This window comes from Salvelinus fontinalis, chromosome 42 (genome assembly GCF_029448725.1).
Source record: "Salvelinus fontinalis isolate EN_2023a chromosome 42, ASM2944872v1, whole genome shotgun sequence".
NCBI lineage: Eukaryota > Metazoa > Chordata > Actinopteri > Salmoniformes > Salmonidae > Salvelinus > Salvelinus fontinalis.
The window spans coordinates 24,046,436-24,107,008 of NC_074706.1; the positions used below are offsets into that span (position 1 = coordinate 24,046,436).

General features: G+C 43.6%; 4 protein-coding genes and 1 pseudogene across 5 annotated transcripts; 2 read left to right on the forward strand and 3 right to left on the reverse strand.

Moving 5' to 3' along the window:
- Positions 1–2,054: 2,054 nt before the first annotated feature.
- On the reverse strand, positions 2,055–13,212 carry LOC129841226 (protein suppressor of hairy wing-like; annotated as a pseudogene).
- Positions 13,213–13,612: 400 nt separating this feature from the next.
- LOC129841235 (uncharacterized) lies at positions 13,613–20,535 on the forward strand. The gene is made up of 3 exons (XM_055909403.1): positions 13,613–17,429; positions 18,284–18,422; positions 20,423–20,535. The coding sequence occupies exon 1, from the start codon at positions 14,117–14,119 to the stop codon at positions 15,113–15,115; it is 999 nt and encodes a 332-aa protein (XP_055765378.1). The 5' UTR covers positions 13,613–14,116; the 3' UTR covers positions 15,116–17,429; positions 18,284–18,422; positions 20,423–20,535.
- On the reverse strand, positions 19,734–24,194 carry LOC129841233 (zinc finger and BTB domain-containing protein 18-like). Of its 2 annotated transcripts, XM_055909401.1 has the most exons (5): positions 23,912–24,194; positions 23,318–23,448; positions 22,970–23,119; positions 20,420–20,501; positions 19,734–19,818 (listed from the first exon to the last, which is right to left on the reverse strand). In XM_055909401.1, the coding sequence occupies exons 1-4, from the start codon at positions 24,192–24,194 to the stop codon at positions 20,451–20,453; spliced, it is 615 nt and encodes a 204-aa protein (XP_055765376.1). In that variant the 3' UTR covers positions 19,734–19,818; positions 20,420–20,450. The 2 variants fall into 2 exon arrangements, with proteins under 2 accessions (XP_055765376.1, XP_055765375.1); XM_055909400.1 differs by lacking the exons at positions 19,734–19,818; positions 20,420–20,501 and having other exon boundaries at positions 21,523–23,119.
- Positions 24,195–24,902: 708 nt separating this feature from the next.
- Positions 24,903–39,418, forward strand: LOC129841232 (sal-like protein 1). The gene is made up of 6 exons (XM_055909399.1): positions 24,903–28,912; positions 32,128–32,252; positions 32,452–32,637; positions 36,565–36,726; positions 37,808–37,919; positions 38,135–39,418. The coding sequence occupies exons 1-6, from the start codon at positions 28,666–28,668 to the stop codon at positions 39,043–39,045; spliced, it is 1,743 nt and encodes a 580-aa protein (XP_055765374.1). The 5' UTR covers positions 24,903–28,665; the 3' UTR covers positions 39,046–39,418.
- A 12,355-nt stretch (positions 39,419–51,773) lies between these two features.
- On the reverse strand, positions 51,774–57,074 carry LOC129841236 (uncharacterized). The gene is made up of 10 exons (XM_055909404.1): positions 55,107–57,074; positions 54,749–54,819; positions 54,485–54,661; positions 54,333–54,394; positions 54,164–54,250; positions 54,035–54,076; positions 53,793–53,966; positions 53,034–53,713; positions 52,641–52,752; positions 51,774–52,546 (listed from the first exon to the last, which is right to left on the reverse strand). Exons 1-8 carry the CDS (start codon positions 55,262–55,264, stop codon positions 53,678–53,680), a joined length of 807 nt encoding a protein of 268 aa, XP_055765379.1. The 5' UTR covers positions 55,265–57,074; the 3' UTR covers positions 51,774–52,546; positions 52,641–52,752; positions 53,034–53,677.
- Between the last annotated feature and the right edge of the window lie 3,499 nt (positions 57,075–60,573).

Below are 60,573 nucleotides of genomic sequence, written 5' to 3' on the forward strand. Positions count from 1 at the left end.
CCCCCCCCCCCCAACCCCTCTTTTACGCTGCTGCTACTCTCTGTTTATCATATATGCATAGTCACTTTAACGAAACATTCATGTACATTCTACCTCAATGAGCCCGACTATCCGGTGCCCCCGCATATTGGCTACCCGGACGATCTGCATTGTGTCCCGCCACCCACCACCCCCTCTTTTACGCTACTGCTACTCTCTGTTTATCATAAACTCAGCAAAAAAAGAAACGCCCCTTTTTCAGGACCCTATCTTTCAAAGATAATTCATAAAAATCCAAATAACACAGATCTTCATTGTAAAGGGTTTAAACACTGTTTCCCATGCTTGTTTAATGAACCATAAACAATTAATGAACATGAACATTAATGAACGGTCGTTAAGACACTAACAGCTTACAGACAGTAGGCAATTAAGGTCAGTTATAAAAACTTAGGACACTAAAGAGGCCTTTCTACGGACTGAAAACTCCAAAAGAAAGATGACCAGGGTCCCTGCTCATCTGCGTGAACGTGCCTTAGGCATGCTGCAAAGAGGCATGAGGACTGCAGATGTGGCCAGGGAAATAAATTGCAATGTCCGTACTGTGAGACGCCTAAGACAGCGCTACAGGGAGACAGGACGGACTGCTGATCGTCCTTGTAATGGCAGACCATGTGTAACGACACCTGCACAGGATCGGTACATCCAAACATCACACCTGCGGGACAGGTACAGGATGGCAACAACAATTGCCCGAGTTACACCAGGAACGCACAATCCCTCCATCAGTGCTCAGACTGTCCACAATAGGCTGAGAGAGGCTGGACTGAGGACTTGTAGGCCTGTTGTAAGGCAGGTCCTCACCAGACATCACCGGCAACAACATCGCCTATGGGCAAAAACCCATCGTGGCTGGACCAGACAGGACTGACAAAAAGTGCTCTTCACTGACAAGTTGCAGTTTTGACTCACCGGGGGTGATGGTCTGATTCGCATTTATCGTTGAAGGAATGAGCATTACACCGAGGCCTGTACTCTACTCTGGAGCGGGATCGATTTGGATGTGGAGGGTCCATCATGTTCTGGGGCAGTGTGTCACAGCATCATCGGACTGAGCTTGTTGTCATTGCAGGCAATCTCAACGCTGCGCGTTACAGGGAAGACATCCTCCTCCCTCATGTGGTACCCTTCCTGCAGGCTCATCCTGACATGACCCTCCAGCATGACAATGCCACCAGCCATACTGCTCGTTCTGTGCGTGATTTCCTGCAAGACAGGAATGTCAGTGTTCTGCCATGGCCAACGAAGAGCCTGGATCTCAATCCCATTGAGCACGTCTGGGACCTGTTGGATTGGAGGGTGAGGGCAAGGGCCATTCCCCCCCAGAAATGTCCGGGAACTTGCAGGTGTCTTGGTGGAAGATTGGGGTAACGTCTCACAGCAAGAACTGGAAAATATGGTGCAGTCCATGAGGAGATGCACTGCATACTTAATGCAGCTGATGGCCACACCAGGTACTGACTGTTACTTTTGATTTTGACCCCACCCTTTGTTCAGGGACATGTTATTCCATTTCTCTTAGTCACATGTCTGTGGAGCTTGTTCAGTTTATCACAGTTGTTGAATCTTATGTTCATACAAATATTTACACATGTTCAGTTTGCTGGAAATAAACACAGTTGACAGTGAGAGGACGTTTCTTTTTTTGCTGAGTTTTTATAGTAATTTTAACCATACCTACATACATACTACCTCAATTAGCCCGATTAACCGGTGCCTGTATATAGCCTCACTACTGTTAGTTCACTCTTTTTTTACTGGTTTTATTTCTTTACTTATCTATTGTTCACCTAATACCTATTTTTTTTACTTAAAAATCAAACTGTTCGTTAGATTTCACTGTAAGGTCTACATCTGTTGTATTCGGTGCACATGACGACAACTTTGATTCGGATTTATCTCTTGCTTTTTTGGGACGTTTTCTTAACTGTATTGTTGATTAAGGGCTTGTCAGTAAGCATTGTATTCGGCGCATGTGACAATGTTAACCACAATCAATCACATTTCTAACAATATGGAGCCATTGGAGTTTATTATTTTTATAAATCCATGTGTTGATTCAAGAATTAAGTTTTGGATCGACTGAAATAATAACCAAGTCAGTCAGCACAGATTCTATTTTGTATTTAAGTACAATACTTTTATTGCACAAAATTGTACATGTGACATGTATTGTAGAATAACTTTTCTCACTATGGTAACACTTTTCTGTAAATATGGTCCCCTCGCTTTGATAAAATCAATTTTAGAATGACTTGAAAAAGATTCAACATCTTTACTAAATGTCAAGAAAACATTCATTAAGGCACTATAATTTCCTCATAAAACACCAGCATCAAGCAGGACAAGGTTGTTACTCTATATGCAAAACCAACAGAATGAACTACAAAAACTAGTACTTCATTACATTTCACTATTCATGGGGCGTGCACATTTTCTGCTGGTGTATTCTCAGGTAGCTCCTCTCGAAGAACCTCTTCCCGCAGTGCGTACAAGTGAATAGCCTCTCCCGTGTGGACCTTCAGGTGCATCTTCAGATGGTGCTGGTGGGAGAACCTCTTTTCACACTGAGAGCAGGTGTAGGGTTTCTCCCCTGTATGAACCCTCTGGTGTCTCTTCAGGCTGGAGGAGTGTGAAAAACTGGCCCTGCACAGGAGGCAGCTGAAAAGTTTCTCCCCTGTGTGAACTCGCTGGTGCCTCTTCAGGCTGGACAAGTGTGAAAAACTGGCCCGGCACAGGTGGCAGCCAAACGGTTTCTCTCCTGTGTGCATCCTCTGGTGGATCTCCACCTGTTTAGAGAAACGAAAGACTTTCCCACAGAACAAACACGGGAAGCGCTTCTCTTTGCCACCAGATCTACTGATAGCATTACTACTACTGTCATTTGTCAGTGGGCTTGTGTTGCCATTTAGTGTTGAGGCACTGGCATTGTCTGAGGTCTGGTTTAACATAAGGAGAGTGTGAGGAGGACGAAGGTCAGGGAGTGTCTGTGTTGTCACAGGGTCCATGTTCCAGTTGATAGATCCTAAAGAAGGCAGGCTGAAGGCATCACCTGTTAGGGGGTTAACCTGAGACACCATCAGTCTCTCTGAATCACAACTATAGGAGCAGGATGGAGCATCGCTCGCAGAGTCTGTTCTCATATGGACACCTCGTCCCCGCTGACCAAATCTACGCCTCGCCCTGGTCTCAGCCAGTCTGTTGTCATGGGGACTAAATTCAGATGTTGTTTTATGTTCCACTCTCTGTTTCTGGTTGTGGTTAACAGTGTTGTTCCCATGCCCAGAGTTGAGGATGCTATCCCATCCACTGACATCCACTATGTCGCCTCTGGTCCTGGCCTGCTCGGTGATGTTGTCCCCTGGGCCCTTAGCTATACCAGTCTGGGAATCCAAGATGGTCACCCAGTCTCCTCTGTTAGCTTCCAGCCAACCACCTGCAGGAAGAGGTTACAAAATATAATTTATAAACATGGCAGAGAAAACTCTGTATATGGAGTTTGTCAATTACCTGGTTAAGTTCATACATTAGAATGTGTTTTTCTATGTAAACATAAGTTATATTAATTTCATTTTATGAATGGAAAAAAAACAATAGCCAGGTGCATAACTATTCCCATTGAAGATCTATTACTGTATGTAGGCTATATGTATTTCTCCCTTACCTTGCTCTCCCATCTTTAGTCCACTCAGCAGATCAATGCTCTCTGGACCATCTTCTATTATCTCCTCTTTGACCAGCAGCAGATCAGGCTTCCCATCCTCCATGTCTACTGACTGTAAGAGATACAGAGTGAGAGGATGTTGAATCAAGACATCTGATATGAGCACCCTGCTATGGAGCACCTTCTGATTGGGCAATGAGGGATTGCTATGAGTATTATGTAAATATGTTAGTTGATTTGATTACTTGACACTCTTTAATTAATGGTTTGATAATTGAAAGGCATGGTCCCAAACTTAAGACCAAATTAACCAAGACCTGGGCATGTATCCGCAAACTGTCTCAGAGTAGAAGTGCTGATTGAGGATCAGGTCCCCCACCTGTCTATATAGTCTTATTAATTATGATCTAAAAGGCCAAACTGATCTGAGATCAGCACTCCTACTTTGTGGAAAAGCCCTGACCTAGTACCATACAGACAGTAGTTCACAGTGGGCTCACCTCAGTGAGACTGTGTGTGGTCCTGTGCTGCTCAGCTGGTTCCTCTGTGGGTTCAGGAGAAGGTGTAGTCTGGTTGTCCTCCATGACCATGGTCCCCTCAGAGCTCCCCAGACCCTCCTCACACCCCTCATCCTTCACCAGCAGCACCTCTGGACCCTCCTCCTCCTCCTGGAAGGGACAGGTGATACAGATTACACAGACATACACTCCCTCAGGTACATATACACAGATAAACACTTTCAACATGGAGGGTCCATACTTGCGAACATAAGCAACCACTTAAATGTAAACGGATCCCTGGTACAAAATGTGTATTAGCCAATTAAAATCGTAACCAAACTCCAAATTGTAGCTGGTCCCATCAGACAATATGGCAAACATTAGCCCTTTGATAACCTCACTGATTATATCCTGGCACAAGTTCTTCCAACCGCAAGTTCTGTTAATCAAAACAACTATCACGTGTATTTGACTGACTGGTCAAATTGCGCTCTGTGTAAATTGCCTAGTCCACATAATTGTTGCAAATTGTGGCAAGTGTATTAATCTCACATTAGTTTTCCCCCCTCTTTGAAATGTAGATTTACATATGTCTTAGTGTGTTGAAAAGGAACATGCCTACAGCCAACAACTTGAAAATTAAGATTAAGAATTAATTGTTAAGCCTTGCAAACACACTGCTATTGGCTAATAATCATATTGCATAGGTTATATTAAATGGACATACGGGTACACAGTGTAGACCTACATGTTTACATGTAATTTGATAATCATCTGCTTTGTCACAAGCTAGGTTTCCATCCATTTGGTGACAGATTTATGTGAATATTTAAAATTTGCATAAAAATATGTACATTTTCCAACTAGTGGTGTTTCCACTAAACTAACTTGTATCAGATAAAAATCAGTGCGTGATGACATAGCGCACACAAAATGTACTTTAGCGCTTAAGTTTTCATGTACCTAATACAAATCTAAAGTTCAATGTGTTTCCAACTCTACTGATGGTTTTGTCACAAACTGTTACGTTAAATAGCAAACGTGCCTACTGATCTTGGCACCTGCGCTCTAGCCAACAGCTGGCAGATACGTTTCGGGTAGGCAAGTCTACATTATGAGATTATGATGGATAAGAGCGAGAATACACAGCTCAAAAAAATAAAGGGGACACTTAAACAACACAATGTAACTCCAAGTCAATCACACTTCTGTGAAATCAAACTGTCCACTTAGGAAGCAACACTGATTGACAATAAATTTCACATGCTGTTGTGCAAATGGAATAGACAACAGGTGGAAATTATAGGCAATTAGCAAGACACCCCCAATAAAGGAGTGGTTCTGCAGGTGGTGACCACAGACCACTTCTCAGTTCCTATGCTTCCTGGCTGATGTTTTGGTCACTTTTGAATGCTGGCGGTGCTTTCACTCTAGTGGTAGCATGAGACGGAGTCTACAACCCACACAAGTGGCTCAGGTAGTGAGGCTCATCCAGGATGGCACATCAATGCGAGCTGTGGCAAGACGGTTTGCTGTGTCTGTCAGCGTAGTGTCCAGAGCATGGAGGCGCTACCAGGAGACAGGCCAGTACATCAGGAGACGTGGAGGGGGCCGTAGGAGGGCAACAACCCAGCAGCAGGACCGCTACCTCCGCTTTTGTGCAAGGAGGAGCACTGCCAGAGCCCTGCAAAATTACCTCCAGCAGGCCACAGATGTGCATGTCTGCTCAAACGGACAGAAACAGACTCCATGAGGGTGGTATGAGGGCCCGACGTCCACAGGTGGGGGTTGTGCTTACAGCCCAACACCGTGCAGGACGTTTGGCATTTGCCAGAGAACACCAGGATTGGCAAATTCGCCACTGGCGCCCTGTGCTCTTCACAGATGAAAGCAGGTTCACACTGAGCACACGTGACAGAGTCTGGAGACGCCGTGGAGAACGTTCTGCTGCCTGCAACATCCTCCAGCATGACCGGTTTGGCGGTGGGTCAGTCATGGTGTGGGGTGGCATTTCTTTGGGGGCCGCACAGCCCTCCATGTGCTCGCCAGAGGTAGCCTGACTGCCTTTAGGTACTGAGATGAGATCCTCAGACCCCTTGAGACCATATGCTGGTGCGGTTGGCCCTGGGTTCCTCCTAATGCAAGACAATGCTAGACATGTGGCTGGAGTGTGTCAGCAGTTCCTGCAAGAGGAAGGCACTGATGCTATGGACTGGCCCGCCCGTTCCCCAGACCTGAATTCAATTGAGCACATCTGGGACATCATGTCTCGCTCCATTCACCAAAGCCACGTTGCACCACAGACTGTCCAGGAGTTGGCGGATGCTTTAGTCCAGGTCTGGGAGGAGACCATCCTCAGGAGACCATCCGCCACCTCATCAGGAGCATGCCCAGGCGTTGTAGGGAGGCCATACAGGCACATGGAGGCCACACACACACTACTGAGTCTCATTTTGACTTGTTTTAAGGACATTACATCAAAGTTGGATCAGCCTGTAGTGTGGTTTTCCACTTTAATTTCACACACACCCTTCAAATCCAAATCCAGACCTCCATGGGTTGATACATTTGATTTCCAATGATAATTTGTGTGATTTTGTTGTCAGCACATTCAACTATGTAAAGAAAAAAGTATTTAATAAGAATATTTCATTCATTCAGATCTAGGATGTGTTATTTTAGTGTTCCCTTTATTTTTTTGAGCAGTGTATTTGTATTTGTCAAATAGCGGTCAAGCATCGATCATCAAGTCACCAGAATAAGACTCGATATTTATTGGAAAGACGCGTCAAACTCAATACTGTGCACTTTCACTCCCCTGTGAAGTTCATCATAACTTATTTAATATGTAGCTTAAAACAGCATGGTTTCCCGAGTCGTAGTGGGAGGACCATAAACCATATTGTTGCGTGACTCCAAGTTTACTTCGATATGATGGTCATTTATATCAATATTTACACAAAGGTGTTTCCACCGCCATTTCTCGCATAATACATTTTACCAAACCCAAAAGATCCCACCTTGTCGAAAGAACACATGATCTGTCTGCAATTATAACATTTTACCGAAACTTCCTGTCACAGCTGTCATTGTTTTTTTATATACAGTATGACTTTACTCAAACTGTGGATGGAAACATGGTTACATATGTATTATCTGACTCGAGGAGGATGAGCGTTAGTGTACAATAAATAGGCTTATAGGTAGCATTCGCCTTATCATCCTACAGATGAGGCAGTATTGCAGTTCCTTTAAATATGTTTAATCGACAGTTAATGTAGGGTGACATTTCGCTGTCATTAGTATATTCTTATGTAGACTACACTTACATGCAGACCTATAACGTTGTATAGGCTATGCATTATTATAATCATCCACTTCGTCACATGCGTTTTGAATCGAGCATTAAGGTCCAGCAGTGAACAGTTTTTTCCTAACAAAAAAGCTTGATGCGAGGGGTGCTCATGGTGAAAATGCACTAAGGATTTAGTCGACCGCTTTAGCAGTGTGTGCTGCCTAGAAGTGATGGTGATAATGGTAGCCGACATGACTGTCAAATTTCAGTCTTTTTTAAAACGATGTATGATAAACTTAAGTTGTAATGACCTCTTGTGGAAGGGTGTGTGTGAAACAAACAAAAACATGAATTTTGTCATATGCCAAAACCGTGAAAATGTAGTCCAACATCAGTAGTAGCCAGTAACCTCTTCAAGGATGCGTCAATGCAATATTGGCACACAACATTTTGTTACTGAACAAAAGTCAACCTTGATTTTAAAGGTTTAAAATATCTAGTTGCCAGGGTTGACCTATTTTAAGAAATAATATTGGTTGGTGGATATAAAGTCTTTGATAGGCTGATGAAGAATTTGTGACAGGATATAATCAGTGCTACCTATTGAGGTTAGCATAGGGCCAAACGTGTGCCATGTTATGGGACCAATTTAGCGTTCTGTCACGTGCAAGTAAATTTACGATTTTAATTGGCTGATACACATTTTGTGCCAGATAAGCAACCATGTAAATTTAAACGAGTTATGTTTGCACAGTGTTGTAAAAATTACCCAACTGTCATTCTTGAGTAAAAGTAAAGATACCTTTAATAGAAAATGACTCAAGTAAAAGTCACCCGGCAAGATACTACTTAAGTAAAAGTATTTGTTTTTAAATATACTTATGTATCAAAAGTAAATGTAACTCCAAAAATAAAAGTATAAATCATTTAAAATTCCTTATATTAAGAAATCCAAATTAGATAAATGTTATTGGTTTTTAATCTACAGATAGCCAGGGGCACACTCAAACACTCAGACATCATTTACAAATGAAGCATTTGTGTTTAGTGAGTCCGCCAGGTCAGAGGCAGTAGGGATGACCAGGGATGTTCTCGTGATAAGTGTGTGAATTTGACAATTTTCTTCTCATGCTAAGCATTCAAAATGTAAAAAGTACATAATTTCTTTAGGAATGTAGTGAAGTAAAAGTTGTCAAAAATATAAATAGTAAAGTACAGATAACGCCCCAAAAAATACTTAAGTAGTACTTAAGTATTTTTACTTAAGTACTTTATAACCTCTGTGTTTGCAAGTATTGACCCAGAGTGTTAACCCATCCCCACTACACTTGAGTCCTATACTGTAGTTACAATAGAACTTCATATTTATGTCCACCATGATGGATTTAACAATTATGTGGGTTCAAATAAGTCAACTATGATAAGTCAAATGTTATCATCAGACAAACCTGACGAACTATTTTGACGTAGCCAGTAGGTGTTTGTTAGTGTGTGGGTAAGTGTAGTTATATTTAGTAAGTGTATATTGGTTATAAAGTGCAGTTGGGTATATGCAGAATAGGGTGAGATCAGATGTGATGTATATTAAAGAGTCTCAATGAAAGTTAAAATTAAAAGTCCAACTGTTTATTAAACAAACAAGTTTTAAATAAACCATATGAAAAGCACACATGCACATCTCAACTAACGATTTGCATAAACTTGATAAACTGCATTCATTTCCTCATTAAAATTGTCTTGAGAGGAAAAAAATGAAGTAGTTGAATGGAAGTAATGAAACAGGCACTTGTGAACATCATATAGCCTACACAGTACAAACACATTATGTAACAGACTTTTTAGGCTTATACACCGAGTGTACAAACATTAGGAACACCTGTTCTTTCTGTGACATAGCGAGTGTTTCCATTAACTTGTCCAGTCATTTTTTTGGTCGACATTTAGAATGTTAGCATAGAAAGTAGATGCGACAACTGCCTGCTAGGGTGCGTTTCCATTTAACTATCTTGTGTCAATAAAAACAGCTGGACCTAATGTCACACTTTTTTTTTTTTTTTTTTTTTTTTTTAATCGCTAAAACCTACAGTGTCAAATAAAAATGTAGTGGTTGAAATGTTTCCATTACCCATTTAGGCAAATTGCGCATTAACAAATTGGCGACACCTATCTGTTTCATGTCTCAGGTAGTCTACGAAAGCCCACATGGATAGAATGCAATAATTGACTCATATTTGCCATATACTAATAACACTCGTGCCAATGTATCGTCGCGGTCCGTGCCATGGTGAAACTTGCACTCCTGTAGATCTGAAATAATTGGATGGTGAAACTTGCAGCCAACCAGAAAAGCAAAGGTGAAACAATTCAGGCATTTTTGAAAGTCAGGACAATCCTTGTCCTGCAAAGAAACATTTTTACACATTGTAGAGTCCATGCCCTGAAGAATTGTGGCTGTTCTGAGGGCAAAAGCAATAATTATGCTGGTGTATCCTGAGGTAGCTCCTCTCTGAGAACCTCTTCCCCCAGTGCGTACAGGCGAACGGCCTCTCTCCCGTGTGGATCTTCAGTTGGTGCTGGTGGGAGAACCTCTTCTCACACTGGGGGCGGCTGTATGGTTCATCCCTGTGTGGACCCTCTGATGCCTCTTCAGGTTGAACGAGTGGGAGAAACTGGCCTGGCACAGGTGGCAGCCAAACGGTTTTTCCCCCGTGTGGACCTTCTGGTGCCTCTTCAGGTCACTAGCCTGGGCAAAGCACATGTGACACTGGGTACAGCTAAAGGGTTTCACCCCTGTGTGGACCCTCTGGTGGACCTCCACCTTCTGGGGGCTGCTGAAGCCTTTGTTACAGAACATGCAGAGAAACCGTTTTTCTTTACTATTGCCTGATGTTGCTCCCCCTCCCTGCGCCTGGGCTCCAGCCCTGCTGTTTGAGTTCAATACCTGATTGAAAAAGACGCGACCGTGTGAATCGGAATGCCCCATAAACGTACACACTGGGTCGCGATCCCTGCACGCGTGTAACGGGGAGTGGGTCGCAACGTTTGGATTTGCCTCTAAGCTTTCATTGTAATCTAAGAAATCTCTGCCCTGTGAGTGTCCGTCTCCTAGGTGATTATCTGCCTTCCATGTGGGAGGAACGTCGCCCTCCACTTTCACAGTCACTTCATCTACGACCAGACCTTCCTCTTTCTTATCTAGGCACCCTTCAGAGTATACACTACTACTGTACCGGTTCCAGTCCCCTCTAGACAGATCAGTCTGTGTCTCTAAACCTAAGGGCATGTTGCCAGGGTCCATCTCTGTAGTGTAAGAACAAGACGGATCACTGACAGTCTCTAACGCGTCACCTGAGTCCTGATGGGAATGAACAGTCGTCGGGCTACCATAAAGAAAATACTCTGAGCCGGGAGCAGGACAGCCCAGTCTCCCCAACCCCAGTCTCTCTGGGTCTGACCTGTGGTCAGGTACTGTGTGTAAAAGCCTTTGTGTTACAGTTAAAGTCTCTGACTTGAGGATGGCGTTTGGCATTCCACTGACCTCCGTAATGCTGCGTCGGGTCCTGGGTTGAGGCGCAGCGGCAGTTGATAGGTCCTCTGTGGCTACAGGGGGCGCCACTCCAGACGTTGCTCCAGTCTGGATGTCTCTGCTGTGCTGTGGGTCCTCTGCTTCAGTCCTCTCCTGCTTAACCAGAGACAATCCTCCAGGACCTGCAGCCTCTGTATCTGCAGACTGACAAGAAGAGAGGAGGTTATTACCGGTACATGAGTTTAATTGGATAACAATGTAGTAAGGAAGTCTCACAAGCTCCTTTGGCAGATAAATGAGGATGTTACATGTAAGGAAGTGAATAGCTGAGGGGAGCCTTTCTGAAATAAACTGGTCACATTTGATGTACTGTAATTTGATGTAATACTATTACACTAACCTCTATCACGATAACTTTCTGGGTTGAGGTTCCACTCCCCTCATCAACAGTGATTGGTTGGTCATCACTCCAGATATTGTGTCCTGCTGGCTTCACAAAGCTCTTGTGGCCTCCAGTGAGATGTCCTTCACCTGAGAGTTATTGTGGGAAAAATAGGTGGTTAGGTACTGTCAATGCTATATTGTACACTATTGACACTGCATGTTAGGTAACACTTCTCATAACTTCTTGAACGATAACTAAGTTGTAATCAGGGGAATTATTGCATACTATCTAAACATGCGCAGAGGGGAACGGGGCAAAATGTACCTCTTGCCATTCCTCTGTATCGGTCGAGGATCTTGTCACTAATCGGACGACTGGCGATGACGCGTTCTCTGATAGTCCTCTCTGCGCGCTCCCGTGCTACCTTCAATTCTAGTAGCTGTAGTTTCCTCCGCAATGTCCTGTTTTCATTTTGGCTTTGAGATATTTCCAAACGAAACACTGCATAATCGTCGTCTACGAGTTTACAGATCTCTGCCACGGCTGCATTCGCTAGCACCTCCATGATGGAGGCCATTTGAGTGTGAAAACCCATATCCATTGTTAGCTAGCTAACGTTAGAAGCTATCTAGCGTTACCTAAATAACGTAACATATATCAACCAAGTCCTGTGTTAATAAATGTGTAAATAACAATAATAAAGACGCTATCGTGAAATTGTTCTTGGTCACTGTTTACTTCCCTTCCACACGGATGAGAAATGATTTCATTGGCGGGCGTCTTGGGGCGTGATTAAAAGAAGGGTGCGGGTTGCTCTTTGAACTACGGTAATGCTAATTATATTATAAATAAGACTAATAGACCTTTTGCACAACGTAGCAACAGCCACTTCCTACCCGACACACAGCTTCCTGTCATCCTGATTTTAGCCATACTAGTCTCGAAGTCGCTCGTTTTATCATTACCTCAGTATATTAATCTGCCCTCCCAAGCAAAAAGGCAGTAACTGCTCATTTGGTCGAAAACGAGTTAGTCATTTATGTTACATTAAATGCATGCTTAATCATGTGGACAAGTATCCTGCCTCGATTGTATTGTGTTTTGGAGAAAATGGGGGTCGTATTAGCAGTAACTGCAAAACGTTACTGTGAAACCAAGGTAAATGGCAGTAACTGAACTTACTGCCTTTTCCAAGGTAAATGGCAGTAACTGAACTTACTGCCTTTTAGCTTGGTTTCAACCTGCCCTTGGCTGCAGTTACTGCGTTTTACCTTTGTACATATAATTTTATTCTGATAGTGATGCAATCGAACCTGTATGACACTGACTAACAGCTACACACACATGCATTGCTACCTGCTCTCATAAGAGATCTGCAATTGATACTAACGTCAATCTATTAGCCATATAATGAATTATATATTCTGAAATTTAATCTGATAGTTTCTTTGAATCAGTACACCATACACACGATTTCTAGCCAGTGACAGCCACCTAGCTAAAACTGACGCGCACCTACCAAAACGTCAAAACCTACCTAGCTAGCATTAGCATGAAGCAAGAGATTTGTGCTACATGTCCCCATAAGAGACGATCAGCAGTTTATACTAGCTTCAATCTATTATGCCTAGAATTAATATAATCCTTATAGTTGTATTCTGACATTCAATGGGTTATTTGAATCCGTAACGTTACACCACACACACGATCCCTAGCCAGCTGACCGTCAGTTGGACGTGCACCCCATACTGAATTGTCAAAAGCCACGCACACTCGTTTTCCGGATGAGCGCACACATAGCATTGCTAGCTCATTAATAATATATCTACTCACATGTTCAGGGTTTTCTTTTATATTCCAGTTTTGCGTGACTGTCCTGGTCTGGAAAGTTAAAATCCCAAATTGTATCCATCACCTTTGTTGGTGGCATATGTAATTAGTACAACAAGCTTTGACATGCCAAACGTGTGCTCAATGTGTCTGCTTCAGTGTCATCATTACATGAATGCGGAAAAAACTGTTTTGCATGACTTCCACCAATCCCTGTGGTCTAGATGATTAGTATCTATGCGGATCAAAGTTGCCATGTGAGGGTATATTAGAACAGTACAACTACGTCAATACTAGGTTTTATTCCTGTCAATGTCCAACCATGCAATTTTTTTGTATTTGTAAATAAAAATGAAAATGTAAGAGCCTTTTTGGGAGCAGATATGAAATTAATAGATTAACTGAGTTATGGCAGTGAAAATTATTAAGATAATGTTTGCACAAGATAAAATCAACATTGATTATATCCTATATTATAGAATAACTGAAAAGGATTATGATCATATGTTTGCACACCAGAAAATGTCAGTATTAATTATTATCATCCATGACAGAATAGAATCATTAGGATGCATGTCCCTGATTATTTGCTCTATTTATTTCAGTTGAGTTTGAGGGCCACATTCCAACAAAGATTCCTGTTCTACCCCCTTTAACTGAAGTCACAGTGTCAACACTATTTGAAGAAATAGAGAACCAGTGGGTGGTCTCTGACTCCTTAGACATCAGTCTATCAGATGAGAAATCAATTGCCAATGATGTTGATGATGAAGATTATCATCCACCTTCAGAGTTGGATGTTCCAGCACAAGTGGCAGCTGAGCCCGTGGACACAACTACAGAACACGTATCAAACAAGAAATCCAAGATTCCACCAATGGGTAAGCCATGTGGTCCCAAATGCAAGTGGCAATGTACTCAGAATATTTCAGAGGTTAGGCGAAAGGAAATATGGGGAAAGTATTGGGAGATGAAGAGGACATGGATCTTCCACATGGTGGCACAGCAATCTAAGAAAAATGTCACTGTTGGTGCTGACAGTCGACGCAGCAGGTCGTTTCTGTACCATCTTCCAAACCAGAGCGGTTCTGCACAACAGGTGTGCAAAGTGTTTTTTCTGACAACATTGGGCTACCACCCCAAAAATGACAGGTTGATTGTCACAATGATGGGCAAGTCAATCACCACCAAACTGATTCCACCAAAGGATCAGAGGGGAAAGAAAGCTTCAGTGAGCAAATTGAACATGAATCCAATCCTGCAACACATTGAGTCCTTCCATCCCCAAATCAGCCACTACAGACGAGAGCATGCCTCACATCGCCTCTACCTCCCTAGTGACGTCAATATTCGGTTCATGCATAATGACTACAAGGAGAAGAACAAAGATGCCAGCTGCGGTTATGAAACCTATCGCAAGGCGGTAAAGGGAAGGAACATCAGCTTTGTGAAGCTTGGAGAGGAGTGTGAGCTCTCTTTGGTGCAGGGTCATCATCTGAAGATGGAGCACAGGGAGAATGAGGCCATGGAAACCCAAGCCTGCCAAGACAACAGCCATGCAGCACCTGAATTCACCATCACCAACCCCGACTGCATGCAATGTAGAAAATATGAGGAGCATAAGTCTGCAGGGCAGAGCAGAAGCCATTACCAGGCTGATGCACAGAAAGATTGGCCTGAGGACGGATCTGTGAGGAGCGTTGATATGCAAAAAGTCATCATGCTCCCTCGCATGCCAGGTGTGGAAACAGCATTGTTCACAAGAAGAATCGTTGCCTATCACGAGACATTTGCCACCATTGGAAAGAAGTCTCAAAAGAAGAAGAAAACAATCGCAGTGGTATGGCATGAAGGAACAGCTGGTCGGAATGCATAGGAGATTATTTCATTTTACGTAACGGCACTGGAGAGTGAGAGAGATGTCAAGCATGCAGTGTATTGGGTGGATAACTGCACCCCAAAAAAATACAAATAAAATGTTTTTATTAGCAATCTCATGGTCATTTAAAAAATAATTGTATTACCCTACATCATACTTCGATCATGTTCCATCATTATATATTACAAGACAGGTAATCGTTTCATGTAATTCAAACAATTTCAGTGCTGCTTTTCACATATTCTTATAACAAGACATGGGCTACTTGTCAAACACAGCATGTAATGTGACTAATGCAGAACCTACATCTCTATGTAAATGCAACTTGTATCTCAGTGGAAGACACACAAAGGATGCAGCTTCAACTCTGTTACACTGTCAGTAGTTACACTGCTCTTGTATTAATAGCATAAATGAGAAGTATAGTAAACTAACAAATGAAAATGGCAGATACTGCTCTTTGCTTTGGTATTACCCTGCAATTTATAACATATCATGCCAAGGAAGAAGGCAGTAACTGCCGTTTAAGGGTCAAAGGTCATGTCAGAGGTCAGGGTCAACATTAATAAAAAATGTACTCAAAGTAAGGCAACAGATCATTACATCGCCAATGTTCACCCTAGAATTCATTTGGCTGGACAATTAAACAACTTTGAAGCCATTCTCAGTTCCACTCTATGAGAAGTTACTGCCTTTTTGCTTGGGAGGGCAGTAATCATATTTCTATAGCGTTTTTTGTATCATTCTTGTTGAAAATTCTGTTTATCTGTTAGTGATTTTTGTAATTTGAACATGTTCTGTCTTTTTTGTCTCTTTAGCTAGCAAACGTTAGCTACCAGTACCTAGCTAACGTTAGTGCTAATGACGTTAACGTTATTAGTTGTTGCGGCATCTTTATTGAAAGTTAGGAAATTAAGATTTCATTGAACCTTCTAGTGGGCTTCGACGTCTGAAGAAGGGAGCAGTACCTTTGCTATTCCAGTGGAATAACTACCCTGTCCAAGAGATTGTCATGTCACTGATGGGAAGCATCAACTGCATCTGGGCTGTGGCTTGCCTTCTCACAACTACCAGTGTGGGCCTCTTGTGAAGGCATGGGCCAAGGAGCAATGAGCTACTACTGCATTGCATCTTCCCTTTTTTTGCTGTGACCATCCACATTGTTTAACATCCTGTAGTCCATTTATTGATAATAAACACCTCTGCTTATACTCCAAACAATGTTATAGAGTTTTTATTTACAGTGACAAGAGAACAGAAAAATGTAAGTATTATTTAAAATATTTTCTTTATTAATTGCAGACAGATTCGTTTTGTTTCCCTTTCATTAATTGAAAGACAAAGGAGCCCGCCCCTTGTTATTTAGTCTTTCCTGCCTAAGAACTTTTGCATGTATCAGTCACCCTTCTCTCTAATTAGTGAGAACACCACTGGGTCTTTGTGTATTCTCTCACCTGAAGAGACTATGTGAAGCTCGTCGTCTTCACAGAACACACATGTGCAGCCTTGAAAGTTGCTCTCTATTCTGTAGCCATCCATAGGCAGTGAAGGGAATGGTGGTGTCTCCTTATGGTGAACTATGTGTCGCGTTGTGATTAAAGGCTGCTGGTAAGACAGGAGTCTCCCCACCTGTACCTTTCCAAAGTGGGAGTCGACTAAAAGCTTATCATGTGAAATATAATGGTACATTTGTGACGAACTCCAGACCAGCCATTGCATTGACAGCCGCTATTGGGTTAGCTAGCTGGCCTCTGACATTCATCCTAGCTTTACTATCAACTGGCAAGCTTTATCAGGCAGCTTTAGATGCAAGGGGAAACCGGATATATTTGCTAGTGAACCATCTGATTGGTGAAGTTGATATAAATTCCATTACTTAGCTAGCGATCTAGCTAAATTGAAAGTACTGGGGGAAAGCTAGCTAACTAACTACCACCATCACTGAAGTGTAGCTAATGTTAGCTAGGTTTCTAGAAAATAAAAACTATATATTTGTTAGCTATATTTTAAAGACTTGTTACTTTTGAACACTTGTCAAACTACTTCATTTCACTGCCTGTTTTATTGATGAATTAGTGACTGAAAAGTTGTAAAGAAAAATGCCCCTCCCAATTTCACTGCAAATAGCCTACTAGGCTGTATTGGTTGGGTATCATTTGCCTGGTGGGCACATTACATAAGTGTTTAATTAGCCAATTTACTGACTGACTGGGCATATTGTTTTTCATGTTTTTGTTATTGCATTTCAGGTGGAGCAGGAGTAAGATCACTAGAAAGCAGCATGCTGCCAGGCCACCACAGGACCCTAGAGGTATTAGTCAATGCATATGAACTCATTGCATTTTGACTATGCTAGTACTTCCTGGTTTGGGGGCTTATCTAAATTTATGAAGGGGAAGCTCCAGATAGCCCAGAATAAGCTGATCAGGGTAGTATTGAAGGTGAGTCCACGTATTCACATAGGCAGGAGCTGCTTTCAGGAACTAAACTGGCTGCCTGTTGAGGCTAGGGTGTCCCAGATTAGACTAGGTTTGGTTTACAGGAGTATTTATGGTCCTGCGCCCAGATATCTAAGTGATTACTTTCCTCGTGTTAGGGATGCACACAATCACAGCACCAGATCAGGTGTTGCTGATGTGTGCTTATACAGGTTCAGGAGTAATGCTGGGAAAGGTACTTTCTTGTATACTGGAGCCTCAGAATGGAATGAGTTGCCTCTGCCTATAAAAACAATGTCCTCTCTGGACAGCTTTAAAAATAAAGTAAAAATATGTTTGTCTTCTCTATTCTCCATATGAATAACCCATATGATGTAACTGCAATGAGATAGATGTTCTTCTTCTATTTTTGTGTTTTATTTCACTGCCATACTGTGTTTGATCTTGTCTAGCCATCTTGTCTCAAGAGGACCACAATGGAAATAAGTCCCAGACTTTGTGTGTTATCCTCGATTTTATTCATGTGCATATATGGCTTTTAAGTTTTATGTGTGCTTGTTTTTTTTTAAATGGTCTAATTAATAAACTAAACTAAATTGCTTTGAATTGCCCATTTATATCAATGGCACTAACAAAATGGTTGGTTTGTTCAGAAACGTGCAGTAAATGCTAACACGACTTTGGTGATGAAAGTTACATCATGTATTTATTGTCATCTCCCCATCAGGTCTCTGCATGCTGTGACAAGGGCCTGGATGGTGACATATGCTTCAAGCTGCCTGACTGAATACTGGGGCCTTCAGCAGTACCTTCTCTTTGATTACAGCAAGAGTCTCCTTATGTCTCGTAGCCATTTAACATGTACTGTATGTAACCACTCAAATTCTTACAAACTTCTACAAACACAAGAACAGACTTATATTCACTTGTCTCTGGCTGCGTTCACAGGCAGCCCAATCCTGTTATTTTTCCACTAATTGGTCTTTTGACCAATCCCAGATCTTTTCACATCAGATATTTTTCAGCGCTGATCTGATTGTTTAAAAGACCAATTGGTGAAGAAAAAAAATCTGACTTGGGCTGCCTGTCTAAACACAGCCTATTGTCCTATACCTCAGGCTTGTCTGGGATATATATTTTAGTTGGCACACCTGTGTGATCTTTTATACATGAAGAATAATTTATTCACCCTGGATGAGACTTGCATTGATTTTTAGACCTCTTTGAATCAGAAGCGTCAAATGCTATCTTGATGGAGAAAGTCTGCATGTTGTCAGATGTTTAAGTTACCATAGTAGTTAGTAAAAATGAGTACAGGCTAAAACAGTTATGGTTTTGTAACCTATTAAAAAATTAACATGAGTAGTTTATACAAAACTTTATTGCATTTGGTGGTCATCCCCTTTAATTTGTCCCTCTTAAAGCCTTGATGGTTGCATCCTTCCTCAGGGAACGGTCTGCTGTTACTGACAACATGGTGGCAGGTGTTTTGCTGTGCTGCTCTAGAGTTCCATGGCCCAGCAGACTCCCCTGGGGACAGGGGGATGGCCACGTTCGTTTTTATAAAAGTCTGGGAGACTTTTAGAGGGAGAGGGCATGAGTTGGAGTACAGTAAATCCAATCCAACCAGTGGCCCTGGATTATATGCTACAGTATGTCATCACACAGAGACAGACAGCCATAGTGAAGGGGGTTTACATAGAGCATAAAGTATATTACCACCAGCGGACCTTGCTTCTCTGTGCTCTGGCGAGATCGCAGATAATTGGTCAGAAGGCTCTGGCGGTCCTTGGAATATTCTCTCTGTAGAACCTGTAGAGAGATGGATAGAGGTACTGAATGCTCTTGAGAGAGCAAGAGTTAACTTGACATTGTCGATTTAGGACTATAAGGGTCTGGGAGACTTTTAGAGGGAGGATAGGGCATGAGTTGGAGTGAGTACAGTAATCAAAATTCCAATCAAACATGGATGTGTAAAAGGCACTCCAACTCAATGGTTTTCAATGGGAAGGTTGTGTTTGGGGGGGGGGGGGGGCTAGGCCTGTGTTGTGCTGTCTTCCAGAAAATAACCCACGTCTGTAATATTGAATGAGCTTCCCAAGTTACAAGTTTAGCTACAATTCTGCATGATAGGGAATAACATAGGTGGATCTATTTCTATCTAACCTTGTGAATAAACTCCAAGAACAAGATGATTATCCTGGTGGCTGGGAGGTTCCCAAGTTCTTGACATCTGTCTGGATGTTAGGGATATGCTTCAACCTGAGGAAAAGAGCAGTGAGGGAGAAGACCTTAACCCCACTGCTTACATTTCAGTGCTGGTTCAAGTTGCTGAGAACCTTTTTTAAGTTTTACATATTCATAAGCTTGATCAAGTTGTCACCAATTAATCAATGAACAGGTAGTGAAGTAGTTTGACAAGTGTTCAAAACTCAGTAACAAGTCTTTAACATATAGCTAGCATGTTGGCAAGTATCCAGCCAGCAACCTTCCCCTGTCGACGGCAACAGCGTTCACAGGCTCCTCATCTGTACAGATAACCCAATTGTGAAACATATTTTATTTAAACTGACATTATTTGTTGCTTATTTTTTTACTTCTTAGATGCATATAATGTCCAGGGCATAACCTAGCCTGGTGGATCCAGCCTGATCCCTTTGTACCGTTCTATTTCACTTCACATTTGATATTTGAAGTGAAGTAGAAAGGTGAACAAAGCGATCCAGTTGGTTCCACCAGGACCAGGCTATTTATAACCACCATTGATAGTGTGTGTGTGTGTGTGTGTGTGTGTGTGTGTGTGTGTGTGTGTGTGTGTGTGTGTGTGTGTGTGTGTGTGTGTGTGTGTGTGTGTGTGACCCACCAGTGCCTTTGATGAGGGGCCAGGAGCTGATCTATGCTGTTATGCCCATCAATGGGGCTCTGGAAAAGACCTCACCTCTTGCCTGTTCACCAACGGTCATCAATAGAGAGAACAGAAATAGGTAGGTTTAGTCTGACCTGTTCAAACTTCAACATAATACCCGTTTGTGTGTCAGATATTACCTATCCTAACTGCCATTAGTAATAGAACAGTGACTATGTATGTGTTCACAGAAACATGTATGGAGCCAGCACATGGAGACTTGCAAGATGATGTGATGAAGTCCAGACTGACAGACGGGCTTGATAGTGATGTCTCTGTAGGGAGAAAGACCTGGCACCCAGCATTAACATTTTACTAGACAACTTTTACTTTTTATTTATTTTAGTAAATGGTATCAGACAATATGTGGAGGGAGGAACCCTGTGTATTCTGAACCAGGATCAGGGATCTCCTGTTGTGAAAGGGACACCACACAGGAAGGTATGGCTACTCGGACATGTTTGCTAAGGTAGCCCCAATACCCCCAGACAAAATGCAGATAGGCACAATATTTGTATCGGCTGGTGAACGACAATAAAATATGAAAGGTTCACATTGTTATATCAGCAGAACAGTGCTTCTATGGTATTATGTAAAGTGTTGTTTAGTCTACATGGACCTGTGACTACATTTGAAAGTTATCAAAACAATTTGTTTTAGAATATCTACATAAATTTAGCAATTCCATTCTTCTCATATTACTCTTTAGGCTAATGATCTATTCAAAGCTTCTCTATATCTGCCTGCAGTTATTGAGCTCAACTTGCAGGAGGTTTGTTTGTTGTGACTGAGTGAGGGGAAAGTTGTGGGAAAGGTTCTGACACCCACATCAATCTACACACCCAAGCCAACTCACGTTTGACTTCTGTCATGGCCACCAGCAGGCCACCAGCATTTCTTGAGGAGCAAGCCAAAAAACAAGGCCAAATCAGCAGGTGCAATTCCCCTTTAAAGCATCACACAATCTAGTACACACAGTTGATTTTATTAAAACACTATATATATATATTGAAAAATGTTTAACATTTCTACCAATCGATTGTTGAAAGAACAGACGACTCTCGGGCGACCAACATTTATTTTAGTCAGGACAGGCCAAAATTTAAACTGCAATCATTTTCTCATAAAAATTGTCTTGGGGGAAAAAAATAAAGTAGTTGAATGTAAGTAATATACATCAAATAGCCTACACAGTACAAACACAATATGTAACAGACTTTTTAGGCTTAAATACAATACAATGTCTGGATGCAATATTCTACCCAGGGATATTCAACACTGAAATCTGTCACTCTCGTCATTCCAATTGCATCTGTGGATCTTTTCAGCTGACAATACTGAAAATGAATCTGTCTTTAATGCAGGGTTTGATCTAAACATCATAAGCTATTTAGTGGAATGGTTTTTCTGCTGGTGTATCCTGAGGTAGCTCCTCTCTGAGAACCTCTTCCCACATTGCGTAGAGGTGAACAGCCTTTCTCCCATGTGGACCTAAATGTGCATCTTCAGTTAGTTCTGATGGGAAAACCTCTTCTCACACTCGGGGCAGCTTTAATATTTCTCCCCTGTGTGGACCCTCCGGTGCCTCTTCATGCTGGACGAGTGGGAGAAGCGCATATGACACTGGGTACAGCTGAAGGGTTTCTCCCCTGTGTGGACCCTCTGGTGCCTCTTCAGATTGCCAGCCTCAGCAAAACACATGTGACACTGGGTACAGCTGAAGGGTTTCACCCCTGTGTGGACCCTCTGGTGGATCTCCACCTTCTGGAGGCAGCTGAAGCCTTTGTTACAGAACATGCAGAGGAACCGTTTCTCTTTACTACTGCCTGATGTCGCTCCCCCACCCCTCCCATTGGCCCTTTGGTCCTTTGAGTTCAATACCTGATCGAAAAGGATGCAGCCCTGTGAATCAGAAGGCCCCATCAACGTAGACACTGGGTCCCGATCCCTGAGCGTGTGTAAAGGGGAGTGGGTTGCGACATTTGGATTTGTCTCTAAGCTTTCCCTGTAATCTAAGAAATCTCTGCCTTGTGAGTGTCCTTCCCCTAAGTGAGTCTCATCTGCATTCAAGGTCAGAGGAGAGTTGCCCTCCACTTTCACAGTCACTTCATCTATAACTATAACCTCCCCTTTCTTATTTAGGCACCCTTCAGAATATCCACTACTACTGTAATGGTTCCAGTCCCCTCTGGACAGATCAGCCTGTGTGTCTAAACCCAAGGGCATGTTGTCAGGGTCCATCTCTGTTGCGTAAGAACAAGATGGAACATCCCCACCCGTGTCTAACGTGTCACCATCACCATCTCCACGGGAATGAACCGTTCTTTGGCTCTGGTGAAATACGGGTAAGTACTCTGAACCAGGAGCAGGAGGACAGACCAGTGGTACGAGCCCCAGTCTCTCTGGGTCTGATCTGTGGTCAGATCCTGTGTGTAAGAGCCTGTGTGTTGCAGTTAAAGTCTCAGTGTCTGTATCTGACTTGAGGACGGTGTTCGGCGTTCCACTGACCTCGGTGACGCTGGGTCGGGTCCTACACGGCACTGGGGCGGAGGTGGGGTCCTCCGTGGCTACAGGGGGCTCTCTAGTCTGGATGTCTCCGCTGTGCCGTGGCTCCTTCTCTCCTTTAGTCCTCTCCTGCTTGACCCCAGGACCTGCAGCCTGACAAGAAGAGAGGAGGTTATTACCGGTTCATGAGTTGAATTGGATAACAATGTCATAAGGAAGTTTCACAAGCTTCCCTATGGCAGATAAATGACAATGTAATCAAGTGAATAGCTGAGGGGGAGCCTTTCTGAAATAAACCAGACATTTGATTTACAACGCAACTCATATTTTATGCAACACTATTACACTAACCTCTATCACGATAACGTGCTGGGTTGAGGTTCCACTCCCCTCATCAACAGTGATTGTTTGGTTCTCTCTCCATGTATTGTGTCCTGCTGGCTTCACAAAGCTCTTGTGGCCTCCAGTGAGATGTCCTTCACCTGAGAGAGTGATTGGGGGAAAAGAGGTGGTTAGGTTAGCTTCTGTCAATGCTCAATGGTATATTATACACCAGTGACAATGTCTAGAATTGTCAAGGATGTAAGGTGACACTTTAAATAACTTTTTGATATTCCATTTCTAGATCAATTGATATGTTCCATGCATATATAGCCTCGTTATTGTTATATTGTGTTACTATTTACTTTTTAACTGCATTTTTGGGAAATGGCTCATAAGTAAACATTTCACGGTAAAGTCTAAGCCTGTTGTATTCGGTGCATGTGACAAATTAGTTGATTTGATTTGCGTCATATTGTGTACAATGACTAAATCATAGGACATTCAGAAACTGGTTAGAATATGATATTGTGTCTTTGAGCAAGATATCTAAGTAATCAGGGGAACTATTTAATACTATCCAAAAACGGACGAAGTGTTAACCCAATTGGTTACAAAATGTACCTCTTGCCATTCCTCTGTATCGGTCGAGGATCTTGACACTACTGGGTCGACTGGCGACGACGCGCTCTCGCGTTGTCCTCTCTGCGCGCTCCCGTGCTACCTTCAGTTCCAGTAGATGTAGTTTCCTCCGCAATCCCCTGTTTTCTTTCTGGCTTTGAGTTACTTCCAGACGAAACACTGCGTAGTCGTCGTCTACGAGTTTACAGATCTCTAACACGGCTGCATTCGCTAGCACCTCCATGATGGAGGCTATTTGAGTGTGAAAACCCACACAATTGGCCATTGTTAGTTAACGTTACAACCTAGCTAGATATCATCAACCAAGCCCTGTCTCTAACGCGAATTAACGACTATATGTGGTAAGTATGTGATGCTGTGCAGTTCAATTTGTCATATTTTAAGTTCCATGGTGTTAATAAATGTCTAAATAACAACACTAAAAACGCTAACGTGCCAATTGTTCTTGGTCAACGCTTACTTCCGTTTACTTCTTCTTCAATGGTATATTGGCTTTAACACAATTTAGTGTGCATGTCGCCACCTACTGTGTGGGATGGAAACAGGATATATTCATACAAACGACCAAAAATAAATAAATAAACTAAATCAAACTACTTTTCTGTTAAAAGTAAAACAGATCTGATCCCTACACAGGCTGAAAATGATCATAAGTCCAAACTACTTTTCTGCCGCAGCCACAATAATGTCCAGTTTCTTTGACACTTGAGCCGTACAGTTTAGAACTGGCAATGAACGCCACCTGGCAGCAAAATTGTACTACAGGCTGTGGTGCATCCACTACAATATCTTCGCACGCGTTGCTTGTTTTCTCACCTCTTTAAATCGCATCGGAATTTTGATTGACTGCCAACTTTTGACACCTCAATCTCCTTCACCATTACAGGGCACTCCAGGAACTCGGGATCATGATCCCCACCACAATTGCAACACCGTTGTCCTTCTAAATCAAATTCAATTTTCTTTGTCACATGCGCCGAATACAACAGGTGTAGACTTGACCGTGAAATGCTTGCTTATGAGCCCTTCCCAACGATGCAGTTACATTATTTTTTATAAAAATAGTAACACGAGGAATAAAATACACAAGAATGAAGCTATAACAGAGGGAACCAGAACAATGTGCAGGGGTACAATGTTTTATTTTATTTATATAACCTTTATTTAACTAGGCAAGTCAGTTAAAGAACAAATTCTTCTTTACAATGATGGCCAAACCCTCCCCTAACCCGGACTAATTGTGCGCCGTCCTATGGGACTCCGGATCACAGCCAGTTGTGATACACCCCGGGATCAAAACCAGGTCTGTAGTGATGCAGAACCCATGTATTTGAGGGAGATATGTGACATTTGGACAAAAAACTGTGGACAAGACAAAGGAGCTTATTGTGGACTACAGGAAATGGAGGTGCGCACACGCCCCCATTCATATCGACGGGTCTGTAGTGGAGTGGGTCGAGAACTTCAAGATTCTCTGTGTCCACATCACTAAGGACGTATCATAGTCCAAACACAGTTGTGAAGAGGTCACAACACCTCTTCCCCCTCAGGAGGATGAAAAGATTTGGCATGGGCCCTCAGATCCTCAAAAAGTTCTACAGCTGCACCATTGAGAACATATTGACTGGCTGCATCACCGCTTGGTATGGCATCTGCTCGGCATCCAACCGCAAGGTGCTACAGAGGGTAGTGCATATGGCCCAGTACATCCCTGGGGCCGAACCCTGCCATCCAGGACCTCTATACCAGGCGGTGTCACAGCCACCAAAGTCATAGACTGTTTTCACTGCAACTGCATGGCAAATGGTACCCGAGCACCAAGTCTGGGACCAAAAGGAACATGAACAGCTTCTAACAGTTAATCAAAATGGACAATTTACATTGGCCCCCTTTATTATTTATTTATCTTAATTGTTTTGCACTGACTTCCTTGCACTGGCTCTATGCACACTTGCTAGACTCTACCCACATACTACACTGACACTCCCAACACACACACACACTACATACCCTCACACACACATTTTCACACTTCACATACACTGCAGGTACTCTGTTTATATAGCTTGATTGCTGAGTCACTTATCTATCCACATGTACATACTGTATTACCTCCACTACCTCGTACCCCTTCACATTGTCTCCGTACTGGTAGTCCTTGTATATAACCTCGTTATTGTTTTACTCTTTCCTTTTTTATTTAACAAATATATGTATTTTTAACTTTGCATTGCTGGGAAAAGGGCTCATAAGTAAACATTTCACTGTGAAGTCTACACCTGTTGTATTCAGCACATGTAACCAATACAATTTTATTTTATTTGAGATATGTACATAAAGGCAGGGTAAAGTGACAAGGCATCAGAATAGATAAGATTAAGAATAAAGAACAGAGTAGCAGCAGCATGTGATGTGTGTGTTGTCGGTATGCGTATGTAGTGTGAATGACTACCTTATCTCTGTATCCCAGTCGAGCAGTGAATTTCAAACGCAGATTCAACCACAAAGAGTAGTGAGGTTTTCAAATGTCTTGCAAAGAAGGGCACCTATTGGTAGATGGGAAAAGAAAAGCAGACATTGAATATCTTTTTGTGCATGGTCAAGTTATTAATTACACTTTGGATGGTGTATCAATACACCCAGTCACTACAAAGATACAGGCATCCTTCCTAACTCAGTTGCCGGAGAGGAAGGAAACCACTCACGGATTTCCCCATGAGGTTAATTGTGACTTTAAAACAGTTAGAGTTTAATGGCTGTGATGGGAGAAAACATTGTAGTTACTCCACAATACTAACCTAATTGACAGTGTGAAAAGAAATAAGCATGTACAGAAAAAAAATATTCCAAAACATGCATCCTGTTTGCAACATGGCAATAAAGTAATACTGCAAAAAAAAAAGTGACAAAGCAATTAACTTTTTGTCCTGAATACAAAGTGTTATGTTTGGGGCAAATCCAATAGAACACATTACTGAGTACCACTCAATATGTTCAAGTAAAGTGGTGGCTGCATCATGTTATGGGTATGCTTATAATTGTAAGGACTGGGGAGTTAAGCACAGGCAAAATCTGAGAGGAAAATCTGGTTGTCTGCTTTCCACCAGACACTGGGAGATGAATATACCTTTCAGCAGGATAATAACCTAAAACACTGGAGTTGCTTACTAAGAAGACAGTGAATGTTACCGAGTGGCCAGTGTAACAGGGTTAGTTATGTTTCCACATGACACAGCAGAAATATGTATTTGATGTTAAGGTTTTCCTATTGGTTGGTTGAATTCACAAATCAATAAGGTGCTATGCCATTGGTCATGCTTACAGATAGGTGGAGATGGCAAAGGTTAATTCTTCCCAGTCTATTGACATGCAAGCGGTAGGTCACTTTCTGAAATACTGTATTCTATTTTCATATTTACAATGTGTACGAGTTCATTATGTACATGTGTAACGGATGTGAAATGGCTAGCTAGTTAGCGGGTACACGCTAGTAGCATTTCAATCAGTTACGTCACTTGCTCTGAGACTTTAAGTAGGGTTGCCCCTTGCTTTGCAAGGGCCGCGGCCTTTGTGGAGCGATGGGTAACGATGCTTCGTGGGCGACCGTTGTTGATGTGTGCAGAGGGTCCCTGGTTCGCGCCCGTGTCGGGGCGAGGGGACGGTTTAAAGTTATACTGTTACACATGTCCGTGTGTGTGTGTATATACAGTTGAAGTCACAAGTTTACATACTTAGGTTGGAGTCATTAAAACTCGTTTTTCAACCACTTCACAAATTTCTTGTTAACAAACTATACTTTTGGCAAGTCGGTTAGGACATCTACTTTGTGCATGACACAAGTAATTTTTCCAACAATGTTTACAGACAGATTATTTCACATATCATTCACTGTATCACAATTCCAGTGGGTCAGAAGTTTACATGCACTAAGTTGACTGTGCCTTAACAGCTTGGAAAATTCCAGAAAATTATGGCATGGCTTTAGAAGCTTCTGATAGGCTAATTGACATAATTTATCAGAAGCTTCTAAAGCATCTAGCCACAAAATTAAGGAAATTAGAAGGGGGTGGAGAATGTCAGCAGACAAGAAAATGGCCTTGCCGAAGTACCCCCCACCCCCTCTAATTTCCTTAATTTCGTCAGAGTCAAATACTTTCTATAGGACAAACTTCGTCAGGATAGGCAACCGAAATTAATAATTAATGTATGTGTGTTATATTAAACAGAGGGAGTAAAATGTAGGCAAGCAATAAACTTTTAAAGAACTACTCGTCGAATAAGACATGGGAGAGATGACGGATTTTGGCAAACAGATTTATTTAGAGACTAATACATTTGAAACAAATAGCCAAACCGAAAACTGCAGACATTACTAGTGCCTCCCCCGCGATCAAACCGGCATAAAACATTTAATGAAATGCAGCGTATTGCTTCTTTTTTTGTGAACTAAATGTGCGATTCACACTCCGACCTGTGAAAGGCAGTAATACTTAACACATCGTCTAGTTTGCCGGAAAACCACACAAAAAAGTAAACAGTGATCAATAACATTTTCCAGGTTAGCGTTGTTGTTTGGGGATTTATTAACACCCTGGAACTCAAAATATGACTAAGTTACCTGCACAATATCACACACTTACCACATGTAGTATTTAATTCGCATTGGAGACAAGACGTTGCCAATCAATGTTATTTGGGTAACGCTAGCTAGCTAGATACTAACGTTAGCTAACTGTATGGTTTTTCACACTCAAATAGCCTCCATCATGGAGGTGCTAGCGAATGCAGCCGTGGCAGAGATCTGTAAACTCGTAGACGACGACTATGCAGTTTTTCGTTTGGAAATAACTCAAAGCCAGAAAGAAAACAGGGCAATGCGGAGGAAACTGCAGCTACTGGAACTGAAAGTGTCACGGGAGCGCGGCCTCGCCAGTCGTCCCAGTAGTGTCAAGATCCTCGACCGATACAGAGGAATGGCAAGAGGTACATTTTGCAGAAGGCCGAGGCTGTAAATATATGCCTGTCGCCTCCTGCACATGTGTTCAGTTGTGTGTGAGCGGTGCAACTGCGACATAATCGCTCAGAGGTCATCCCTTAGGGCAGGGGTGTCAAACTCATTCCACGGAGGGCCTAGTGTCTGCAGGTTTTTCCTTTCAATAAAGCCCTAGACAACCAGGTGTGGGGAGTTCCTAACTAATTAGTGATGTTAATTCATCAATCAATTATAAGGGAGGAGCGAAAACCCGCAGACACTCGGCCCCCCGTGGAATGAGTTTGACACCTGTGCCTTAGGGTCTATATGCTGCCACCTACCTATATGTAAATCAATATCTCAGTGCAGTGCATCTCTCAGGAAAGGTGGTGGTTTCGAAAGGAGTGGACATTTAGAAAGGAACCGTATAAGGACATGTGGGGTTTTCAAAAGGTGCCACTCAATAAGTAATTTGGGTTATCGGACGTTAGTCATGGTCTGCAGAGATGACAGCAAGGATTTTCAGTTAATCAAAAATATATATATATTGTGAGCTGTGTCTTTGAACGTTACCTACTGGTAGCCATGTTAAATTAAGCTAAGTTTTTCGTAAATGTAAATACTATCTAACGTTATCAATCAAATGTATTTATAAAGCCCTTCTTACATCAGCTGATGTCACAAAGTGCTGTACAGAAACCCAGCCTAAAACCCCAAACAGCAAGCAATGCAGGTGTAGAAGCACAGTGGCTAGGAAAAACTCTCTAGAAAGGCCAGAACCGGGGTGGCCAGTCCTCTTCTGGCTGTGCCGGGTGGAGATTATAACAGAACATGGCCAAGATGTTCATCGGTGACCGGCAGGGTCAAATAATAATAATCACAGTGGATGTCGAGGGTGCAACAGGTCAGCACCTCAGGAGTAAATGTCAGTTGGCTTTTCATAGCCGATCATTGAGAGTATCTCTACCGCACCTGCTGTCTCTAGAGAGTTGAAACAGCAGGTCTGGGACAGGTAGCACATCCGGGGGACAGGTAGCACATCCGGTGAACAGGTCAGGGTTCCATAGCCGCAGGCAGAACAGTTGAAACTGGAGCAGCAGCACGGCCAGGTGGACTGGGGACAACAAGGAGTCATCAGGCCAGGTAGTCCTGAGACATGGTCCTAGGGCTCATGTCCTCTGAGAAAGAAAGGAAGAGAGAGAGAATTAGAGAGAGCATACTTAAATTTACACAGGACACCGGATAAGACAGAAGAAATACTCCAGATATAACAGACACCCTAGTGTGGCCTCGTCTGACGATACCCCCGGACAGGGCCAAACAGGCAGGCTATAACCCCACCCACTTTGCCAAAGCACAGCCCCCATACCACTAGAGGGATATCTTCAACCACCAACTTACCATCCTGAGACAAGGCAGAGTATAGCCCACAAAGATCTCCGCCAAGGGGGGGCGCCAACCAAAGGGGGGGTGCCAACCCGTACAGGAAGATCACGTCAGTGATCCACCCCTCCTAGGGACGGCATGGAAGAGCACCGATAAGCCAGTGACTCAGCCCCTGTAATAGGGTTAGAGGCAGAGAATCCCAGTGGAGAGAGGGGAACCGGCCAGGCAGAGAGCAAAGGCGGTTTGTTCCTCCAGTGCCTTTCCGTTCACCTTCACACTCCTGGGCCAAACTACACTCAATCATAGGACCTACTGAAGAGATGAGTCTTCAATAAAGACTTAAAGTTGAGACCGAGTCTGCGTCTCTCATATGGGTAGGCAGACCATTCCATAAAAATTTAGCTCTATAGGGGAAAGCCCTGCGTCTAGCTGTTTGCTTAGAAATTCTAGGGATAGTAAGGAGGCCTGCGTCTTGTGACCGTAGCGTACGTGTAGGTATATACGGCAGGACCAAATCGGAAAGATAGGTAGGAGCAAGCCCATGTAATGCTTTGTAGGTTTGCAGAAAAACCTTGAAATCAGCCCTTGCCTTAACAGGAAGCCAGTGTAGAGAGGCTAGCACTGGAGTAATATATATTTTTTTGGTTCTAGTCAAGATTCTAGCAGCCATGTTTAGCACAAACTGAAGTTTATTTAGTGCTTTATCCGGGTAACCGGAAAGTAGAGCATTGCAGTAGTCTAACCTAGAAGTGACAAAAGCATGGATACATTTTTCTGCATCATTCTGTTTGTGATTCTTGCAATGTTACGTAGATGGAAAAAAGCTGTCCTTGAAACAGTCCTTATATGTTCGTCAAAAGAGAGATCAGGGTCCAGAGTAACGCCGAGGACCTTCACAGTTTTATTTGAGACGACTGTACAACCATCAAGATTTATTGTCAGATTCAACAGAAGATCTCTTTGTTTCTTGGGACCTAGAACAAGCATCTCTATTTGTCTGAGTTTAAAAGTAGAACATTTGCAGCCATCCACTTCCTTATGTCTGAAATACAGGCTTCCACGGAGGGCAATTTTGGGGCTTCTCATGTTTCATCGAAACAGCTGTGTGTCATCCTCACAGCAGTGACAGTTAACATTATGTTTCCGATTCACATCACCAAGAGGTAAAAATATATAGTGAAAACAATAGTGGTCCTAAAACGGAGCCTTGAGGAACACCGAAATTTACAGTTGATTTGTCAGAGGACAAACCATCCACAGAGACAAACGGATATCTTTCCGACAGATAAGATCTAATCCAGGCCAGAACTTGTCCGTGTAGACCAATTTGGGTTTCCAATCTCTCCAAAAGAATGTGGTGATCGATGGTATCAAAAGCAGCAGTAAGGTCAAGGAGCACAAGGACAGATGCCGAGCCTCGGTCTGACGCCATTAAAAGGTCATTTACCACCTTCACAAGTGCAGTCTCAGTGCTATGATGGGGTCTAAAACCAGACTGAAGCATTACATATACATTGTCTTCAGGAAGGCAGTGAGTTGCTGCGCAACAGCTTTTTCTGACATTTTTGAGAGGAATGGGAGATTCGATATAGGCCGATAATATAAAAAACTTTCTGGGTCAAGATTTGGCTTTTTCCAGAGAGACTTTATTACTGCCACTTTTAGTGAGTTTGCTACCTTAACTTATAAAGAATGCATTAATTTTACAATGCATGTTTTATTGAATATTGTGTTACCTTACATCCTTGCCAATTCTAGACAGTGTCAATAGTGTACAATATAGCATTGATAGTAGCTAACCTAACCACCTCTTTTCCCCCAATCACTCTCTCGGGTGAAGGACATCTCACAGGAGGCTACAGGATCTCTGTGAACCCAGCGGGACACAATACATGGAGAGATGACCAACCAATCACTGTTGATGAGGGGAGTGGAACCTCAACCCAGCACGTTATCATGATAGAGGTTAGTGTAACAGTATAACATCAGAATTACAGTACATCAAATGTGGCCAGTTTATTTCAGAAAGGCTCCCCTCAGCGATTCACTTCCTTACATGTAACATCCTCATTTATCTGCCAGAGGAGCTTGTGAGACTTCCTTACTACATTGTTATCCAATTAAACTCATGTACCGGTCATAACCTCCTTTCTTCTTGTGTCAGTCTGCAGATGCAGAGGCTGCAGGTCCTGGAGGATTGTCTTTGGTCAAGCATGAGAGTTCTGAAGGAGAGGAGGACCCACGGCACAGCAGAGACATTCCTACTGGAGCAGCTGGCGCGCCCCCTGTAGCCATGGAGGACCCCGCTACCCTCCCAGGGCAGCCCAGAACCCGATGCAGAATCACGGAGGTCAGTGGAATGCCGAACGCCGTCCTCAAGTCAGAGACCGACACCGAGACTTTAACGGGGCTGGGACAACTTGACTGTCCTCTTGCTCGCTCAGAGTATTTACTTTATGGTAACATGAGCCTGAGGACGGTTCTGTCCCATCAGGAGTCAGGTGACGTGTTACAGACTCAGAATGACCCGTCCTGTTCATATGTTACGGAGACAGAGATGATACCTGGTGACATGCCATTGGTTTTGGATACACAGACTAATCCAATGAGAGGGGACTGGAACCGGTACAGTAGTAGTGTATACTCTGAAGGGTGCCTAGATAAGAAAGGGGAGGGTCTGGTCGTAGATGAGGTCACTGTGAAAGTGGAGGGTGACGCTCCTCTGACATGGAATGCAGACAAGACTCGCTTAGGAGAAGGACACTCGCAGGGCAACACCAGTGACTTCTTAGACTACAGGGAAAGCTTACAGACAAATGGAAATGTTGCGACCCACTCCCCTTTACACCCAGTGTCCACATTGATGGCACCTTTAGATTCACACGGCCACGTCCTTTTCGATCAGGTATTGAACTCAAACAACAGGGCTAGAGAGCAGGCTCAGGGATGGGAAACAACATCAGACAATAGTAAAGAGGAACGGTTCCTCTGCATGTTCTGTAACAAAGGCTTCAGCTGCCCCCAGAAGGTGGAGATCCACCAGAGGGTCCATACAGGGGAGAAATCCTTCAGCTGTACCCAGTGTCACATGCACTTCGCCAAGGCTGGCAACCTGAAGAGGCACAATATGGTCCACACAGGGGAGAAACCCTTTAGCTGTAGCCAGTGTCACATGCACTTCGCCCAGGCTGGTGACCTGAAGAGACACCAGCGGGTCCACACAGGGGAGAAACCCTTCAGCTGTACCCAGTGTCACATGCGTTTCACCCAGACTGGTGACCTGAAGAGGCACCAGAGGGTCCACATGGGAGAGAGGCCGTTTGCCAGTACGCACTGTGGGAAGAGGTCCTCAGAGAAGAGATACCTCAGGATGCACCAGCAGAAAAACAATTCCACTCTATAACATAGAAAGTAACCATTCCACGCGATATCCTCTGACATTTAGATCAAACCCTGATTTAAAGACAAATATACATTTTCATTCTTGTAAGCAAAATATATCCACGTATGCATTTAGAATAACAAGAGTAACAGATTTCAATGTTGAATATTCCTGGGTAAAATATTGCATCCAGACATTGTGTGGAACACCTTCCTAATATTGAGGTGTCGAAAGCGTTCCACAGCAGGCTGGCCAATTTTGACTTCAATGCGCCCCACAGTTGTGTCAAGTTGGCTGGATGTCCTTTGAGTGTTGGACCATTCTTGATACACATGTACATTGTTGAGCGGGAAAAACCCCAGCAACGTTGCAGTTTTTGACACACGTTGTGTCTGGCACCTGCTACCATACACCGTTCAAAGGCACTTAACATTTTTTTGTCTTGCCCATTCACTCTCTAAATGGCACACATACACAATACATGTCTCAGTTGTCTCAAGGCTTAAAAATCATTCTTTAACCTGTCTCCACCCCTTTATCTACACTGATTTTTAAGTGGATTTAACAAGTGACATCAATAAGGGATCTTAGCTTTCACCTGAATTCACCTGGTCATGGAAAGTACACTAATGTTTTGTACACAGTGTATATCCACCATGATGGGCTTCACAGCAACAGTAAACATGTCTAGACAGGAGATATGCTTGTTTAAACTTTAGAATTTCAGTTGATTGCTATAGGGCCCTCTTGAGCCAATCAGTGTAATTTTGTAAATGCCAGGGCCCGGTTTCCCAAAATGGTTCTAACGATGAAAAGGAAGAGAATGGAGAAGAGAAAGATGCCTGTCACCTTTATTAATTCAGCCACTTACTTAGATAACTAGCAAGTTAAGCTTAGGCAAATTGTGTTTTTCACGCAGGAAATATCTTGCTGTATTTTGTAAACGCAGATCTAAAATGCTTATTGTAATTTCTGTCAAATGCAAGATTGACTTTAAGCAAAACATTAGGAAATGTCGCTGGCTACATTCTTTCTATGATAAACATTAGAAAGACTATGGCCATGCATCGCTTTAGAATGAAAAAGCAAGGTATTTTTTTGCAAAGTTAATTTATTTGTGTGGCTGCCAGTCAAATAGCTTTGCACTTCTGTTGTCATCTGATGAAAATTAAGCTATTTTCTGCCAAATGTGTTTCACTAATGTATTTATTGTGAAGGAAAACTATAGTTAAATGAATAAATAGTTAAATATAAAACGCGACCCCTGTCTACACAGCTGGACTCACCTGCTCCCGCTTTCTCCCGTTGTGCTATTTGCAAACCAACTGTTCTGGGGAACTGCGGTAAGCTTCATAATGTAAAATTATGTCTAATGAAGAACGCTATATGCTTTATCTCCTAACGTATTGCACAAGTTGACTGCAGGTATATGCTTAATAGGATCAGACCCCTTTTTTCAATTTTCGCCTACAAGGAGATACCCAAATCTAACTGCCTGTAGCTCAGGACCTGAAGCAAGGATATGCATATTCTTGATAACATTTAAAAATAAACACTTTGACGTTTGAGGAAATGTGAAATTAATGTAGGAGAATATAACACATTAGATCTCGTAAAAGATAATACAAACAAAAAAGACATGTTTGTTTCATCATATTATCTAAATGCAAGAGACAGAGCATTTGTTAGGATTCTGTGTCATTTTAGATCTTGTCCACAAGATGGCAGCAGTGTGTGCAAAAGCTTCAGACTGGGGGGGGGGGGGGGGGGGGGGGTGAAGCCAGAGACCGCAGTGGGGTCAAACTGTAGAACCCAGTTTCTACATTTGAATATAGACATTTATTTTTTCTAACAAAACTACACTGCATTTTATCTCTGGAACCCTCAGGATGACAAATCAGATGAAGATTACTGAATGTAAGTACATTTTTTTACTTTCAAGGTGAATGTATCAAACCAGTTGCCGTGATGTGTTTTGTTGTGTATTTTTCTGTAATAGCTACTGTAAATTGGACACTGCAGTAAATTAACTAGAATTTAAGCTTGCCCATATAAGACATGTCCCGGAAAGTTGGCTGTTGTGTACAATGTTTTCTAGTCACATTATCGCATATTGAGCAACAACCGTCCCGGTGTAGGAACAATGATCCCGTAGTTGTTAAGTAGCTACAAACATAAACATTTATTGAAAAACTGCAAAGAAATAGTTAATACGGTATTGATAAACCATTCTGTGGCTATATCCAAATACCCCAGTATACACGGTTTACCTCCCAAGCCTAGTTCCTAAATGTTTTGTACACTCGGTGTATAAGGCATATACTGGAAAAGCCTAAAGTCTGTTACATATTGTGTTTGTACTGTATAAGCTATAATGATGTTCACAAATGCCTATTTCATTACCTCCATTCAATACTTAATTTTTTTTCAAGACCGGATGCACCAGAATATGAATGCAGATTTGTAGTTGACATGTGTGGTGTATTTAAAACTTGTTTATGTTTATTAATAAACACAAAATGGTACTTTTTCAACACGGTCATTGAGACTCTCTTTAATATACACCACATCTGATCTCACCCTATTCTGCATACACCCAACAGCACTTTATAACCAATATACACTTACTAAATATACCCACAAACAAACAAACACCTACTGTACACGTCAAAGTAGTTTTGTCAGGTTTGTTTGACTTATCATAGATGACTAATTTACCCACAACATATTTATGTCTACCATGATGGGTTTAACAATTAAATCATTCTGTAACTACAGTATAGGACTCAAACGTAGTGGGGATGGATAAACACTCCATGTTGAACGTGTGTTTATTATCTGTGTATGTGTACCCGAGGGAGTGTCTGTATAATCTGTATCACCTGTCTCTTCCAGGAGGAGGAGGGTCCAGAGGTGCTGCTGGTGAAAGAGGGGTGTGAGGAGGGTCTGGGGAACCCTGAGGGGACCATGGTCATGGAGGACAACCAGACTACACCTCCTCCTGAACCCACAGAGGAACCAGCTGAGCAGCACAGGACCACACACAGTCTCACTGAGGTGAGCCCACTATACTACTGTCTGAATGGTGTAACGTCAGGGTCCGTATCCACAAAGCCTCTCAGAGTAGGACTGCTGATCTAGGATTAGTTTTGCCTTTTCGATCATAATCAATAAGACTATGTAGACAGGTGGGAACCTGATCCTCGATCAGCACTTCTACTCTTTGTGGATACGGGCCCTGGGAATCTCAGAAAAGGTCCTAGGAATCCAGTTCAAACTTGTTTTAAGACTAAAAACACTCCCAGCTCAGAGTAGGTTTTAGGATGGTGATAAGACACTGCCCAGACAAACTCTGAGGCAGGAGTAAAATCAACTCAAAAGTTTCTCAGCTGGTAATCACAACAGTTTGAGGTACTGCAAATGAAAGTTGGTGATGACCCACGCTCATTGGCATTGTCACAAATGATGGGGAATAACCAATCGCAATGAGGCATCGCCAGCTGTGAACTCTATAGAAGTGGTTCCCAAACTGTGGGGAGGGAGGGTGGAATTTCGAAAGGAGTTTTTCTCTTGTCATGTCAGTCATTGCATGTTCTAGGAAACTAAATAATGAAAAGAAAAACATGTTTATTCATTTCTGCCTAGTGGTTATAAGTATTTAGGCATATCATGTGAAATGATTGTCAAAAGTGCAAGAGATACTGTTGCATGTAGTTCTAGATTATTTATGGATTGATAATATATAAATATCAAAACATTATTTCAACAATTCCAAAGCATTTGCAAGTGGCACAGGAACCACTGACTCACTGCATATTTACCCATAAGAGTAGGAGTAAAATGTCTCGATTCTCAGCACTTACGACCAATTTCCTACTCTGAGATGCTTTGTGGATACGGGTCCAGGTCTTGATTAATTTTGTCTTAAGTGTGGGACCGTGCCTTTCAATTATCAAAGCTTTATAGAGTGTCAAGTAATCAAATCAACTAACACATTTGCTGCATAGTATCAAATCAACTAACATGTTTGTATAGTACTCGTAGCAATCCCTCTTTGCCCAATCAGAAGATGCTCCATAGCAGGGTGCTCATATGAGATTTCTTGATCCAACATCCTCTCACTCTGTATTTCTTACAGTCAGTAGACATGGAGGATGGGAAGCCTGACCTGCTGCTGGTCAAAGAGGAGACGATAGAAGACGGACCAGAGAGCATTGACCTGCTGAGTGGACTAAAGATGGGGGAGCAAGGTAAGGGAGAAATACATATAGCCAACAGTAATAGATCTTCAATGGTCAATTTTTTTTCTTATTCATTCATAAAATTAAGTCAATACAACCCTATGTTTATATACAAAACACACACATTATAAATGTATGAACTTGAGCAAGTAATTGACTCCACTGCATATGTAGAGTCTTCTCTGCCATGTTTGTGAAGTCTATTTTCTAACCTCTTCCTGAAGGTGGTTGTCTCGAGGCTAACAGAGCAGACTGGGCGGCCATCTTGGATTCCCAGACCCAGACTGGTGCAGCTAAGAGCCCAGGGGACAACATCACTGAGCAGGCCAGGACCAGAGGGAACATAGTGGAGGTCAGTGGATGGGACAGCATCCCCAACTCTGGGCTGGGGAACAACACTGTTAACCACAACCAGAAACAGACAATTGAACACAAAACAACAACTGAATTTAGTCTCCATGACAACAGACTGGCTGTGACCAGGGCGAGGCGTAGATTTGGTCTGCGGGGACGAGGAGGTGTCCGTATTTGTCTGGAGAGAACAGACACAGACTTGAGTAGCATTGATCCGTCCTGCTCCTATAGTTGTGATTCAGAGAGACTGATGGTCCCTCTAACAGGTGCTGCCTTCAGCCTGCCTTCTATAGGATCTATCAACTGCAACATGGACACTGCAACAGCACAGACACTCCCTGGCCTTCATCCTCCTCATACTCTCCTCCTGTTAAACCAGACCTCAGACAATGCCAGTGCCTCAACACTGAATGGCTACACAAACCCATTGACAAATGACATTAGTAGTAATGCTATCAGCAAATACGGAGGCAAAGAGAAGCGCTTCCCATGTTCATTCTGTGGGAAAGCCTTCAGTTTCCCCAAGCAGGTGAAGATCCACCAGAGGATGCATACTGGGGAGAAACCGTTTGTCTGCCCCCTATGCCGGGCCAGTTTCTCCCACCCGTCCAACCTGAAGAGGCATCAGAGGGTCCACACGGGTGAGAAACCCTACAGCTGCCCCCAGTGTGAGAAGAGGTTCTCCCACCAGCACCATCTGAAGATCCACACAGGAGAGAGGCCGTTCACCTGTACGCTACCTCAGGATGCACCAGCAGAAAATGCACACAGCCATGTATAGATTGTAGAGATATGTAGTGTAGTACAAGTTAGTTTGTAGTTAATTCTGTTGGTTTTAGATGTATAGAGAACTGGATGAGGATAACTGAGGAAAGAAAGAGTATGATGAGGCAGAGTAGATGATATGGTGTTGGTTGGTGTGATCGTGTCTGTAAAAATGCTTCACTGATAAATTGATAACCTTGTCTTTTGGTTTGATGCTGTTTTTTTATAATGAGGAAATTATAGTGCCTTAATTCATGTTTACTTTACTACTTTATGTAAAGATATGTGTATTGTAATGTTGAACCTTTTCCAAAGCGAGGGCACCAGATTTACAGAAATTTTATTTTACTTGTCATGTATCGTTTGTGCAATAAAAGTACTGAACTTCATGTTGAGTGTGTGACCATTGAAAAAACATGAAATACAAAATTGACTCTGTGCTGACTGACTTGGTTATTTTTGTATCATTGCAGGGACTGAGTTTCACCTTATTTCAGTCGAACCAAAACATTATACTTCATTCTTGAATCAACACATACGGAATTGTTTTATAATACACTCCAATGGCTCCATGTTGTTAGGTACTTGAATCACAGTGTTAGAGATGGGCTCAACTGTGGTTAATATTTTATATTATAATTTCATGTTTCTGTAAGTACAGCAAAGAGTTCCTTATATAAACCTTTATGCTGTTCTGTTGAATTTGGTGAATATCTGCTCTGAATTAAGATGCCATTCTTTCTGCAGACATCTTTGTGTTTCAGCTATGACATGACACCTTGAGTTTGAACACATCTATTTTGGTAATTGAAGTGGATTTACATCCGGTAACAGAATTATGGTAATGAAATGACATCATCGGTCCCTGATCTGTACTATATAGAAATTCATAATTATAGATTTGAATGTTTATGGTGATGGATTCTGAATAGGTACACAAAAAGGTATAGAAATACGATATCCACCTTTGCATATTTGGGTATAATTTGACACACTGGTTATTATTCTAATCAAACAAGACCACAGTTGGGCCGACCTAGACAAAATCTAAACCAATCGTATACGTCTACGTTTCACAAGTTTGGACATGACAGTAGAGTTCAGTAGAAAGTATTCAGACCCCTTGACTTTTTCCACATTTTGTTACGTTACAGCCTTATTCTAAAATTGATGAGGAAAATATTTGATTTAATCAATCTACACACAATACCCCATGATGACAAAGCGAAAACAGGTTTTTAGAAATGTTTGCAAATGTATTTAAAATAAAAAACAGATACCTTATTTACATAAGTATTCCGAACCTTTGCTATGAGGCTCGTAATTGAGCTCAGGGGCATGTTTCCTTTAATCATCTTTGAGATGTTTCTACAACTTAATTGGAGTCCACTTGTGGTAAATTCAATTGATTGGACATGGTTAGGAAAGGCACTCACTTGTCTATATAAAGGTTCCACAGTTGAGAGTTCAGGTCAGAGCAAAAATCAAGCCGTGAGGTCAAAGGAAGTGTCCGTAGAGCTCCAAGACAGGATTGTGTCGAGGCACAGATCTGGGGAAGGGCGACCAAAAAATTCTGCAGCATTGAAGGTCCCCAAGAACACAGTGGCCTTCATCATTCTTAAATGGAAGATGTTTGGAACCACCAAGACTCTTCCTCGAGCTGGCTGCCTCGGCCAAACTGAGCAATCGGGGGAGAAGGGCCTCGGTCAAGGAGGTGACCATGAACCCGATGGTCACTGTGACAGAGCTCCAGAGTTCCTTTGTGGAGATGAGAGAACCTTCCAGAAGGACAACAATCTCTGCAGAACTCCACCAATCAGGCCTTAAATAGAATAGGCAGACGGAAGCCACTCCTCAGTAAAAGGCACATGACAGCCCGCTTGGAGTTTGCCAAAAGGCACCTAAAGGACTCTCAGACCATTAGAAACAAGATTGAACTCTGGCCTGAATGCCAAGTGTCACATCTGGAGGAAACCTGGCACCATCCCTACGGTGAAGCATGTTGGTGGCAGCATCATGCTGTGGGGATGTTTTTCAGCGGCAGGGACTGAGAAACTAGTCAGGATTGAGGGAAAGATGAACGGAGCAAAGTACAGAGAGATTCATGATGAAAACCTACTCCAGAGCGCTCAGGACCTCAGACTGGGGTGAAGGTTCACCTTCCAAAGCACACAGCCAAGACAATGCAGGAGTGGCTTCGTGACAAGTCTCTGAATGTCCTCGAGTGGCCCAGCCAGAGCCCGGACTTAAAACCGATCTGACATCTCTGGAGAGATGTAAAAATAGCTGTGCAGCCATACTCCCCATCCAACCTGACAGATCTTGAGAGGATCAGCAGAGAAGAATGGGAGAAACTCCCATCGAATTGTGTTGAAGCATACAACCTCAGAGAGCTACAGACAGTTCCTTGGACCTTATGGTATAGTTTTTGCTTTGAGATGCCAACTGTGGGGTCAACTGTGGGACCTTTGTATAGACAGGTGTGTTTCTTTCTAAATCATGTCCAAACAATTGAATGTCCAAACAAAGGACTCCAATCTCAAGGATGATGAAATGTACAGTGTCTTCAGGAATACTTATGTGAATTAGATAATTCTGTATTTCAATTTGCTAAAATTTCTAAAAATAAGTTTTCACTTTGTCATTATGGGGTATTGTGTGTAGATGGGTGAAAATTGTTTTTGAATTATTTTTAATCCATTGTGAATTCAGGCTGTAACAAATGTGGAATAAGTCAAGAGGTATGAATACTTTCGAAAGACACTGTACATCTGTGGTTGCTGACACGTATAGGGTTGAGTCATCAGCATACACGAACACACAGGTTTTGTTTAATGCCATTGGTCATTGGTATAAAAAAAAGAGTAGAGGGCCAAGAGAGTAGTGGTACACCACACTTTACATAGTTAACATTAGAGAAGCTTTTATTTAAAAAAAACCCTCTGTGTTCTATTAGATCAGGGGTAGAGAACCTTTTTGCCATCAAGGGCCATTTGGATATTTATAAATTAATTTGGGGGCCATATTATTAAAATTTGCTATTTTCTGCTTAATTCGTGTTTTAATGTGACTTTAATCACTGACATTGGTTTTATAGTATAAATATGACTTATGATGTTTCTTGTGTCCTTGAGTATTTAGAAAAGTGCTAGTCCTATTTAAATAAATATTAGTATTGTAAATAATGTTGTTGTTATGATTACTTGTTCAAACTCACCAATAATGTGATGGCTGAAACTGCTTATCTTTGACGAGGCGTTTGATGTCAGCTGGCAGTGAAGATGACGCTACTCGCAGCTGGTTTTCCAGGTTTGTGTCAGTCAGTCTTGAGCGGAATCGAGTCTTTGCAAGAGTCAGTTTGGAAAAGAACTGCTCATAGCAGTAGGTCGTCTAGAACACAGATGTAAATTTAAATGGCTCCTCAGAACCGGAAAATGCTCAGCGCTAACGTACATTTTGTAGAACTCAAGGAGAGGGAGGTTGTTGTACCTGGCTTTGAGCTCGTCATTGCTTTGCAGCTCAATGACTTCGTGTTGTAGGCCATCCGGCACATCCGCTGGTTCGACGTTAAACGGGGTTGTAAATATGTTCAACACCGGTTGTTTACTTTTCACATCCTTAAACCGGTCACAGTTATTGACTGTATGCTTGTTTATTCCATGTGTAACTCTGTCTTGTTGTTTTTGTCGCACTGCTTTGCTTTATCTTGGCCAGGTCGCAGTTGTAAATGAGAACTTGTTCTCAACTAGCTTACCTGGTTAAATAAAGGTGAAATATATATATATATATATATATATATATATATTTTTTTTAAAGGGCCAGATGTATACAGAATGGTGTCCTCTACATGGATGAGAATCACTAGCAGCAAAAGAGACATCATTGATCTATACAGAGAAAAGAGTCCCGAGAATTGAACCTTGTGGCACCCCCATAGAGACTGCCAGAGGTCCGGACAACAGGCCCTCCGATTTGACACACTGAACTCTGAGAAGTAGTTGGTGAACCAGGCGAGGCAGTCATTTGAGAAACCAAGGCTATTGAGTCGACCAATAAGAATGTGGTGATTGACAGAGTCGAAAGCGAGGGCCAGGTCGATGAAGACGGCTGCACAGTATTGTCTTTTATCGATGGCGGTTATGATATCGTTTAGGACCTTGAGCAGTCTCACATATGGTGAGACTGCAGAAAAGTTCTGCTATTCTGATGTATCAAATACTTATGTCATGCAATAAAATGCAAATTAATTACTTAAAAATCATATAATGTGATTTTCTGGATTTTTGTTTTAGATTCCGTCTCTCACAGTTGAAGTGTACCTATGATAAAAATTACAGACCTCTACATGCTTTGTAAGTAGGAAAACCTGCAAAATCGGCAGTGTATCAAATACTTGTTCTCCCCACTGTATATATGAAAAAGACAGGCTATTTACACGGGATAAGACATGGGATAACACAAAGACAAACACACGTTTGACTGCTATGCCATCTTGGAACAAGTCAGACAGACACTTGGTTATGTCCACCATGAAGGCCAAATCACACATCCACTTGTCATCACTCAGTTCGCGACAGGTTTCCCCTTCATCTCCATGAATTGTTTTACTTCATACTTCAGTCCGTAAAACCGTGTGACCATGTTTCCACAGCTCAACTCGCACAACACAGTGGTAAACTAGATCACCATACTCCGATTCAAGATCCCTCAATAGCTCCTTAAACTGGCGGTTGTTCAGCCCTTTGCTTTTAATAAAATTGATGGTCGACACTACAGTTGTCATTACGTTGTTCGGCTTCAGGGACTGTATACACAGACTTTCTTGATGTACGATGCAGCTGCATACAATTAAATCACATCAAGACTGAGACAACTCATTTCTTTTTTTCACTAATGCGGTTAACCCCTTTTTCGAGCCAACCATTGCTGGCGCTCCATCTGTAGTAAGGCCACTTAATTTTTCAAACCGTAGCTCAAATTTGCTCATAGCTGAGACAAGTCTCTCAAACAAGTCCTCACCTCTGGGTGGTGCCATGCATGGCTTCCAAAGACAGCAATTCTGGAAGCTTCAAAAGGACTGGAAGCTTCAAAAGGAGGGTGGTGCTTGGAATCATTGTTCTTCCCCTGTCACCCATGGTTACCTGCAAGGAAACACGTGCCGTCATCATTGCTTTGCACAAAAAAGGGCTTCACAGGCAAGGATATTGCTGCCAGTAAGATTGCACCTAAATCAACCATTTATCGGATCATCAAGAACTTCAAAGAGAGCAGTTCAATTGTTGTGAAGAAGGCTTCAGGGCGCCCAAGAAAGTCCAGCAAGCGCCAGGACCGTCTCCTAAAGTTGATTCAGCTGCGGGATCGGGGCACCACCAATACAGAGCTTGCTCAGGAATGGCAGCAGGCAGGTGTGAGTGCATCTGCACGCACAGTGAGGCGAAGACTTTTGGAGGATGGCCTGGTGTCAAGAATTGCAGCAAAGAAGCCACTTCTCTCCAGGAAAAACATCAGGGACAGACTGATATTCTGCAAAAGGTACAGGGATTGGACTGCTGAGGAGTGGGGTAAGCATTTTCTCTGATGAATCCCCTTTCCGATTGTTTGGGACATACGGAAAAAAGCTTGTCCGGGGAAGACAAGGTGAGCGCTACCATCAGTCCTGTGTCATGCCAACAGTAAAGCATCCTGAGACCATTCATGTGTGGGGTTACTTCTCAGCAAAGGGAGTGGGCTCACTCACAATTTTGACTAAGAACACAGCCATGAATAAAGAATGGTACCAACACATCCTCCGAGAGCAACTTCTCCCAACCATCCAGGAACAGTTTGGTGACGAACAATGCCTTTTCCAGCATGATGAAGCACCTTGCCGTAAGGAAAAAGTGATAACTAAGTGGCTCAGGGAACAAAACATCGATATTTTGGGTCCATGGCCAGGAAACTTCCCAGACCTTAATCCCTTGAACTTGTGGTCAATCCTCAAGAGGCGGGTGGACAAACAAAAACCCACAAACTCTGACAAACTCCAAGCATTGATTATGCAAGAATAGGCTGCCATCAGTCAGGATGTGGCACAGAAGTTAATTGACAGCATGCCAGTGCGGATTGCAGAGGTCTTGAAAAAAAAGGGTCAACACTGCAAATATTGACTCTTTGCATCAACTTCATGTAATTCTCAATAAAAGCCTTTGACACTTATGGAATGCTTGTAATTATACTTCAGTATTCCATAGTAACATCTGACAAAAATATATAAAGACACTGAATCAGCAAACTTTGTGAAAATTAATATTTGTGTCATTCTCAAAACTTTTGGCCATGACTGTAGAGCTTTTTTCATAAAAACAAATGTATTCATGAATTGGCTCGGGGGCTTGATCAAACGTTCTCAAGTTTTTTTTCTATAATTCTTTATATCATTGATCTTGGCTTCATAATAAAGTTTCTTCTTTTTGTCACATAATTTCGCAATTTGCAGTAAGTCAGCCAGTCAGATGTGCAGCCAGACTTATTAGCCACTACTTTTGCCCCCTTCTCTTTCATCCATACAGTTTTCAAATTCCTCATCAATCCATAGAGCCTTATGTCACGTTCCTGACCTATTTATGTTAGTTGTTATGTGTGTTAGTTGGTCAGGACGTGAGGTTGGGTGGGCATTCTATGTTTTCTGTTTCTGTGTTGGTTTTGGGTTGCCTGGTATGGCTCTTAATTAGAGGCAGGTGTTTGGCGTTCCTCTAATTAAGAGTCATATTTAGGTAGGCGTTGTCACAGTGTTCGTTGTGGGTGATTGTCTCCTGTGTTTGTGTATGTCGTTGCGCCACACGGGACTGGTTTCGGTTTGTTTGTTAAGTGTCATTTATGTGTAGGCTTTTTCCCTGTTCGTGCGTTCTCGTGTGTTATGTGAGTCCGTCGTTCAGATCTGTTCTACACCGTTTATTTGTTTTGTTAGTGTATAGTCAAGTTCGTGTTTTTTCCGTCTTGTCATTAAATTCATTATGTATTCAAACTCCACTGCGCCTTGGTTCAATCCCTGCTCCTCTTCGGATGAAGAAGAGGAGGACAGCCGTTACAGAATCACCCACCACTCCAGAGCCAAGCAGCGGAGGCAAGGGAAAGCTCGACAGGGCAACAAGGATTTCTGGACTTGGGAGGAAATATTGGACGGGAGAGGTCCATGGGCACAGCAGGGAGAATATCGCCGTCCCAAAGCTGAGCTGGAGGCACGGAGGAGAGCAGAGGCTACCGGAGAGAGGAACCGGAGCTATGAGGGAACGCGTCTGGCACGGAAGCCAAAAAAGCCCGTAAGTAACACCCAAACATTTCTTGGGGGGGGGCTAGGAGGTAGTGGGCCAAGGGCAGGTAGGAGACCTGCGCCCACTTCCCAGGCTTACCGTGGAGAGCGGGAGTACGGGCAGGCGCCGTGTTACGCAGTAGAGCGCACGGTGTCTCCTGTACGAGTGCATAGCCCAGTGCGGGTTATTCCACCTCCCCGCACTGGTAGGGCTAGATTGAGTATTGAGCCAGGTGTCATGAGGCCGGCTCAACGCGTCTGGTCTCCAGTGCGTCTCCTCGGGCCGGCATACATGGCACCGGCCTTACGCATGGTTTCCCCGGTTCGCCTACATAGGCCGGTGCGGGTTATTCCACCTCCCCGCACTGGCCGGGCGACCGGGAGCATTCAACCAGGTAAGGTTGGGCGGGTTCAGTGCTCAAGAGTGCCAGTACGCCTCCACGGTCCGGTATTTCCGGCACCACCTCCCCGCCCCAGCCTAGTACCTACAGTGTCTACACTACGCACTAGGCTACCAGTGCGTATCCTGAGCCCTGTTCCTCCTCCACGCACTCTCCCTGTAGTGCGTGTATCTAGCCCGGTGCCTCCAGTTCCGGCCCCACGCACTAAGCTACCAGTGCGTCTCCAGAGCCCTGTACAAACTGTATCTTCTCCCCCTACTAATCCTGATGTGCTTGTCTTCAGCCCGGCGTCACCAGTGCCGGTACCACGCATCAGTTATAGAGTGGGCTTTGAGAATACAGTGTGCCCTGTCCCTGCTCCCCGCACTAGTAGGAAGGTGCTTATCCTTAGCCCGGTGCCTCCAGTTCCGGCACCACGCACCAGGTCTACAGTGCACCGTATCCGGCCAGAGCCATCCGTCTCCCCAGCGCCATCTGAGCCATCCGTCTCCCCAGCGCCATCTGAGCCATCCGTCTCCCCAGCGCCATCTGAGCCATCCGTCTCCCCAGCGCCATCTGAGCCATCCGTCTCCCCAGCGCCATCTGAGCCATCCGTCTCCCCAGCGCCGTCTGAGCCATCCGTCTGCCAGGAGCCTGCAAAGCCGCCCGTCTGCCATGAGCCTGCAAAGCCGCCCGTCTGCCATGAGCCTACAGAGCCATCCGCCAGACAGGAGCCGCTAGAGCCGTCAGCCAGACAGGAGCCGCTAGAGCCGTCAGCCAGACAGGATCTGCCAGAGCCGCCAACCAGACAGGATCTGCCAGAGCCGCCAACCAGACAGGATCTGCCAGAGCCGCCAACCAGACAGGATCTGCCAGAGCCGCCAACCAGACAGGATCTGCCAGAGCCGCCAACCGGACAGGATCTGCCAGAGCCGCCAACCAGACAGGATCTGCCAGAGCCGCCAACCAGACAGGATCTGCCAGAGCAGCCAGAGCCGTCAGAGAGCCATGAGCAGCCAGAGCCGTCAGAGAGCCATGAGCAGCCAGAGCCGTCAGTGAGCCATGAGCAGCCAGAGCCGTCAGTGAGCCATGAGCAGCCAGAGCCGTCAGAGCGCCATGAGCAGCCAGAGCCGTCAGAGCGCCATGAGCGTCGAGAGCCGTCAGCCTGCCATGAGCGTCGAGAGCCGTCAGCCTGCCATGAGCGTCGAGAGCCGTCAGCCTGCCATGAGCGTCGAGAGCCGTCAGCCTGCCATGAGCGTCGAGAGCCGTCAGCCTGCCATGAGCGTCGAGAGCCGTCAGCCAGCCATGAGCGTCGAGAGCCGTCAGCCAGCCATGAGCGTCGAGATTCGTCAGTCAGCCATGAGCTGCCCTTCAGCCTGAAACGGCTAGATACCCAGAACTGCCCATCAGTCCAGAGCTGTCTCTCTGTCCGGAGCTGCCTTTCAGTCCGGAGTTGCCCCTCTATCCTGATCTCCCTCTCTATCTTGATCTACCTCTTTATTCTTATCTATCCCTCTGTCTTGATTTATCTCTCTGTCCCGGTGCTGTCCCTATCAGTGATGATACTAAGAAGATTTTGTGGGGGTAAAAGGAGGGTGGACATTCTTAGAGGGAGATGGAAGCTAGGATGGATTATGGTGGGGTGGGGACCTCGCCCGGAGCCTGAGCCACCACCGTGGTTAGATGCCCACCCAGACCCAACCCTAGACTTTGTGCTGGTGCGTCCAGAGTTCGCACCTTGTGGGGGGGGTAATGTCACGTTCCTGACCTATTTATGTTAGTTGTTATGTGTGTTAGTTGGTCAGGACGTGAGGTTGGGTGGGCATTCTATGTTTTCTGTTTCTGTGTTGGTTTTGGGTTGCCTGGTATGGCTCTTAATTAGAGGCAGGTGTTTGGCGTTCCTCTAATTAAGAGTCATATTTAGGTAGGCGTTGTCACAGTGTTCGTTGTGGGTGATTGTCTCCTGTGTTTGTGTATGTCGTTGCGCCACACGGGACTGGTTTCGGTTTGTTTGTTAAGTGTCATTTATGTGTAGGCTTTTTCCCTGTTCGTGCGTTCTCGTGTGTTATGTGAGTCCGTCGTTCAGATCTGTTCTACACCGTTTATTTGTTTTGTTAGTGTATAGTCAAGTTCGTGTTTTTTCCGTCTTGTCATTAAATTCATTATGTATTCAAACTCCACTGCGCCTTGGTTCAATCCCTGCTCCTCTTCGGATGAAGAAGAGGAGGACAGCCGTTACACCTTAACAGTTCTAACAGTCAGTTTCTTAACAGATGCATGTGTGTTAATAATTGGAAGAAGCAATTTCATAAATTCATCAAATGCAGCGACTGGGTGCTCCTTATTAACCACATCAAACCAACAAACTCCTTACGGGAGTTGCAGTGATGAGACAAGACTGTAACTACCAATTGCATAACACAGAATTGGGTATCCAAAAGAATAGGCTTTAGATGAGGTAGGTGAACTTGCACAACAACACAACACTTCCATAACACTTGACATGAGATCTTCTCTAAGCATTACAGAGACATGGCTCTGAATATATACAGCAACACCTCCTCCATAGGCATTCCTGTCTCTTCTTTAGATGTTATCCTTGTATTGCTACTGCTGTATCATCAAAGGAATTACCCAAGTCTCAGAAATTGCTAATGTATGAATGTTAGCAAGTTATTTATTAACATTATTTCTTTGGCTACATATATTACCTGGGTAGATAATCAGAGATAGACATAATATGGAAAATAACAAACAAAGCAAGAGAAAATAAAAACATTATTCAGCAGTCCATCAATCACTTGGTATGTGTTAGTGTGTGTGTGTGCTGCCCAGTTGAAGCTACGAACCCTCAGGCTTGGCTCTCTCATTCCTTCCAGGCTTTTGGGAGGGAAGGTGAACATTGAGCTTATCATAGCAGATGTAAGCAATGTCCCCACGCACTGACAGCTTTCATGGCTGGGATAATTTATTTCCTCTTCTGGTGCACAGCTTCAGGATAGTCCTTGTTGGGGAAAATGTACATTCCTCTTAAGCTTTGGCTCCTTCCAGAACAGCACCTTGTCCTTGAACCTCAGGAACTTGACCACTATCAGGCCTGTCACCTGGGCCGGTGATGGGTTTTCCAGTCCTGTGGGCTCGCCCTCCCTCAATCTTCCTGTGGTCCATCTTCAGTTTCTCAGTGATAATTTCCCTCACTTTCTCCTCAGACGCCGTCCAGGTCTCTTGGAGATTCTGCAATTCCGTCCACAACGTTGTTCTGCCTTGATTGTCCCTCGAGATAATATGATTTATCTGCCATTGTTATCATGGATTTGCATACAGAACTGATGTCCTCTCTCAATGAACTACAGATTAATGTCATCTTGCTGTTCTCCTGTTTAAACTCATCGAGCTGACCCTGTGAGAACTGCAAACTGTTTTTCAGGTCCTTGACCTCTCTGGTCAGATCATCCATTCACACGTTAGTTGACTCTACCAGTATTTCGACACAACACTTTAAGTTATTTTATTGTTGTTGTAACAACTGCTTGTAGAACTATTTTTGTTTGTTTAAAAGATCCTTCACCTGTGATAGAGAGACACAACTGTCCTCAACGTTACTCCCACCGGCTTTGGTCTTTGTCATGGTAGCAACGTAGGCTACGCTTTTACTCTTCGCAGTTCCATACAGGGCAGGTCACAGTGCAATTAGAAACAGCAGCAAACAGCAGGGATTCAAACAGTCAGGGACAATCTGTGGTCCTAGCCGCGAGGGCTGTGAGCTGTGTACAAGCTGCTAAGGAAACCTGGCTAGCTTGATAGCTAACTAACTAACGTTAGAAGTGTCTGCGCCAACAAGGGAACAATGAGCTACTTCTCTGTGGCAAAATATACTTGCTATTGTTCCCTGTAATACAGTAAACGTACTACACCTTAATGTGATACACTGAGTATACCAAATATTCGGAACACCTTCCTAATGGGTTCCACAGGGATGCTGGCCCATGTTGACTTCAATGCTTCCCACAGTTGTGTCAAGTTAGCTGGATGTCCTTTGGGTGGTGGACCATTCTTGATACACAATGGGAAACTGTTGAGTGTGAAAAATCCAGCAGCGTTGCAGTTCTCAACACAAACCAGTGCGCCTGGCACCTACTACCATACCCCGTTCAAAGGCACTTACATTTTTTGTCATGCCCATTCACAGTCTGAATGGCACACATACACAATCCATGTCTCAATTGTCTCAAGGCTTAAAAGTCCTTCTTTAACCTGTCTCCTCCCTTTCATCGACACTGATTGAAGTGGATTTAACAAGTAACATCAATAAGGGATCATAGCTTTCACCTGGATTCACTAGGTCAGTCTATGTCATGGAAAGAGCAGGGGCCTGTTGCACAAAACTAGGATAAGGGATTAAGCCAGGATATCTTGGTGATCCTGGCTCAATTGATCTGTAATCCGGTTGCACTAAAGATGGATAGGGGGCAGGAGGATATGTTATGGTATAAATTACCATGGAGATTTATTCTGTGGAGCTAGCCTGCTCCAGACCAGGCTAAATTCCAGGATCTATTTAATCTCATCCCTAATGTCAGTCAGCAGTCACCACAAATGGAAACCAATAGTTATTTCACTGCTCACTATACATTGTTATCACATATAACTAGACCCACTGTCATTATTTAAACGTTTGTGATCATTAATTTCAATGATTTTGGATAAAAAAATAATTTTTAGATGATATTGCTATCATTAGATAATTTACAGTTTCCCATAGACTATAAGGCTATATATAAAATGATAGAATATTACGGCCACAGAGGGGAAAAAAACACAAGTAATAATATTGTAACCAGTTGTTTTAAAGGAGGACAGTTGTTAAAATGAGATGTGGGGCATTTCGTGAAATTGTACTTCAGTATGGTTTCATAAACAAAGACATGCCAGAATATTAAGTATCACATTGTCATAAGTATCAAAACAATATGTAGCTTTTCTGCAGAAAGAACCAGCCTCATAAATTTATGACTTTATCCTTTTTCTTCAGTGTGGCCCTAGTACTCTGTCATATAAACAAATACACATTCCATATGAATATAAAAACACAATGTGTAACATTATGTTCCTTTATTGAATAAGGACAAAACAAAGCAGGTAAACCATCAGCTCCTTTCGAAACTGAAGTCACAGTGACTCTACAAGATGGAAAGCACAGAATCCAAGCATATTATACAAAATGATACATACACATTCAAAGGTCTGTATATAACACACCCTGCATGTCTGCACACTAAAATAAATGCAGGACAAATCCATACACATTAACTGAACAGACAAATGAATGGATGCAGTAGCCTCCCTGCAGCCTTGTATTACACACAGTATACCGCACAAACATCATAAGAGGCCAAATTCGTAAAAAAACGAACCCAAAAAAACCCAAATTCCTCTGCCACCGCAGGACATATTTAACCAAAATTGAAAGCACACATACTAACTAAAATAATTCAACACATATTGGTCCCTCAGCAGCCGACCACTGTCGTCATCAGGGAAGATTGCCGGATTGTCCCAGTCCATGGCTGGTGGCACTCTGGGGGCCCTCTCCTTCCTCAGGCAGGCCACATTGTGGAGGACAGCACAAGCCACAGTAATATCACATGCCCTAACAGGGCTGACCCTTAATTTGTGAAGGCAGTGAAAGCATGCCTTCAGGAGGCCAAAGGTCATTTCAACTCTGGCCCTGGTCCTGGCATGGGCATGGTTGTAGGCCTGCTGTGCTTCCTGGGGGTCTGTGAAAGGTGTCAGGAGAAAAGGCTGGCAGCCATACCCCCTGTCTCCCAGCAACACACCAGAGAATTCACCTGTCAACACAAAATCTCGTCATTACTACCTCATAAACACAGTGATATTCTTGACACAGCCATGATGGTTATAAATAGGGGTTGTGTGGCTTACCTTGTGATAGGCACTGATAGATTTCAGAGGCCCGAAAGATTCTGGAGTCATGGACTGAGCCAGGCCATTTTGCCACAACATTGCTGATCACACAGTCAGCATTGCAGACCATCTGAAATCATAAGATGAGGAATATTACACCAATCAATGCACATCACTGGCAATGCAGAGTGTTCGTCAATGGACAATATCAAAAAGTTATGTTCACCTGAACATTAATGCTGTGAAAGGATTTCCTATTCACAAAATCGGCCTCATGGGCACCTGAGGGGGCTTTTATCCTTATGTGTGTGCAGTCCACTGCACCATTGACATTGGGGAAACCTGTCACACAAAGTAATGAGTATCCTACTATGTGTTAACAGTTGTCCTGTAATTTGTAGATCCTCTTACCTGCAATCCTATAGAACTCCTCTTTGATGTCACAGAGTCTTCTGTGGCCAGGGAAGGAGATGAAGACATCTGCTAATGCTTTGATAGCCAGACACACACTCCTTATTGTGCGGCAAATTGTGGCCTTGTTCAGCATCCCCCACTGAGTACAGGAAGGCTCCACTAGCAAAAAAGCGCAAGGCCACACAAACCATTTGCTCCACACTCAGTGCATGGCTCTGTGCAGTGCGGTGCTTAATCCTGGGACCCAGTAGTCTGCATAGATACCTGATGCCATCTGCAGAAAACCTGTATCTTTCATATAGATGGTCATCAGGGAAGGCCAGTGGGTCCAACCGGTCCCTGAAGACCCTTTCTCGCCTGAAGGCTCTCCTCAGCACAAGCGCTTCTTCATCCACCACTTCTCGCACGAATGGGCATGCCATTGTCAGAGCAGAAAGGAACACACAATTTTGGGCCTTCATATAGGCTAGTGGCCACACCTGGTGCTGGGGGGGTGGGCAAAAGAGGGCGATGCCTTATAACAATGACTTGGTTGTACTGATTGCTGGGAAAATAAAAAAACCTTAGAAAGATGCCACCGTCCTGTGTGCTCACAATAAGAGCTCATATGTCATGGCTCACTTGACTTTACGAGAATATACCTAATTTTTATTTTGAGCTGTGTCATCTTCTTGGAGCTGGGGGAGGAAAGAAAAATAATGATTAATACATTTGTGTTACAGTTAGCATACAGTGTACATTGAAGGCATATCTCACCTCCCTCTCAAGTTTTTTTATTTCAAGGTCCAGTTTCCTAATTGTCCTCTTTTTTATTTCGGACTCCAGTGCAAGATTTTCCATCTTTTTCTTCTTGTACTGAATGTCTATGTCTGCCAGTTCTATTTGGCGCCGGAGGTGGTTGCCATACAACTTTCTGATAGCTTGTGAGCTCTGTGAACACAATACAATTAGCGCAGCTGGAATTTAGCAGGATGTGGTGTCCTTTTATTAATACGCACTATGTTGCCAGGCTGGTTTTCCCACTGTATAGCATCTGGGTCCTGTAAAAGAAATTAGATTTTTTGATTTTGATGAGGACTCCTCACCATTGTAGAGTAAATAGTACTTTCACAGTCTTAACATGATACCTCATGCCTTCTGGAATCCAGAGAGATGGTCTCCTCCTCATCATCGTCTCCATCATGTGCTGTTGCTGCTGCACTGGGGCCTTCACCCTATCACATTTAATCGGATTCATATTGAAGCTAGTAGACAAGACATGCCAGGCCTACAGTATGCCTTTGATGGAGTACTCACTGGATCAGCATCGTCTGGTGCTTGTGCTGGTGGCTCTAACAGGAACACAGTGCTGCCAGACACTGCAAGGCAATAGGTAAACCAAAGTCAGACAGTCCAAATTGATTCAATATGAATGTGGTTGTATCCCATGTAGAGATGGAAGGACATACCTTGAATGAAGCGGGTGGCATCTTGGGAGGAACCTATGCTCGTCTCTTTCCCCCCAGGGATCCCCTCTAAGACGGACCTGCCTTTATTTAGCTCCAAGGCCATGTCCTCTGCTGGGGTAAGGTCAGCCTTTGGTGACCCACCACCCGTGCCTTGTCTGTATGTATTCTTTTTCACTGCTAAAACAGTACAGACAATGTGTGAGCAGGCACCTTCTGGGTACAATATATGCTTGTGCTTTGTTAAAGATTAGTCAGGGACCATACCATTCTGCAGAATGTTCTTGTATTTGATTTTGACCTGCTGCCATGTCCGTTTTGGCCCGTTCATGTTTAATCTACACACACACACACACACACACATTTAATGGAGTCACACTGCAAAAAATTACTTGGTATTTTTGTCTTGTTTTCAGTAAAAATATCAAAAAATGTATCATAGCTTTATACAGTGTGATGGAGTTACTTTACACAATTTCACTCATATCTGCAGTGCATTTCAATTAAAAATTTAACCGTTTCATAATTACAGTACAACTGCATTTTTGGAGATGTGAATTAAATATTTGAATTGTAATTGTGATGTTTCAGCGGAGCGGTGACTGTGTAATTGTGCACTACTTACGCATTCAGGCGGTCTGCAATACTTTGCCACGCTTTTTCTCTTTGCTTTATCACTGTGGCGGTGTTGCCTTTCTTCTTAATTATATATTTTACCTCCTCGTATGCCTCCATGAGGATTTGTGCTTCCGACGGGGAAAAGTACGCGGCTCTAGTTGCCATGGTAAATCAGTTAATCTGTGATCTGTGGCGGGGTCTATTTGAGTGAGCCGTGAGCGCGCACCTATCCAGGATTGGTTTCACCTGGCTTAATGAATCCGTGTCTGCTCATCCTGGCTTGGTCTTTGTGCAACCAATTAAGCCTGGACGCACATGTTTTGGCTTCATTGAGCTCAGCTGAGTCATTTATCCCGGATGTCTTAATTCTACTTTTGTGCAACAGGCCCCAGGTGTTCTTAAAATGTTTTGTATACTCAGTGTATGTTGACAATTATTTGAAGATAACAGAATTACAAAGCACAGGTCAATGTTTCTCCAAAACTAAATATTTGATATTAGTTGGCAGGGGTCTTTACTGCTACATTGTGTTTTCATGTATTTCAAATATCTTTGAAGTATTTTTTCTGGTAGATGTTGTCTAAGTCCCCTCTTCCATCTGTTTGACCAGAAATCAAAGCCTTTGCTTATTCCTATTTTTTAGGATATAAAATGGTTGTAAGATGTATATATGCCTATATTTCCCAAAAATATAGACTCTTAGCTTTCATTTGACATGATCCTATGATTTGCACATGTTGGTGCTGTGGTACACCGTGGGGTGTTGGGTTGAGCATGCATAGATTGACACAGAGAAAGGGAGGCTTTAGTCCGCAAAAACAACTTTACTAAGACAGAAAATAAATATAGCAAAGAAAATCACTTGGTCGTTCTTCACTACTTTTGCTTGGAGTCAGTCTCTCCCCCTTCTCTCTCGCAGTGTGCCACCATGTTCCTTTTATTTGGCCTCCAGGGCTGGTTGGCACTCTCTTCTAATTACCTCCACTTAGAGCTGTCCGTGTCGGGGTGCCCAGCTCCCGCATTCCCAGCAGAGGGAGCCAACGTCGCCTCACGTACCTCCCCTCTATTACCATCCCTGGGGTATACCTCCTGGGATACCACAGTGCTCATGGATTCTTTTACATGGAAATGGCCATTTGTTATTACAGTCTGCAGTCCATGCTGGCGGAGATCAGGAGCCGTTGCTCTTCCTTCACGAGTCAGAACCAGGATCGAACCGCAAGGGACAGAGACTGCACCACCACACAGAACACAACCAGTGGACAGGTGGACTGACCAACTTCAGTCCTGGTGGTCATCAGTGACACAGCCCAGACCATTCTCTTCCCAGTCTCAGTGCAGGGATGGAGCAGGGCCTGGGGCTGATAGAGATAGACCCTCCTGTTCCTATGATACAAACACCACAGTATCCATGATGAACAGAGCAGGTCACCCTGGGCTGCAGCCTTCACAGAGAGTTGTGTAAGATGCCCCTGGTGGTAGTCGAATATGAAGTCTGTCTTTTCTTTCAGGATTTCGCCTAATGCCTAGGGAATGGTTTCATAGAAGGTCTAGGCGGCAGGTAGCCTAGTGGTTAGAGCATTGGACTAGTAACCCAAAATGTTGCAAGATCAAATCCCCGAGCTGACAAGGTAAAAATCTGTCATTCTGACCCTGAACAAGGCAGTTAACCCACTGTTCCTAGGCTGTCATTGAAAATAAGAATTTGTTCATAGTTAAATAAAGGCAAAATAAAAAGGCCTCCCTCAGTTACCTCATGGTTACCCCACTAATACAGGCAAGGTCAGGGTGGGTGTTCAACATAAGATGTACCTAGCCTATAACACTCAAACAATGGCTAGAGGTCAAGGAGGGAGCGCAAAGACTAACCTGCTGACGACGTGCGAGCGTCGCAAAATGAATATAGAAATCCATGTTATTCAATTATTGCACCCACACTTCTCGCGCGCGCCAACGAGCGTCTATGACGCCAGGGGCTAAAATAGAACTCATTCCTATTTCTGACGCAGATCGCGCTGCAAGTTCTGCCTCTCCCATCTCCTCATTGGTTTATAGAAGCAGGTACCCACGTGCCATCTCCTCATTGGTTATACCCACGTAGGGAATTGAAAGACGAACTTTGTTACGGGTTGTCGTGGTAATACAATTAAAGTTCAGATGTGATCACCAAATAAGTTCAAAGATGAAAAAGCCCGGAAGAAGGAGAGATGACTAGAAATTATTCGGTTGGCCGTTTTATGTGTGGATTAATTGTCGGAGTAGAGGTACTTGTGCATTTCAGGTAAAATAACAACTCAATGTTTATATCCCAGGACAAATTAGCTAGCAACAGCAAGCTAGCTAAATAGGACAAATTAAAGTTAGCTAGCAAGTGCAAGCTAACTAGCTAAATTGCCATACATGTTTAATGCTTTTCGACCTGTCCCCAAATGAATGTCATTGGTTCAGAGTTTGTTTTGATATTTTAACATGCGTGTCGTGATCGCGTTGTGTGGGGGGGGGGGGAAATACATTTATGCATGATAGCGCACGGTGGCGGGTTTGGGTTCCGTGTGAGGGTGGTTGCTTCTGTTTCTTAAAGTATGGGTCAGGTGGGTCGCGACGTAAATGTATCATTATTTAATTAATTACTGGAATCAGTTTGGTAGCTGTGAGAGGTAGAGGGAGATGCCCGTGTGCTTCGCGGTTTACCGGATATTTTTTCTGCAGTTTTGTTGAAGATCACTCCGCGATCTACACGCTGCAACGCTGTGGTTCAAGCCACTGACTTGTTATTCCCACTCGCCATCACTCACTGCTGTCATGAAATGGACTCATGCTAGAACTCACAAGTTCTGAATGAGCTCAATCGTCATGAAACGCAAATACAGTGATTACTTTTTGTCTCTTTCATACAAACTTTGAGAAATAACGAGGAGCGCCCACAATATGTTTTGTGTGGGGAAGTGCGTAGTAATGAGTGTCAAAACGAACAAATTAATAGAACGACACGCACTGACCAAACATCCAGGCACAACATGACGGGAAACCCAGGGAGTTCTTTCAGAACAGGGAAGAATGCTTCAGGAAACAGTGCTTCGAAAGTGGAAAAGTAAGTCAACTAGCAAGGCATTGTTGTCATTTCATTTATGCAGAAATAAGGGAGTACTATCTCTCATTGTAGATGTGAGTTTCTCTTTCAAACAATTTCCTGGCCTTGTAACGTTAACGTTACACAACTAATAGTTAACTTTAGCCAAAGCAAGCTAACTACTGAGAGCGCAACCCTAAGAAACAGTACAGATGAAGATAAAAAATGATCAGGCCTACAGTACATTTTACTGTAGACATTATTGGTAAACAAGTATAGATTGGAACTGTTGCTGTTAAAATACAAGTAATAATTTTTATTCTGTAATGGAATAAACTGATTGAAGCAAGATGATTTTTGAGGCAAACCCTCACACAGTTCTGGGTTGCTCATCTGCAGCATTAAGCGGTCTCCTGCCTGACTGAGAAAGCAGTAGATGTTCTGATCCATTTTGGCACCACGTACCTATGCAAGTCAGGGTTCTCAAGTACAGAAACAGTGTCAATGCTGAGCATGACCTCAGTGTTGCACTGTCAAAATTTGAGCCCACAATAGACATTTACATTACATTTACATTTAAGTCATTTAGCAGACGCTCTTATCCAGAGCGACTTACAAATTGGTGCATTCCCCTTATGATATCCAGTGGAACAACCACTTTACAATAGTGCATCTAACTCTTTTAAGGGGGGGGGGGGGTTAGAAGGATTACTTTATCCTATCCTAGGTATTCCTTAAAGAGGTGGGGTTTCAGGTGTCTCCGGAAGGTGGTGATTGACTCCGCTGACCTGGCGTCGTGAGGGAGTTTGTTCCACCATTGGGGTGCCAGAGCAGCGAACAGTTTTGACTGGGCTGAGCGGGAACTGTACTTCCTCAGAGGTAGGGAGGCGAGCAGGCCAGAGGTGGATGAACGCAGTGCCCTTGTTTGGGTGTAGGGCCTGATCAGAGCCTGAAGGTACGGAGGTGCCGTTCCCCTCACAGCTCCGTAGGCAAGCACCATGGTCTTGTAGCGGATGCGAGCTTCAACTGGAAGCCAGTGGAGAGAGCGGAGGAGCGGGGTGACGTGAGAGAACTTGGGAAAGTTGAAACACCAGACGGGCTGCGGCGTTCTGAATGAGTTTTAGGGGTTTAATGGCACAGGCAGGGAGCCCAGCCAACAGCGAGTTGCAGTAATCCAGACGGGAGATGACAAGTGCCTGGATTAGGACCTGCGCCGCTTCCTGCGTGAGGCAGGGTCGTACTCTGCGAATGTTGTAGAGCATGAACCTACAGGAACGGGTCACCGCCTTGATGTTAGTTGAGAACGACAGGGTGTTGTCCAGGATCACGCCAAGGTTCTTAGCACTCTGGGAGGAGGACACAATGGAGTTGTCAACCGTGATGGCGAGATCATGGAACGGGCAGTCCTTCCCCGGGAGGAAGAGCAGCTCCGTCTTGCCGAGGTTCAGCTTGAGGTGGTGATCCGTCATCCACACTGATATGTCTGCCAGACATGCAGAGATGCGATTCACCACCTGGTTATCAGAGTGGGGAAAGGAGAAGATTAATTGTGTGTCGTCTGCATAGCAATGATAGGAGAGACCATGTGAGGATATGACAGAGCCAAGTGACTTGGTGTATAGCGAGAATAGGAGAGGGCCTAGAACAGAGCCCTGGGGGACACCAGTGGTGAGAGCACGTGGTGCGGAGACAGATTCTCGCCACGCCACCTGGTAGGAGCGACCTGTCAGGTAGGACGCAATCCAAGCGTGGGCCGCGCCGGAGATGCCCAGCTCGGAGAGGGTGGAGAGGAGGATCTGATGGTTCACAGTATCAAAGGCAGCCGATAGGTCTAGAAGGATGAGAGCAGAGGAGAGAGAGTTAGCTTTAGCAGTGCGGAGCGCCTCCGTGACACAGAGAAGAGCAGTCTCAGTTGAATGACTAGTCTTGAAACCTGACTGATTTGGATCAAGAAGGTAATTCTGAGAGAGATAGCAGGAGAGCTGGCCAAGGACGGCACGTTCAAGAGTTTTGGAGAGAAAAGAAAGAAGGGATACTGGTCTGTAGTTGTTGACATCGGAGGGATCGAGTGTAGGTTTTTTCAGAAGGGGTGCAACTCTCGCTCTCTTGAAGACGGAAGGGACGTAGCCAGCGGTCAAGGATGAGTTGATGAGCGAGATGAGGTAAGGGAGAAGGTCTCCGGAAATGGTCTGGAGAAGAGAAGAGGGGATAGGGTCAAGCGGGCAGGTTGTTGGGCGGCCGGCCGTCACAAGACGCGAGATTTCATCTGGAGAGAGAGGGGAGAAAGAGGTCAAAGCACAGGGTAGGGCAGTGTGAGCAGAACCAGCGGTGTCGTTTGACTTAGCAAACGAGGATCGGATGTCGTCGACCTTCTTTTCAAAATGGTTGACGAAGTCATCAGCAG

Excerpts from the sequence above, each read along its gene's own strand:
- LOC129841235 (XM_055909403.1), top strand. The coding sequence starts at position 14,117 with ATGGGTAAGCCATGTGGTCCCAAATGCAAGTGGCAATGTACTCAGAAT.
- LOC129841233 (XM_055909400.1), bottom strand. The coding sequence starts at position 24,194 with ATGGCCAATTGTGTGGGTTTTCACACTCAAATAGCCTCCATCATGGAG. Across the intron at positions 23,449-23,911 it reads ATACAGAGGAATGGCAAGAG|GTGAAGGACATCTCACTGGA; the intron begins GTACATTTTGTA and ends TCACTCTCTCAG. Across the intron at positions 23,120-23,317 it reads AGCACGTTATCGTGATAGAG|GCTGCAGGTCCTGGGGTCAA; the intron begins GTTAGTGTAATA and ends TCTTCTTGTCAG.
- LOC129841236 (XM_055909404.1), bottom strand. The coding sequence starts at position 55,264 with ATGGCAACTAGAGCCGCGTACTTTTCCCCGTCGGAAGCACAAATCCTC. Across the intron at positions 54,251-54,332 it reads CACCAGACGATGCTGATCCA|GGTGAAGGCCCCAGTGCAGC; the intron begins GTGAGTACTCCA and ends TAAATGTGATAG. Across the intron at positions 53,714-53,792 it reads TAAAAAAACTTGAGAGGGAG|CTCCAAGAAGATGACACAGC; the intron begins GTGAGATATGCC and ends TTCCTCCCCCAG.
- LOC129841232 (XM_055909399.1), top strand. The coding sequence starts at position 28,666 with ATGGTTTTTCACACTCAAATAGCCTCCATCATGGAGGTGCTAGCGAAT. Across the intron at positions 32,638-36,564 it reads CCCGATGCAGAATCACGGAG|GAGGAGGAGGGTCCAGAGGT; the intron begins GTCAGTGGAATG and ends TGTCTCTTCCAG. Across the intron at positions 36,727-37,807 it reads CCACACACAGTCTCACTGAG|TCAGTAGACATGGAGGATGG; the intron begins GTGAGCCCACTA and ends TATTTCTTACAG.